The sequence below is a fragment of the Triticum urartu genome, chromosome 5A (assembly GCF_056163025.1).
Source record: "Triticum urartu cultivar PI428250 chromosome 5A, HENAU_Tu73, whole genome shotgun sequence".
Taxonomy (NCBI): Eukaryota; Viridiplantae; Streptophyta; class Magnoliopsida; order Poales; family Poaceae; genus Triticum; species Triticum urartu.
In genome coordinates, this window is record NC_141877.1 from 462,599,771 (window position 1) to 462,671,859 (window position 72,089).

At 45.6% G+C, this 72,089-nt stretch overlaps 2 protein-coding genes and 1 pseudogene across 2 annotated transcripts; 1 reads left to right on the forward strand and 2 right to left on the reverse strand.

Annotated features, from left to right (window-relative positions):
- Positions 1-4,042: 4,042 nt before the first annotated feature.
- LOC125507122 (wall-associated receptor kinase 3-like) lies at positions 4,043-21,726 on the forward strand. The gene is made up of 4 exons (XM_048671809.2): positions 4,043-4,525; positions 10,673-11,114; positions 11,214-11,378; positions 20,552-21,726. Exons 1-4 carry the CDS (start codon positions 4,043-4,045, stop codon positions 21,724-21,726), a joined length of 2,265 nt encoding a protein of 754 aa, XP_048527766.2.
- LOC147971954 (uncharacterized) lies at positions 14,493-19,345 on the reverse strand. The gene is made up of 2 exons (XM_087522892.1): positions 17,573-19,345; positions 14,493-14,555 (listed from the first exon to the last, which is right to left on the reverse strand). The coding sequence occupies exons 1-2, from the start codon at positions 19,343-19,345 to the stop codon at positions 14,493-14,495; spliced, it is 1,836 nt and encodes a 611-aa protein (XP_087379018.1).
- A 19,333-nt stretch (positions 21,727-41,059) lies between the features above and the next one.
- On the reverse strand, positions 41,060-52,530 carry LOC125556222 (putative BPI/LBP family protein At1g04970; annotated as a pseudogene).
- Between the last annotated feature and the right edge of the window lie 19,559 nt (positions 52,531-72,089).

The window sequence follows — 72,089 nt, forward strand, 5'->3', positions numbered from 1 at the left end:
CCGCGTCCTGTCCATTCGCGTTCGTTTAGGGGTAAACTGACAAAGTGGGCCTTTCAACACGCGGCCGCAAACGGACTGTCATCCGTTTTTTGTCCGCTTTTGACCCATTTTCGGTTCAAGTTTGAACCAAGTTTGCGGTTGAACGGACACGTGCGGACTGCCCATGTCCTCCCCTGGCCCGTATGTCGGGGACGCAGACCTCCCTTTCTACCCCTCCTCTAGCCGCACCCCGCCACTCTTGTCCCTCGTCGTCGCTTCCGCCATTGCCGCTGTGCAGCTTGGCCGCGTGCTCGCCCCAACCCTTGTCACAGCCCCGTTCCCTCGACGCCCCGAGGTACCCAACCACGACCACCTGATTTGCGCATCCGGCGGTCAGATTTGGAGCGGGTCCGGCTGGACTTGAGCTCTCCCGGCTACGGGAGGTCGCGCCGTGCCATGGACTGGCCAGGAACCGGGCCGGAAGGCCCCGGCAAGGCCGCATGCAGGTACTGACTCCGCCTCTAGCCGCTCGGATCTACAGCGTCAGCGGTTTGCCGACAGATACACGAACGGCCGTCGGCCGGGCTCGGTGCTGGGCCCAAAGGCTCGTCGGCGCACCGCTGCCACTCATAAAGTACGACGACTGCCCAAAGAAGGTCTTGCGCCGTGTGTCTGCAATGCCGGAACATTCCAGATGGGTGTTCGTCAAGTGCTCAAACGATAGGGTATGTGCTACTTTAGCTTCGGTTGTGCTCTCGGATTCGACTAGTTGTACTAACTTAAATTTTTATTGTGTACAATGGATGCACCTTTTGGTATTGGGAAGTGTTGGAAGGGAGAGAGAGGATTGGTGGAATAGTCGTTGTATTGCTTGAGCCTCGTGGGCATATATATAGGAGTACAATCATCTACTTGGAGTACAAGACAAGCCAAAACAAATCCTAGTCTATCTCGTCTTTCCTAATAAACATTATACTCAACATCCCCCCGCAGTCACAACGGTAGCGACGCAGACGGTGAGACTGGAGAAGAATCCGAAGGCAAGCCGACGGACACCCCCCCACAGTCGTAACGGTCGAAGCATCGCGGAGTCGTGGCTGGAGTGGCAACCGACGAGGTTGCTCAAGCAAGGCGGTAGCCCTTTGTGCCGTTTGTCGAGGTAGCCGAGAGCGTATGGTGGTGGAGCCGTGGTCGAGGTAGCCGTGCGGAAAATGTCGTGGTCGATGTCGAGTCGGGGTAGCCGGTGTCGAGGAAGTCGCCGTGGAGCCGCGGGCGCAAGAAGACGCCGAGTTAGCATGGGCGCAGTGGTGTCGAAGTAGTGGTGCGCCGGGAAGAAGATGTTGTTGACGACGCGTCGCGGCGGGGTTGCCAAACCCGGGGACACATCATAGACGAAGGCACGCGTCGGTGTTGCCAGCACCGGGCATGCGTAGACGGACGAAGACGAAGTTGACGAAGCGCCGCACCAGGCTTGCCAGGCCCGGGGAGACGTCGTGGACGAAGGCACGCGGCGGTGTTGCCAGTACCGGGCATGCGTGGACTGGGACCTGCACGAGCTGTACGCCATGTCGAAGAAGTCGGAGAGGCCAGCAGAGAAGGACTCGACGACGGTTGCGGCGCCAATCGGCACGGGGCCGGTGTCGCCCGCGGTTGTCGGAGTAGACGAAGTGGTCGTGGTAGATGACGGCGACGCTGGCGACGGGCTGATGCTGGACGAAGACGAAGAAGGTGGACGGGCGGCGGCGGCGGCTACGTGGGTAGCGGCGGCGGCGACCAAAGAAGAGCAGCGGCAGCGGCCTGACGGCGGCGGCGGCTAGGTTAGAAACGCGGCGGCGATGCTCGAAGTAGGCGAAGAACCCTGACAGCGTGACAAAGACTGGCGCGGACAGTGGCGTTCCCGCGCCAAGGGAGACGGCGCGGCGCATACCACGGGAAGTCAACGCGCGTGGACGACGAAGTGGACCGTGGGCCGCCGCGCTACGGCCCGAAGGGGCGACGCAGCGGCGGCAGGCGGGTCGGGGCGACGGCGGGAAGACCTCGGGGCGATGGCGGGGACCGCGGGCCGCGCCGTTGTGGCCCGAAGGGGCGACGCAACGGCGGTTCGCGAGTCGGTGCAGCCGGCGGGACGGCCTCGGGACGGCGGCGTGGACCGCGAGCCACACTCGCTACGGCCCGACGGGGCGACGCAGCGGCGGCGCGAGGGTCGATGCAGCCACGGGACGGCCTAGAGCGGACGCCCTCGGGTCGGCGGGGGACCGCGGGCCGCGGCACTACGGCCCGAAGGGGCGACGCAGCGGTGACGTGGGTCGGTGCAGCCGGGAGAAGAACCACGGGGCGGCGGCGGTGCGGCCCGACGGGCGACGCAGCGGCAGCCCGATGCTCGATCGGTGGAGAGGCACGCTGAACTCGGGGACGATCTTCACGGGACCTGCGGAGGCGCGCATAACCGATGGGCCAGGTCGGTCGCGCGGCGTAGATGAGTCGGATCACGGCGGCGAGCGGGTGATCAAGCCGATCGCGCGCGAGGTCGGGGACGCCGCTCGATGGAGGCGTGGTGGCGACGGAGTCCGAGATGAAGCCGGCGGCGGCGGTCAGCAGGGCGGCTATGATTGGCCGCTGCATGATGCGAGGCAGCCGGGTCGGGGTGATGCAGGAGTCCCGGTCGGAGCAGGGCGGTGACGGCCGGCGTAGATCGACGGGCGGGCCGGCGCGCGAACGGCGGCGGCGAAGGGCCGCCGCATGACGTGAGGCCGCCGGGTCGGGGTGACCGGCGGGCCGACGCGCAGATGACGCGCGAGGCCGCCGGGTCAGGGCGACCGGCGGGCAGACGCGCGGGGGACGCGCGAGGCCGCCTAGTCGGTGAAGAAGCGGGCCGATCGCGCCGGTGTTGGAGTAGAGGCGCACGGGGTCGACAGCGGCGGTGGGCGACGCAAACCGGATCACATAGACTGGAAAACCAAAACCAAAAAGTAGACGCCGATCAATGCGACCGGCGAAAGAGAGAAAACCCGGATCAAAGGATCGGGAAAAAGACTCTCTAGGGCAGCCAGTCAACACGAACGGCGGACGAACCCTAGGTACGGGCGGCGCGGCCCCCGGCGGCGGTCATGGAGGCCGACCACCCCGGGGACAGCGCGCGGGTGTGGAAGCGGCGGCGGTTAGGGTTTAGGATCGACTTGCGATAGATACCATGTTAGAAGGGAGAGAGAGGATTGGTGGAATAGTCGTCGTATTGCTTGAGCCTCGTGGACATATATATAGGAGTACAATCATCTACTTGGAGTACAAGACAAGTCAGAACAAATCCTAGTCTATCTCGTCTTTCCTAATAAACATTATACTCAACAGGAAGAAGACTACATCGATATATTGACAGAGCGCAATTTAGTAGATGTTAGTGCACTTTTAGCTGGAATAGAGGCTAGAGATGAGACTATTGCACTTGTTGTTAGAATAGAGGCTCGAGATGAGACTGGATTCGAGGAAGCAACGTCTACTTCTTTAGACTCGAAGAAGAAAAAAGCATGCAAGATCGAGTCTTCGCAGATCAATAATGAATGCATCAAGAAGGCACTAATCCAACTTACAGAAGCATTTATGGAAGTGGGTTATCTTCTAAAATGTCTTCTTGTGGTTCTTATTTTTTTTGGTCTTACTATTCTAGTCAAAATTTGGTGACATGCTTTCATGTATCAAAAATCAATGACGAAAAAAAGATAAAAATTGTATGTAGAGGGGATGCGGCCATGCGCCGAACGGTGCATCCACAAATCCAGACGGACACGACCACATTGCCACCCTCAAACGGATGAAAAGCGGACGAAACGGACGTCCGTTTGGGGTTGCGCATTGAAGTTGGCCTTACACAACTTGCAATCAAGTCTATAAAGTCAAGGATTCGTTCCTATTTACCTATGTCTTTACAACCTCTGCTACTGCACAAATTTCCTCTCATTCGGAAACTGTTGGTGTTCATCTGTTTAGTTGTAGCCCCACGGTAACACCATGGTCATCAGCTAGGAGCTCAGGAGCATCCACACCTACCCGTTCACCGGCGCCTGCAATGATGAAGCTGGGGTATTCTCGGTTTCTTCTTTCTGGCTATATTTTCCTCAGCCTTTTAGGGATTTGGGTGGTGGCCACGGCCGTTGTACCGGCAGGCCATCGTCCCGGCTGCCCGGCGAAGTGCGGCGACGTCGACATCCCGTTCCCGTTCGGCATCGGCGAGCAGTGCGCGTTGCACAACGGCTTTAAGCTGAACTGCACGACCGTGGAAGGTGTCAAGAAGCCTCTCTGGTCCCCGCAGAAAAAAAGAAGAAGCCTCTCTGGTGGGATGTTCGAGGTGGCTAAGATCTCCTTGGCTAACGGCAAGGCAACGATGAACTCCAAGGGGATCTCGTGGCAGTGCTATTTCCCAGCAAATCGCACTATGATGTACAGAAATGCGCGGTTGAACCTCACCGAGACACCTTTCTGGATATCGGAGGTGGATAATACGGTTGTCGTCATCGGGTGCAATACTCTGGCTTATATGATCAGCTCTTCTGTAAGTACTTCTTTTAAAACTCTTCTGTAAGTACTTGGATTTCTCATAATATTGAATTGATCCGGGTGAAAATGTTTGGAGAATCAGGCTTTTTAAAATTAATTTCCAGGGTGCAAAACCTACCCGGAACAAAGTGCTGTTTATAATAACCAGGCAAATGAGAAATGACATGCTAACTTAAAAAAAATACTAAACCTTTTATGCGATGTTTTTAGATAGTTTACCTATGCTTCGCGAGCTTGTATGCATTCGTCCTAGCTACCGATTCCACCAGGTGGACGTCCGTAGCCCCGTTCTTAACATTCAGCTCAGAGAAGGCTTTGTTGGTCTCCAGCAAGTGAGATACGTTCACGTTGTGTAGACCGATAGCTTCCATGTCTTCGATCTCTTTTAAGCCTCGTTTTTAGACCCTTAAGGTGTTCTCACCCTCGTGAGCAACAATAGCCCCAAAAAATTCCAGTAATTAACTCTAATATTTATCTCTTTGTAAGTGACCTTCCGGTTCGTAGTACCTGATGTAGGTCAGGATCATGTGCTCTCACGGCATCACGTATCTCAAATGTATATCGCCCGCAAGCCCCCACTATTTGGCCTCCGATTTTATCTTAATAGCGATTACAGTTGGCATAGACGAAACACTTCTAAAAACTCTTGTGTTTCTCTCATTTCAAATTTCCCCCGAGACTAGCATAAATAGAGTATGTCATGCCACTTCCTCACATTGCCGTTGCGACGATCATGGATAGCCACCATTCTTTGACTGAGGTGAAGTCGCTCCAAGCGTCGATGTTGACATGCATAAGCCCAGGCCAAGCTTTCACCTCATTCCAGTTCGTCGAGCTTTGGGGTGGCCTTTAGGAAGTTCACCTAAATGAAGAGACCAGTGCCGAGATTACATGGAAGCTCACGGTTTGGAGGAATAGGGCTCCGCCAAATGTGTGTGTGTGTGGCGCGGGGGGGGGGGGGGGGGGGGGGCTTATCATCCAAGATCGTGTTCGAGCAGCCCACTGGGTTGCATAGAAGAGGTTGAAAAAAAAAACTATATATTCTATATCTAAATAGCTCCTAAAACATTTGTATGGAGATCATTTGATGCTTTTTGGACCAAACTTTGCAAGCTCCTAAAACATTTGCTTATAATTACATTCACGAAGTTTCAGAATTTTATGATTCTTTTTTCTATTTTTTTGAATTTACTATTCACTCCGTGGGTGCACCGAAGTTGGATGTAGTCTCTACTTTTTCGAAAGGCCCACCTCAACATGCAACAATACATAGGAAAAAAATGTCACCTCAACATGCAAACATGCACGATAATTTTCTATTCTAATATTTATATTTATTAAAAGAAAAAAAGTCCATTTTACTACCCTGAACAAAGTTGGTGGTTCACATAAAACCCTGATCTTTATTTCGGTTCTTTTTACCCCCTGAACAATTTCATACCGGACAAAATCAGTCCCTGGATGGTTTGACTTGACTGATTGCTGACGTGGGAATGGTCAATGGGCGGTTTTGACCTGCAGGCGAGTCTCCCTCGTCACGCTGGGTTGAGACAGAGGAGCTCCTCTCGAGCCTCCCATCGCAGCTGCCTCCATCCGAGCACCGCGCGCGACCCCGCCGCATCTGGATGACGCTGGCGACCGTCAGAGTTCCAAGCTGCTGCCCTGACGCCCTGCTTCTCCTTTCTCCCTTCTCTTCCCTCTCCCTTCCCGCACATCTGAACTCACTGAGATCCACCCTGCCCCCCGGCATCCATGGTCGTGCCGTCCGCCGCGCCCACCCCGCGTTCCCCTCGCCCGGACTCATCCGCGGCGGTCGACGCGTCTGCCAACGCCGCCCCGTCCCTGGACTTCGGCGACCCGGCCTCCCTCGCCGCCCTCCGCGACCTCACCGACGTCGGCGCCGCGACCCGCCTGCTCCACGAGTGCGTCGCCTACCAGCGCGCCCTCGACGCCCGCCTCAACGCGCTCCTCGCCCACCGCCCCGACCTCGACCGTGCGGCTGCCTCCCTGCTCCACTCTGCCCCGCCGTTCCTCCCGCTCGCCGCCTCCAACGCCACCGCGCTCAGGGAGTCATCCTCCTCCACCGCCGCGCTCACCGAGGTGCTCTCCTCCCGCATCCGCCACCTTGATGCGGCGCACTCGCGCGCCGAGTCCGCCCTCGCCCGTGTCGAGGCCGCGCTCGACTATTCCCGCGCGCTCGACGCTGCGCGCCACGCCCTGGCAGCCAACGACCTCGCAGCCGCCGCCACCGCAGCCCATGAGTTCCTGGCCATCGACGCGTGGTTCCCCACTGACGACAACCTCCGCCGCGACCTGCTTGACATCAAGCACCGCCTTGAGGGCTAATTTCCTCACCGAGCGCCCCCTGAGTCACTGCCAAGCGGGTCCCATTTCCTAATTAACCATGGGCTAATTTCCTGTTTCACTTAAGTTAATCCTCGTGGCCCCACCCGTAGGTCAAAACCACCATTGACCAACGCCACATCAGCTGCATGTTGAGACAAACCACCCAAAGGGGTCTTTTGTCCGGTTTGGGATTGTTCAGGGGGTAAATGAAGGAAATATTCCCTAGAGGCAATAATAAAGTTATTATTTATTTCCTTATATCATGATAAATGTTTATTATTGATGTTAGAATTGTATTAACCGGAAACATAATACATGTGTGAATACATAGACAAACAGAGTGTCACTAGTATGCCTCTACCTGACTAGCTCGTTAATCAAAGATGGTTATGTTTCCTAACCATGGACAAAGAGTTGTTATTTGATTAACGAGATCACATCATTAGTTGAATGATCTGATTGACATGACCCATTCCATTAGCTTAGCACCCGATCATTTAGTATATTGCTATTGCTTTCTTCATGACTTATACATGTTCCTATGACTATGAGATTATGCAACTCCCGTTTACTAGAGGAACACTTTGTGTGCTACCAAATGTCACAACGTAACCGGGTGATTATAAAGGAGCTCTACAGGTGTCTCCAAAGGTACATGTTGGGTTGGCGTATTTCGAGATTAGGATTTGTCACTCCGATTGTCGGAGAGGTATCTCTGGGCCCTCTCGGTAATGCACATCACATAAGCCTTGCAAGCATTGCAACTAATGAGTTAGATGCGAGATGATGTATTACGAAACGAGTAAAGAGACTTGCCGGTAACGAGATTGAACTAGGTATTGAGATACCGACGATCGAATCTCGGGCAAGTAACATACCGATGACAAAGGGAACAACGTATGTTGTTATGCGGTCTGACCGATAAAGATCTTCGTAGAATATGTAGGAGCCAATATGAGCATCCAGGTTCCGCTATTGGTTATTGACCGGAGACGTGTCTCGTTCATGTCTACATTGTTCTCGAACCCGTAGGGTCCGCACGCTTAAGGTTTCGATGACAGTTATATTATGAGTTTATGAGTTTTGATGTACCGAAGGAGTTCGGAGTCCCGGATGAGATCGGGGACATGACGAGGAGTCTCGAAATGGTCGAGACGTAAAGATCGATATATTGGACGACTATATTCGGACATCGGAAAGGTTCCGAGTGGTTCGGGTATTTTTCGGAGTACCGGGGAGTTACGGGAATACGGGAGAAAAAGTATATGGGCCTTATTGGGCTTTAGGAGAGAGGGAGAGGCAGGCCGCGCGCCCCCCCAAGGCCTAGTCCGAATTGGACTAGGGGGAGGGGCTGCGCCCCCTCCTTCTTTCTCTTCCCTCTTCCCCTTCTTTGTCTCCTACTCCTACTACATGGAAGGACTCCTAGTTGGACTAGGAAAAGGGGAATCCTACTCCCGATGGGAGTAGGACTCCCCTAGGGCGCGCCATAGAGAGGGCCGGCCCTCCCCTCCTCCACTCCTTTATATACGGGGGCAGGGGGCACCCCATAGACACACAAGTTGATTTTCGTGATCGTTCCTTAGCCGTGTGCGGTGCCCCCCCTCCACGATATTACACCTCGGTCATATTGTAGCGGTGCTTAGGCGAAGCCCTGCGACGGTTGAACATCAAGATCGTCACCACGCCGTCGTGCTGACGGAACTCCTCCCCGAAGCTTTGCTGGATCGGAGCCCGGGGAGCGTCATCGAGCTGAACGTGTGCCAAGAACTCGGAGGTACCGGAGTAACGGTGCTTGGATCGGTTGGACCGGAAAGACGTACGACTACTTCCTCTACGTTGCATCAACGCTTCCGCTTCGGTCTACGAGGGTACGTAGACAACACTCTCCCATCTCGTTGCTATGCATCACCATGATCTTGCGTGTGTGTAGGAATTTTTTTAAAATTACTACGTTCCCCAACAGTAAAGGGAACCGAAATAAAGATCAGGGGGTAATGTGAACCACCAACTTTGTTCAGGGTAGTAAAATAGACTTTTTTCTTATTAAAAAATATATAACTATACAATAATCAAACAAGCAAATAATTTGTATTTTCAGTTTTGATTGAAATATATTACAAAAAAATCTGCAACAGCGTGCGAGGTATCGTCTAGATCCCCACTAACATACTTTTCTCAACATGCAACTATGTCAGTTTAACGTACAATCATGCATGAGAAAAGACCCACCACAACATGCAACTATGTATGCCAAAAGGTTCAAATGCTTTAATTAGATTATGCTACTTAATTCAATAAAAACTTAATAATTATATGCATTTTAACTATATTATGCTACCTATATTCAATAAGTACTATATAATTATAGAGTAATTAATTATATGTATTTTTTACTTTCAGCCTTATATTATTAATGGAAATATTCATGTTTGTGTAACCAAATATCATTGAAATATATGGCAACCACTATTATCGACGTTGTACTTTTTGTTTCTATTGTGTTTGATAGGCCTCATGGTGCTTTTGTATATCTTGTAGTGCTTTAGACCTAGTTTAGATAGGTGTGGTGTGTCATTTGTACACGTTTTCGTTCGGTTTCCCTTCAGTAAACCGAACAGTTTCAGCTATCGGCTTCTTCCGCAATGGAATTTTAGTCGTTCTCCCGGTAACTTAAATAAAAACTAAGTAGTTTATTCCACTAACATATTTATCTCAACGTTTTCGTCTCAAAATAAAAAAAATTATCTCAACGTACAACTAGGCCACCTGAACATCCAACCATGCATGGAAAAACACTCATCTCAACAAGCAACAATGCATGCAAAAAGGCTCAAATATTTAAATTATATTATACTCCCTCCGTCCCATAATATAAGAGCGTAGTATTACTTATATTAAATGAATACTTTATAATTATAAAATAATTATACAATAATTATATGTACAATTATATTATGCTACTTATATTCAATAAATACTTATAATTATAGAATAATCAATTGCATGTATTTTTTACTTTTAGCCTTATAGCATCCATCCAAATATTCATGTTTATATAATCAAATATCACTAAAATATATTGCATCCAATCATGCATGGAAAAAGGGTCACCTCAACATGCAACCATGGAAAAAGGATCAAATGTTTTAATTATATTATGCCACTTATATTCTATAAATAATTTATAATCATACAATACATTTCATTATTTTATGATACTTATATATAATAAATAATTTATTAATTATATAAGAATTATATATAATTTAATTATATTTTGCTAGTCATGTTTAATAAATAATTTATAATTATACAATTATTCTATGCATGTTCATTATATTATGCTACTTATATTCAATAAATAATTTATAATTATATGAATATTATGTGTATTTTAGTTATATTTTGCTAGTCATATTCAATAGATACTTCATAACTATACAATAATTATATGTATTTTTACTTTTGGCCTTCTTTTATTAATCCTAGTATTCATGTCTATACAAACAAATATCACTGAAATGTATCCAAACCAATTCCCATAGCAACACGCGGGGTATCCTATAATTGTGGCATATTCTCTTCAAGTGTAGATATTCATACAACTTCTTATTAAACACCCCTGCAAAAAAAGAGCTTCTTGTTAAACTCCAGTTCATTCAGACTATTCCAATACGGTCTCAGCTAGAACTTCCACCAGTTATAATATAAAATAAAATTAAGACATAGGACATTATCCCCTCACTAGTAGTGTAAGTTTGGCTCAAGACTTCACATATACATTTTCCACGTGCAGTATGTAATAGGTTGCGTCTCCACCTGCGAGGGCGCACCCCTGGAGGATGGTACATGTTCTGGCGCCGGTTGCTGCCAAGCCGATGTCCCGAAAGGCATACAATATTATAATGGTTATTTCAACGAAAACTACAACACCACAAAGACTTCACAAGACATCACCTGCAGCTACATAACGGTGATGGAAAAAGCAGCTTTCAACTTCAAAACTAGCTATGTCAAATCCACAGTGTTTTATGATACATACAAGGGCAAAGTTCCTATTGTCCTGAACTGGCAAATAGCAGAATCGGCTTGTGTGGACGCTAAGAAGAACACAAGTTCCTACGCATGTGTCAGCAACCACAGTGCGTGTGTTGATTCCACCACCCACAAGCCAGGTTATCGCTGCAAGTGCTCTGATGGGTATGAAGGCAACCCTTACCTCGCCGGTGGATGCCAAGGTTCCTTCACTTTTACTCTTCCTTGTGCATTGACAATGACCTCACATAAGAATCAATTGTATACACTGTTTAAAACTACAAACAATTGTTTGGTTCCAGATATCGATGAGTGCGGGCGCCCTACCAATCCTTGTGGCGATGGTATATGCAAGAACACGCCGGGAAACTACAGCTGCTCATGCCATCCAGGGAATTATATGACGAATGCCGTTTGCGTGCCAATTCAAAAGAAGCCTTCCCGTTTTCAGGCAATGCCTGTTGTAGGTAAGCTCGTGTGTACTGTATCGTGAGGACCAAACTAACATCACTTGCGGGCAATTATTTATTTTCTTTAGAAGCAAGTCGTGTTTGGCCAAATTTCTAGTCTCTCTGTTCGCAAATATATATATGATTGTCTTTTTACCAATCAAACATTATAAAGTTTGGCCATCACTACTGAAATTTTTACTATAACATAAAATTTATAGTACTAGATTCATTATGGAACATACTATTATGATGCATAGAGTTTATTAAAAAACATATTTTCATACAAAATGATGCTCAAAATATGCCCTGTATAATTATTATGTCCAAAATGATCGTGTGTCTATGTTCAAAACAATATACATGTGCCATAGGTGGGAGTAATTGGTGTTTTCAATTTCTCTTCAACAATATATAATACTTTTAAGTGGCCACTACACATGGGAATTAATTCATCTCGAACAAATACCTCATGCAGGTGGATGTTTTTTCAAAACTATCATGTTTTTTGTAGCAATTTCAGAAACTATAGGACGTAATGCAAAAAAACCAAAACTAGTAGCCCGTCGGCCATTCTTTGGCCGAAGTAGTACTTTTCGGCCAGAGCTAGGCCGAAGTAGTACTTTTCGGCCAGAGCTAGGCCAAAGTAGTACTTTTCGCCCACACTTAGACCGAAATAGACTTTTTGGTCAAGTCTAGGCCGAAAAGTCACTTTTTGGTCATCCCTAGGCCGAAGTTGCATGGCTCATGCTGAATTGTATTCTGTTGCCACCCGTTTCCCGCCCACCCCTTCCCGCCACCCGTTTCCCGCCAACCCCTTCCCGCCTTATTTTCCCGCCAATCCGTTCCCGCCTTATTTTCCCGCCAATCCCTTCCCGCCTTATTTGCCCGCCAATCCCTTCCCGCCAACCCTTTCCCGCCATACCGCAGTTATTCTTTCCCGCCATTTTCTCCTCTATATCTATAAAACCCCCTTCAGGCGGAGGTGGATAAGCATTCCAGTGTAGTGTAGTCGAGATGTCCCATTATCCATTCGATCCTAGTTTTCACCCTGAGATGAGCAGCACTCTGCTGAGTCTAGCTACCGATTTCAGGATGGACAATAGGATAGTTCCATGGGACGAACTCACCGGTAGTGACACCATAATGAATGAGTTGGCTCACCAACTACGTAGGTCTGGGTGGCCTGAAAGGACCTATGAGGAGGTACGTCAAGAACTTCTTAGGTTGCATGAAAGATGGAAGAAGGTGGTGGAGCCGAAGAGTGAAACTTTCAAAAGGACTGCAGAAAAGCATCCATTTTTATGGACTGAGGAGAGCGAGGACGACGATGATATCTTCATGCCACCGCTTCCGGGTTCTGCATCGTCGAAGGGCAAGAGTTCTGCATCGTCCAAAGGAAAGAGTTCTGCATCCGCGAAGGGCAAGAGTTTTGTATCGACCAAGGGCAAGAGTTCTGCATCGACGAAGGGCAAGAGGAGCGCATCGTCGAAGGGCAAGAGGGCTGCATCAACGGAGGATGACGATGATGACTTCATGTAGTATGTAAGATGTATTCCAGTTGTACCGTTTCATTCAGATGTATTTGCATTATTAGTTTGTATTTTATTATTGTAAGGCATTATGTTCTATCTGAATTTCATTTTGTAGTATGTAAGATGTATTGCACAAGTTGTATCTTAATTATCGGTTGTAGTCTATTTGGAAATGTAACTGAAATAAGAATGCGAATTAATAGTAATATGTCTCTCGCATACATAAAACAATATATGTCTCCTGATCACATAGAAGCAAGTGCGATAGTAACACATACATGAAGCATGTCTCATACATAAATACTGACACACAGCTGCGAATAGTCTGAAACTAACATAGATAATGAGTCATACATAGATAGATAAGCATATCACTGCGGGGGACGACGACGAGTCTGGGTCTTCCTCGGGCGAGGACCCGAAGGCGATAAGCGCTGAGGCGGTGGACGAGGCTCGCGATAACCACGACCATAGTTAACCTCGTCTGTCACGGTCTGTGTCTCCTGCGTCGGTGGTGGTGGTGGAGTGTGAAACACTGTCTGCGAGAAGCCATAAATGTTTGTAGCTTGGTCATCATCCTCGCGGTCGCCCTCAAAGTACGAAGCACCACCACTAAGGATCGGTGACTGCTCTGAATGCATGAACGGCTGCGACTGGTTGCCGCCTGCGGTAAAGTAAAATTGATACGAATGCATGAACGAAGCACCACCAGTAAGCATCAGTGACTGCTGAGAATGCAAGAACGATTACTACACTGTTCAAAAGAATGTAGTGAGTAGTGTTACCTAGATTCATCTGCTGATGCCAGTAAGCGCTCCCTAGCTGTGAAGGAGGTGGCTCATGCCAGGAAGAGCTCCCTGGCTGTGAAGGAGGTGGATCATGCCAGGAAGAGCTCCCTGGCTGTGAAGGAGGTGGCTCATGCCAGGAAGATCTCCCTGGCTGTGAAGGATGAGGTTCTGCACGGTGCACAGAGGGTCGTGGTTCTGAACGGTGCACAGAGGGTCGTGGTTCTGAATGTTGTACAGAGGGACGTGGCGGACGATGTGCTGGAGGAGGAAGTGCAACATCCGAAGTCCGTCTACACGTAACAGCTGCGTAAATCCCGCGTAGCTTGTCATCAAGACGCCCCAACCATGAGACGCCCTCTCACGGTGGGATAGTTTCTCCCCTCTGAAAGCGCCGCATTAAAGCGGAAACCTCCTCTCGCGCCTGTACTGTCAAGTCACCCTGTACACAAAGAATGAACCAATTATATGCTCGTTGTATGATAGACACCACGAATAGACAACCAAGCGAATATGTCCAGATTAACAAAAGACTTAACATATGAGAACCAAGGCATTTACCGCGTGGTGTCTGGTTCCCACAACAGAGGCAGTTGGGTACATATCGCTGGTGAGAGGGGTTTCGATCTGATCAGGAGCAGCTGATGGAACCAAGTAGATCCTTGTTGTATGCCGGTAACGCTGCAGATACAACCCGAACATTTCCCAGTTAAAGGGCCGAACCTCACCCCAGATATTTGTCGCAGCGGTAGTCCATTCGTCAACGTAAGGGGTAATGCTCTCAAGCCAATAAGCCATGGACTTGTTTCCTCCTAGGCGACTGTCCCTGAGATTGACATGCGCGATACATGATTAGGTATATTATGAATGCAGAGCTGCCAACTAAAATAGTATTAGTACTTACTTGTGCACGTGGTCTGGCAAGTGTGGAATATCTGGAATCTCAGGCTGTTGATATAGACCGAGCTGTCTCATCACCCTATGAAGAGACATCTCCTCAACCGTCACGTCGAACACCAACTTGGCCTTAGTCATCCAAAAGTGCCGATCTCTAGTGCACAATCCAGAAATCCCAACTGGGTACCTCGATGATATAGCCTGAGGCGAGTATGGCTCCCAAATAACTTGATCCTCGTGCAAACTATCAAACTGCGCCATGAAGGACGGGTAGCATCCCCTAACCTGAGTATGCACAAACTGTCTCTGTGCATGACAACAAATAAGCATTAGTAATACTATTGAATGGCAAGAAATAATTGAATTAATTGTTACTCCCTCCGTCCAAAAAAACTTGTCATCGAAATGGACAAAAAAGGGTGTATCTAGAACTAAAATACATCTAGATACATTCCTTTTTATTCATTTTGATGACAAGTATTTCCGGACGGAGGGAGTAATTAATATAAAAGTACCTCTCGCCGTGTCCAAACAGATCCCATAGTAGGTAAGTCGCCGATAGCAGGCACATAAGTCCCAGCTAAGTCCTCCAAACCAAAAGGTTTATCAATGTAGACATAGGGTCGTCCAATAGGGAACCTCTCGTATGACCAAAGCTGCAACAATAATGGACATCCAACAAGACTAGATTTTCTAGACTTCAACAAGCAAGCTTTGCACAGGCCTCTGTACGTAGCCGCTAACACAGCAGAACCAAAACTCCTCTGTAGAATATCCGCAGGGCAACGTGCGTCAGCTATCTCTCGTGCAATACCGATGAGTCGTGCCTCGACAGTGGTCACGTGGTTCTCCGTAAACATTGTCTTGCCGAATAGCCAAAGAATATATGCCTCTAGGGACCGGTCAATCTGAGCCTCCGACAACTCAACGTCGGGATGTCCTAACGAGACAATCTACATAGAAACGTAATAATTGTATGAACATCGGACAACTAAAAAACAACATTTGTTTAAGTGGCCGTGGTGGTTACCTGAAACTGGCTCAACCATCTAAAAAGAGGTCCATGAGGATCGTTGTCTATAGCCCTAGCAGTCGGGACTGCAGCCAAAAAACGGGTCTGCGTCGCTGCTTGCCACCCAGATTCTGCCTCTAAGGGACCTATGGCAGCACCGGCCAGAGGTAATCCCAACAAGTAAGACACATCCTGTAAAGTAGGCGCCATCTCTCCCCAAGGAAAGTGAAACGTATGTGTTTCTGGTCTCCATCTATCTACTAAGCAGGTAAGGAGTGACTTGTCGTAAGAGAAATGTCTCACTTGCCTCTTGTGTAACTGCAATGGTTCACCTGCCTCATCTAAGTCCGGACCATCAATCCACTCATCCAATGTACCCTCAACCAGCCGTGCCAAGGGTAGAAGTCCAGCCCAACTTAACCTACAAAATAAAAAGATTGTTAGCGGTTATGACAAGTATGTCAAACATAGTAAGTCATTATATGGTCTCCATTATATGCACACATACCTATCAACCCATGAATCGTGTATCAGCCAGTTAGTCTTTGGGGTACGAGTGACCAACACGTCTAAGTTGTTGCCCGCTTCCGTAAGGGCGCCCCGGTGCTTTCTATCGATGTTACCATTAAGCAACGGATACGAAGACATATCTGCAATTCAAACAACAAATCTCAGGTGCAAATAAAACATAGTATGACATATTACAAATTATAACATAGTCCTGACATATTACGAATTAAAACATAGTCCTGACATATTACATATTAAAACATAGTCCTGACATATTACATATTAAAACATAGTCCTGACATATTACATATTAAAACATAGTCCTGACATATTACATATTAAAACATAGTCCTCACATATTACAAATTAAAACATAGTCCTGACATATTACATATTAAAACCCACTACGGCACATTATATAGCTTGTGAGTTATTTCTTCCTCGTCCGCCCCTTCGGCCTCGACTGCCACGACCACGCCCGCCTCTTGGTCCTGTTGTCGCAGCCATCGATGTGGAAGCACTCGTCGATGCGGAAGCACCATCTTTGTTCAGGCCGGGACAATATTTCATCCTATGCCCATAACCCGCGCATAACAAACATTGTTTGGTTGCTCCACCAGCTTCAGACTGGTCCATATCGTTCCGGATACGACGGGCCTTTCGTCTGCCCCTACTTGTTCGCCGAAGGTCTGGATGCGGGATGTACACTCTCTCACCGTCGTTTACCTTGTTGAAATTGCCGACGACTCTAAACCCTGTCATCTCGCCTGTCCAGGTGTTGAGCACTGCCTCTTTTAAATAGTATGGGGACACGAAGGATATAGCATCCAACTGAATCTGGCCACAGGCAGCCAACACATGAGAGCAAGGTAGGTGCAGCAACTTCGGTTTGTTGCATGTACACTCACACGTTGGATGAAATTCCGTTCCAATTTTTACCTCGTGTGTCTTCAACTCATTTCCAGAACCAAAACCATCGGTAGGAAGCTGAACCTCATACCTCCTTTCTTGATTCCCTATGAGTCTGACACTGTGCTTCTTTGCTTTCTCTATCTTCTTTGCCATGTATTCCATTACACGGATACAATAAGGTGTGTTCTGATTATCTTCAATATGCTTCTTTGCTAACTCGTGCCTTTCTCTGAAATATCTCAAAGTGCCATGGAATACAGCCTCCACAATAGCGGTGAGTGGCAATGCTCTATTCCCTCTCAGCACAAAGTTATACACCTCTGCAAGATTGGTTGTCATGTGGCCATACCTAGCTCCATGTGTGTCATGCAGCAAAGACCAATTCATTCGAGGCTTTTTCTCTATCCACTCAGAAAAATTCTTTATTGCCCTTCCCTTCTTTCTCTTAGTATTAGGAGGGTCAATTGCTGGCAAGTCACAAAGACCAACTGGCTCCTCTAGCTCCGCGATGAGTGCTGCTAATTTAACCTGATCTTCTTCCATTTTCTTCCTTGCACGGACCTGCTTCTTAGTAAACTCATCTAGTTTTGACCAAATAAATTCATATTTCCGCTGCTGGCTCTGCTTGCATAATTTTTTGAACAAGTTCATCAACCGCTTGTTCTTGAACTGTGACAAAAAATTAGCCCCAAGATGGCGCATGCACCACCGGCTCTGCAAGTCCCTCCAAGGTGTTGGTTCGTCATCTGCTGGATTCCGAAGTGTCTTCACGGCCTTCAATATACCAGCATGTCTGTCATGAATGACACACACGTTTGGTCGGTCCTTCACGATGGCAATTTTCACTTGGCGGAAGAACCAAACCCAGCTGAGAAAGTTCTCACCCTCCACAAATGCCATGGCAAGTGGGATGATTTGATTGTTCCCGTCCACACCAATAGCAGTCAGGATTTGCCCTCTATACTGACCGGTCAGGAATGTACCATCCACAAACATAACAGGAGGACAATGCCGGAAAGCTTCGATGCACATAGCAAATGAGAAGAACACTCGTTTCAACACCTTGAAATCTGGTATACTCAGCAACCTCATGTGTTGTACATTCACATAAGTGCCGGGATTCCTCTCCTTCAGTATGCCCAGGAGACGGACACCATTATCATATGAGTCGAAGAACGTCCCAAACCTTTCCTCCATAGCCTTCTGCTTAGCCCTCCAAGCCTTCCCATAAGGAATGACATAATTCCATCTGACCTTCACTGCTGTCTGGATGTGTTTTGCTTCCATATCTTTCTTCTCTACTATCTCAGTATACATGAGTTGCGCAATGAGACTTGAAGTCAGGTTCGGATGCTTCACCAGCAGGTTCGTCCTCACACAATTATGTGGGACGACAATGGTGACAACCCAGTGGATGTCATACTTCGGCACGTGACCGTGCACCTTCCCAGGACAACCTGTTACAACACATTTCACGGTATAGTTTGTTGGACTTGATATGTGTGTCTTGAAAACCCTCTGTGTAGACATAGCCCACTTTATCACCGCATACTTCAATTTTTTCTTTGTATCAAACATAGCCCCTATTTGTACTTGGTTCAGATTATACTGCCATGGAGTCTCATGGCCATCGTTCACCGTAAGGCCAGTGGATATGTCCTGCTCCCATGCAGAAGGGATCGGTACCTCAACTTCATCCTCAGAATTTTCAGAATCCAGTTCCTCCACCAATCCATCCTCGTCCTCTTCCTCCATCACCCTCTGCATTTCATCCCCTTCCTCATCCCCATCAGCAAAACCAGAAACAGCTAATATTATCGACTGGCTACTCTGCCCAGTATCAGGACCACAAACATTGTGTGGCACGTACTCTGACTCTTTCTCCGGTTGGCTAGCATCCACATCTTGTGGCTGTGACCCGGATAAAACAATCTCGTTAGCCACTTCACTGCCTTGGCCGGGTTCATACCCCCTGTGGAGTTGTACGGTATTCTCCTCCTTCGGCACAGGTTGCACAAGTGCATATGGGTGGATTCTTCGGTCTCGGCAGCGTCTTAACAGGGACAACCAATGCTGGCTCCTATCTACTGGCATCAACTCCCACTTGACATTTTTACAAGATTTGGTCCACAATGCATGAATACTGACGGAACATACTTCAGGATCCAGACCGAAACTAGTTGTCAACCAGTACTTCAACTGTCTAATGTCCAGTCTGTCCGGGTCAGCTAGTGTTATGACGCCATTTTTAAACTCGCTAAGATCAACCCCCAACTCATTATATCGAACATTACCAGCGCCGTAGTAAACATTCAGATTTACTGATTCAGACATTTTCACCTGTCAGACATTGCCATCTTCTCATTAATCACAACGAACTATGCGCTAAAATGCCTCCAAAAATATATTAACACTAAATTTCACAATATGACTTATATACACTAACTAAACTATATTAATCACAATATACACTAATATTATCCGCTACACGAACTATGCGTTAAAATGCCTCCAAAAATATATTAACACTAAAATTCACAATATACACTAATATTATCCGCTACACGAACTATGCGCTAAAATGCCTCCAAAAATATATTAACACTAAAATTCACGATATACACTAATATTATCCGCTACACGAACTATGCGCTAAAATGCCTCCTAAATTAAATTAACACTGAAATTCACAACGAACACTAATATTATCCGCTAGACGAACTATGCGCTAATATTTACATAATATTTGTGACGACGTGATTATACCTTCGAAGTGTGTGTCCGCTTCTTGCTTCTCTCTTTGACTCAGCGACACCAGCCACCTCGCAAAGTACTTGCACCACCGGAGAACGACAACGCCGCCCCCGACGACCGGAGGTTCAACTCCGGTCAGCCCCCAACCTGCTCCTCCTCCTCACCACCTCCTCCTCTGCAGCTGCTGCTACTAGTCACCACCACCAACCCATCCTCCTCTCCACCATGGCTCCTCCTCCCCACCATGGCTGCTCCTCTCCAAACACATCAAAAACTATACCATAGCAAAAAATAACACCGTAGGCCGGTGGAGATTGCTATGATCTACCGATTCTGTGGGTTGGATTTGTAAATGTGTGGCAAATGGAGGAGATCGGCGCGGGGGGGAGTTCTACAGAGAAGAACTGAGAGAGAGAAAGGGAAACGAAGAACAGGCGCAGGGGCGAACGACGGTGCTTAGCCGCACCTTTTCGGTCGAAGCCTGGCCGAAAAGGTCTTCGGTCGAAGCCTGGCCGAAAAGGCCAGCTTCAGTCACCTGTGGGCCGAAAACGGCCCAGTTCGGCCGCGTAGCAACCGAAGCTACTATTTTCGGCCGGGCCCCCGCCAACAGCGAGTTTTCGGCCCAAGCGCGGCCGAAAAGCCTACTTCGGCCACACCCTGGCCGAAAACTCCCTTTTCGGCCCACTCCTGGCCGACGGGCTACTAGTTTTGCGTTTTTTTCATTCTGCGCTATAGTTTCCGAAATTGCTACAAAAAACATGATAGTTTTGAAAAAAAATCATGCAGGTGCAAGTGTGGGACTTGTGGTCCTTGTGATTGCTGTAGCATGTGCATGCTTGATCCAAGAGAGAAGAAAGCTACAGAATATGAAACTGGCCTACTTTCGGCAGCACGGTGGTACGATATTATTTGAAGAGATGAAGTCACAGCAATGCAATGCATTCAGAATCTTCTCAGAAGAAGAATTGCAGCAAGCCACGAACAGGTTTAGTGAAAAACAAGTCATTGGTCGGGGAGGCCATGGAACTGTCTACAAGGGGCTTCTCAAGAGTAATGTTGAAGTAGCAGTCAAGAGATGCATGACAATCGACGAGCAACATAAGAAAGAATTCGGCAAAGAAATGCTGATACTAGCCCAGATCAACCACAGAAATGTCGTGAAGCTCCTCGGGTGTTGCCTGGAGGTGGAAGTCCCCATGCTGGTGTACGAGTTCGTCCCAAATGGCACGCTCTTTGACCTCATCCACAGCAACCATGGCTGGCGCATCTCATTGGCCACTCGCTTGGACATCGCCCACGACTCTGCCGAGGCACTCTCCTACCTTCATTCGGGGGCTTTGACTCCGATTCTCCATGGTGATGTTAAATCATCCAACATTCTTCTCGATGATAACCACAAAGCTAAAGTCTCCGACTTTGGCGCCTCCATCCTTGCACCAACCGACGAGTCCCAGTTTGTCACACTTGTGCAAGGAACTTGTGGGTACCTCGACCCAGAATACATGCAAACATGTCAGTTGACAGACAAGAGTGACGTGTACAGCTTTGGTGTTGTTCTTCTGGAGCTGCTCACATGCAAGAAGCCATTTAATCTCGATGCCCTTGGGCAGGAGAAGAGCCTATCAATGATGTTTATGTCTGTGATGAAGGAGAATAGGCTTGAGGTTATCTTGGATGATGGGATCAAGGACGAGGACGACATGGAGATTCTTGAGGAGATTGCGGAGCTGGCAAAGCATTGTTTGGAGATGTCCGGTGAGAACAGGCCATCAATGAAGGAAGTCGCAGAGAAGCTCGACAGGCTGAGGAAGGTGATGCATCATCCATGGGTGCAACAGAACCCTGAAGAGATGGAAAGCTTACTTGGGGAACCCTCGGCAATGGTCCACTCGACGATTGTCAGTGATCAATATTTCAGCATCGAGAAGAAAGTTGTGACTAATCTGCAATCAGAGCATTGATTAATAGCATCTAATTATTTTGTATCAAAACAATCAATCAATTTGTATATGTACATTATCTATTTCTCGTTATCTTTGTCAATTGTACTGGGACTTCTGATTGTATTATAATCGACCGATGTATGATGCCTATCCATATGGAAGAACTGCAGATACATCACAAAGTTAAAACCATCAACTAATTCTCCAGTATAAAACCTAGTGTTACAGCAGGTTCAGACTAGTTGTCACATACCAGATTCACGGAAATATTTACATGTCACATGTAAGCTAGCTAGCCACATGTCTAGACGTTCTTGGAAGGATTACAAGGATCCCTTTCGAAACGTAGAGCTACAAGAGAATCTTGTTTGCTCATATTTTTTCGAAGTTAAATCGGAGAGTTGCAGGCCATCTTAATCTGAACGTGATGGACGCACACATGAAACGATGAGAGAGGGAGAGGCGGAGACCAGGTCGCCTGAAGTGACCGGAATCTCACCGCCGTCACCCTCACCCTCATCCTCACCGCATCGCTGCGCTAGGGGGTCAAACCCGGTCCGTTCACGATCTCCTAATACATCTGCGGAGGCGCCGTCGGAGAGAAAGGAGGGGTCTACGGGATCGGGGGGGACCGTGATGATCCACAGCGTCAGATCGGGCAGGAGGAGCGGCGGTGGATGCAATGGCGCGCTTCGTTCTCCATCGGGATGGATCCGGGCGGCTGGATCGAAGGGCGGCTTCGATTCACCCCTCATTCTAGATGGATGGTTCTTCTCGATCTGGAGAACGACGTCCTCGCCGGCGAGTATCTTCCAGACGGAGAGATGATTGAGGTAGGTCTTCATTTCAAACTTGATGATTATGACATAGTTGTTGGCGAGTGTGTGCAGATTGTCGTACGACCGAAGGCATCGGAGATGATTGTTCTGACGGAGCCGATCCAGGCACGCCTGGGAGGACGGTTTTGGGCGCTTCTGGAGAGCGATGACGAAGACCAAGCGGAGTGTCATGCACCCACCAGAGTCATGGCCTCGTCGGGTGTCGGTCCGCTGCCATCGCCGGAGCCCATGAGTAAGATCGTTTGGCGTCGTTCTAAATTTGAAAATTCCAAGCCGGCCATGAAGCCATGGATCGGACCGATCCCTAAGGTAATGAGAGAACCGGTGACCTTGTCACAATTTTTGCCGGACAATTGGACTATGGTTACGAGAAAGAAGAAGAATGGAAAGTTTAGCCGGCCACCGCTGCCGCCAAGATCGCCGGTGGCGAGATCGGCGAGTACTGTTCGAGCAGCCAGACGGGCTCGTTTGAATATGCTATTGGGTCGTGGACCTGGTTTGGATGTTACGCCATATGGAACGATGGTCGTGGGTCTTTCAGGTTCGGGCGAGGCCCAGCTGGAGGCCCAAGCCTCGTTTCATCACAAACAGGCGGACGTACATGTTGCATCGATGCCAGTCACGCAATCGATCGAGACTAGGGTTGCGGAGCCGGGCTTCTTGTAAGGACATATTTATCCCTAAGTGTTTTGGTGATTGATGACAACGCATTTGCGGACAAATCGTGTGCCATGAGTATTCTAGACACTTCTTTGCTAGGCACAAGATGATTGGGTGCCCCTCGAAGACTGACGAAGACGGCATCTTTTCTACGTTTCTTTTTGGTGGATTTGAGTCGTAGGAAAGCCGTACTATTAAGAGGGGGTCCGCATTGGAAAGGTTTGGGTGGAATCATCACGTACACGTCTCCTTTTATCCCCTCCTTCTTCCTTGGAGCTTCATCCGTTTTCCTGCCTCCTGTAACTGGCTGCTGTTGTGGTTGCGGTAGTACTGCCCCTGGATCAATGGTAGTACTGTAGGCAACTAACAATTTTTTACATCCGCACCTGCCGCGGTAGTACCGCTTTCGCCGTGCGGTAGTACCGTGCTATGCGGTCAGGCAGTAGTACCGCCCCTCGACAGTACTACTGTGTCGGGTTTTTGCTACTTCCGTTTTTTTGCGGAAGTAGGCACGGAAGTTTCCCTTCCCCTTGGCTGGGACTTTTGCCTTGCGGTAGTACCGCATGGGGGGCGCGGTAGTACCGCGCGTGCGGAAGTACCGCCCCCAGCTTCTGTGCGTCTGTTTCTGTGCTAGGGTCGCGGCAGTACCGTGGGTCGGTACGGTAGTACCGCTTGGTTGCAAGCAGTAGTACCGCGCGGCCTTGCGGTAGTACCACTGGCCAGGCGCGGTAGTACCGCTGGCTGCGGGCTGGTTGGTGGGTAACGGTTGGATCTTTTCCACACACTATATAAGGGGTCTCCTTCTTCCCCGTTGACTTACCTCTTTCACCATTAAAGCTTCATTATTGCTCCAAGCTCCATTTTCGCCCGATCTCACTCCCTAGCCAACCAAACTTATTGATTTGCTCGGGAGTGTTTGAGAAGACCCCGATCTACACTTCCACCAAGAGATATTTGATTCCCCCCTACTAATCCCTTGCGGATCTTGTTACTCTTGGGTGTTTGAGCATCCTAGACGGTTGAGGTCACCGCGAAGCCATAGTCCATTGTGGTGAAGCTTCGTGGTGTCATTGGGAGCCTCCAATTGAGTTGTGGAGATTGCCCCAACCTCGTTTGTAAAGGTTCGGTCGCCGCCTCCAAGGACACCAATAGTGGAATCACGGCATCTCGCATTGTGTGAGGGCGTGAGGAGATTACGGTGGCCCTAGTGGCTTCTTGGGGAGCATTGTGCCTCCACACCGCTCCAACGGAGACGTACTTCCTCTCAAAGGGAAGGAACTTCGGCAACACATCCTCGTCTCCACCGTCTCCACTCTTGGTTATCTCATGCCTTTACTTGTGTAGCTTATTTGTTTCATATATCTTGCTTGCTTGTGTTCCTATTCGTGTTGCATCATATAGGTTGCTCATCTAGTTGCATATCTAGACAACCTACTTTGATGCAAAGTTTAAATTGCTAAAGAAAAGCTAAAAATTGTTAGTTGCCTATTCACCACCCCCCTCTAGTCAACCATATCGATCCTTTCAATTGGTATCAAAGCCTCGTCTCTTTATTAAGGACTTTACCATCCAAAGAGTATGGTTGATACCGTAGACGGTGCGGAGGAACACTCTGGTGTGAATCCTATCTCGTCTACGGGCGATGGGGGAACCTCGGTCTCTCGTGAGGAGTTCAATGTTGCCTTGGAGACATTGAAAACCTCCATGACGACCGAAGTTGAGAGCATGTTTACTAAATTTCTTGAGGGGCTTAAACTATCCACCGCACTGTTGAAAGTGGGTGATCCCGCGAACAAGGTGACGGATGCTATCCCCGACAAGGGGGAAGCTAGTAGTGAAAAGGCTCCTTCTTCTAGTGGTAAGAATGGCACCGGCATCTTTGCCCATGTGGAACCACCACTTGTTTATGGTGGACCGATTCCTTCCACTCATTTGAATCATGCCAGTCCTCCTCCTAAGATTGTGAAAAATGAGGACTTTGATTCTTGGGTTTACCGCTTTAAACGTCATTTAAATCATGTGAACACTAACCTTTGGAGAATCATTGAAGAAGGTTTTTATCCGCATGATCCAAGCAACTTCACTCCTCGAGAAGCCGCGGATAATCAATTCAATGAGAATGCTCTCTTCATCATTCAAGATGCAATTCCACCCGAAGACCTACCTCATCTTCGTCCCTTTGCCTTGGCCAAAGATGCATGGCGTTGTGTTGTCTCTCTCTACCGGGGAAGTGCAAGCATTCAACACTCCAATTATGAAGTGGTACAAGATGAGGCCGATGAGTTTGCAATGAAAGAAGATGAAGAACCTTGTGAGCTTTATTGGAGAGTAACCAAACTCGCGGTCTCACTACGAGATCACAGGAGCAAGGACACGGATGACAATTGGATCAAGCGCAAATTCCTCAAGGCAATGATGCCCTATCACAAGGCCATGTCCTCCGTCATTCGTCAAAGACCGGACTTCCACACTTTGACCTCAAGCGAAGTGTTGGATGAGTTTGTGGCCATGAACATTTTGGACAAGACCGCCGACAATGCGGTGCTCCGTTCTCAACGGGCAAAGAAGCCTAACCTAGCATTGAAGGCCAAGCTCACCGTGGAAGAAGAAGAAGAGGAAGAAGAGGAGAGCAACCCCGAAGATATGAAGTATGCATATCATGAACACATGGCACTTGCTTCAAGGCAATTTTGGAGCAAGAAAAACTCAAGGCCAAACTTTAGCAAAAGCAACTCGAGTGGCACAAGGGGCAAGCAACGTGTAAGGACTTGGTACAATTGCGGCAACGTGAGTCATTTCGTTGCGGAATGCCCGTATGAGAAGAGGGAAGACAATGGTGGCAAGCTCATCCGAAAGGACAAGGCCAAGTCGTTCCCCAACAAGAACAACTTCACCAAGAAGACTCCTCCCAAGGCTTTGGTTGTGCAAGAAGAGTACAATGAGGATGATGACGATGATGAAGATGGTGAGTCGGTTGCCATGGCCTCCGTTGCCATTGCAACAACGTCACGGGTGTCTCTCTTTGACTCACCCAATGAGAGCATCACCGCCAAGTGCCTCATGGCTAAAGCCACCAACAAGGTAACCTCCAACATCAAAACTACCATCATTAATCATCCTTCCCCGACGGATAGCATTAATGAACTTGAGGGAGCTAATGTGGAGGCTAACGAGTTTGAGGCCTTTATGGGCAAACTCAACGGAAAATCTAAGAAGCACTTTGTTGCTCTCTTGGAACAACTTAGTGAAGCCAATGACATGATCGAGGCTCACGAAGACACCATCTCTAAGATGGAAGGGCATAGTCGTGACTATGCCGATGAGATTTCGGATCTTTCCAATGCTCTTGAGGAAGAGCGTGGTCTTCGTTTGGCTCTTGAGGAGTCACACAACGTTGATCATGCTAAGTTAAAGAAAGATTATGATCATGTCCTCATTGTTTCTCGTGTGCTAAATTCCGAGAAGGCCAAACTCGGGGTTGATCTTGCTAGACTCAAAGAGGAGTTTGATATACTTGACAAGGCCCACAAGGCCTTGAAGGGTATTCACGCTAGTCTCAAGGAGTCTCATGATCAACTCCAAGTGAAGCTAACTAAGGAGAAAGCAACTTTTCCTCATATGGTTTTAACTGATAATGCAAATGCTACTAACCCGTGTTGTGAGCATATACATCTTGTTGAGGAAAATGCGAAGTTGAAGGAGCAACTTGAGAGAGGTCTTGCGACTTGCATACAAGGCAAGAAGAACCTCAACGATCTCTTGATCAACCAAAAGGGAGGTGTGGCCAAGGAAGGGGTTGGGTACGTGCCCGACTCCAAGAACAAGAAGAAGAATGACAAGACCAAACGACCTCCTCCCCTCATGCAAACCTTTGTGAGGGAGGGAGAGAGTGCCCCCAAGGAGAAGAAGAAGAACAATGTCAAGAAGGGCAATGCCACACCTCTCAACAAAGCCGGCAATTTTAACCCTTCTTATGTGTTATGCCGTGCTAGTGATGGGCATGTTTATGCCAAATTTGTTGGTTCTATTCATGAATACATTGAATGGTCTATTTGGGTTCCAAAAACCCTTGTTACTAACATCAAAGGACCCATTACAAAATGGGTACCTAAAACCAAGCATTGATCTCTTGTAGGTGTTTGCTTCCGGTGGGGGATCATGGTTGCTCGATAGCGGAGCTACAAATCATATGACCGGAAGCAAGGACTTGGTGGTGGACGTGCACAAGGTTCCATCTGTGCCCACCAATGTCGAGTGGGGTGACGTCTCATCTTCTAAGGTATTGGAACTTGGCAAGGTGGTCATCTCTCATGATCTCACGATCGAGAAGGTCATGCTTGTTGAGTCCCTTGCATACAATTTACTTTCCGTTCGTCAACTTGCTATCATGGGCTTTGCCACTTTCTTTGATATCGATACCGTGGCCCTCTTGTGGAGCAAGACTCTTAAAGTAGCTTTTGTTGGGCATGTCGAGAACGGTCTATATGTGATTAACTTTTCGGAGCGACCCACTAAGACCACGACATGCCTAATTGCTAAAGTTGATGTGGGATGGCTTTGGCATCGCCATTTAGCCCATGTCAATATGAGATCTTTGCAAAGTCTCCTCAAGGGGGACCATGTCCGTGGACTAACGAATGTTAGTTTTGCTAAAGATCATGCTTGCAGTGCCTGTATCGAAGGAAAGCTACATGAGAAGGCTCACCCTCCCACGACTATCATTTATTCAAAGAGGCCTTTGGAGCTCCTTCACATGGATCTCTTTGGGCCTCCATCCTTCGATAGTCTTGGAGGTAGGAAGTATTGCTTGGTGATTGTGGATGACTACTCAAGGTACACGTGGGTGTATTTCTTCAAGAGGAAGAGCGAGACCCAACAAACCGTCATTGACTTTGCAAATGAAGCACAACGTCAACACAATGCAAAGATCTTGACACCGGCACCGGGTTCAAGAACTACACCTTGGATGAGTTTCTTAGTGACGAGGGAATCAAGCATCAATATTCCGCACCCTACACCCCTCAACAAAACGGTGTGGCGGAGAGGAAGAACCGGACGTTGATGGATGCGGCAAGGACCATGATGGCGGAGTTCAATTCTCTGTACAACTTTTGGGCCGAAGCCATCAACACCGCGTGTCATGCATCAAATCGGCTCTACCTCCGCAAGGGCTTGAACAAGACTCCATATGATATACTCACCGGTAACAAGCCCAACCTCAAGTACTTCCGGGTATTTGGGTGTAAGTGTTTCATTCTCAAGAAAGGTGTTCGGTTGTCTAAATTTGAGGCTAGAGCTTATGAGGGCATATTTGTTGGTTATGCTACAAACTCTCATGCTTACCGTGTCCTCAATAAATCCACGGGACTTATTGAGGAGACGTGTAACGTGGAGTTTGATGAGAATAACGGCTCCCAAGTGGAGCAAAGTGGCACTTGTGATGTAGGTGATGAAATTCCTCCTCAAGCCATAAGAAGAATGGGTGTTGGTTTTATCCTACCCATTGAGGAACCCCTTGTGGCCGAAGGAGAAGGACAATGCTCCACTCAAGTGGAGCCATCACCAACCCAAGGCCCACACGCTTCCGAAGAACAAAGTGAAGGCCCTCAACCTCATGAACAAGACCAAGGGCATGATCATACTCAAGACGGTGTGGACACACCAAGTGATGCCCAAGGTCAAGTTCTCTCCCCCGAGCAAGTTCAAGATCAAGAACAAGTTCATGACGGCGCTCAAGATGATCAAGTAACCGCTCCTCAACTCACCACCGAGGAGGAATTAGAGCGTCGTGCCGCCAAGGTTGCTTCCAAGCTCTCCACCAAGGATCATCTCACGACGAATGTGCTTGGAAGCTTAAGAAAGGGGGTAAGCACTCGTAGACAATTAGCAAATTATTGTGAGCATCACGCGTTTGTCTCTTATGTGGAACCCCACAAGGTCTATGAGGCGCTAGAAGATCCGGATTGGCTCAATGACATGCATGAAGAACTCAACAACTTCGAGCGCAACAAAGTGTGGAGATTGGTGCCAAGACCGACCGGAAATCACAATGTCATAGGAACCAAGTGGATATTTAAGAACAAGTAAGATGCCCATGGGATCATCATTCGCAACAAGGCTCGTTTGGTAGCACAAGGCTACTCCCAAGTCGAGGGTATCGACTACGGTGAAACCTTTGCTCCCGTTGCTCGTCTTGAATCCATTCGCATGTTGATTGCATATGCTTCTCATCACAACTTTAAGTTACAACAAATGGATGTGAAGAGTGCTTTTCTTAATGGTCCCATTAATGAATTGGTTTACGTCAAGCAACCCCCCGGGTTCGAGGATCCCTACTTTCCCGATCATGTGTATCAACTCGATAAGGCACTCTATGGCCTTAAACAAGCCCCACTTGCGTGGTATGACCACCCTACCGAGTTGTTACAAGACTGTGGTTTTGAAGTTGGGCTAATCGACCCCACTCTTTTTACTAAGAAGGTCAAAGGGGAGTTGTTTGTGTGCCAATTATATGTTGATGATATTATCTTTGGTTCTCCTAACAAAGCTTTCAATGAGGAATTTGCCGCTCTCATGACCTCAAAGTTCGAGATGTCCTCCATGGGAGAGTTGAAGTTCTTTCTAGGGTTCGAAGTGAAGCAAAGAAGAGAAGGAACCTTCATCAATCAATCCAAATACACTCAAGACATGCTCAAGAGATTCAAGCTAAGTGACGTCAAGCCGGCTTCCACTCCAATGCCCACCAAGTGCCAACTTGACTTAGATCCCAATGGTAAAGTGGTGGATCAAAAGGTATATCGTTCCATGATTGGATCCTTGCTTTACCTTTGTGCATCTAGACCGGACATCATGTTGAGTGTGGGAATTTGTGCACGGTTTCAAGCCGCACCTAAGGAAAGTCACTACTGGCGGTCAAACGAATCTTTCGATATTTGGCTCATACCCCAAACTTTGGCTTATGGTACCCAAGAGGATCAAACTTCAAGCTTGTAGGGTACTCGGATTCCGATTGGGCGGGAGACAAAGTGGATAGGAAGTCCACTTCCGGAGGGTGCCAATTCCTTGGTTGCTCTTTGGTAAGTTGGTCTTCCAAAAAGCAAAGTTGTGTGTCTCTCTCGTCCACCGAAGTGGAGTATGTGGCGGCCGGTAGTTGTTGTGCACAACTCTTATGGATGAGGCAAACTTTAAAGGATTACGGTGTCACTTGTGACAAAGTGCCTCTTTGGTGTGACAATGAAAGTGCCATCAAGATCTCTCTCAACCCGATGCAACACTTCAAGACGAAGCATATTGAGATCCGGTATCACTTCATCCGAGATCACATTAGGCGAGGAGAGATCGAGCTCAACTACGTCAACACTCATGATAACCTTGCAGATATCTTCACGAAGCCCTTGGATGAAGCAAGATTTCACGAGGTAAGGCATGAGCTAAATATCATCGATTCGAGCAATGTTGCTTGAACCCTTGCACACCCCACCATACTCAATGTGTTATCCTATTTAGATGTAGGCATGGACATAGGGGGGGTGATGTTCTCTCAATGAACTCTCCCTCCCCCCCATTATGCATAAATCAATCAAGTCTTTCACATTAGCCATGTTTGATGGTACTTGTGCTTCAAAGACGAGTTTTGGTCATGGACCCAAGGATAATTCTTCGCGGTGCCATACCAATTGACTCAAACATAGGTGGCTACGGCCACCGCCCTCTCTTTTGGAGAGGTGGTGTCTCGTGGTTGGTTCGTTTGTCGTGTGCCTTTCTGGTTTTGTGTGTTGCGTGGTCTTGTGGTGTCATGTTGGCTCGGAGTGGTTTGTGCAAAGATCTAGTTTTTCGCGCTTGAAACGTGCATCTTCTTGAGCCCACGGTACTACCGCGTCTGGGCGCGGTACTACCGCTTTGGGAGGCACAGTACTACCGCGCCACAGCATGGTACTACCGCTCTGGTGCGGTACTTTGGAAGTACCGCGCCGGGCGGTACTACCGTGTCTGGGCACGGTACTACCGTGCCGTCAAGGGCGTGTGGGGGTTATGACTCAGGCAGGGGAGTTCCAACTCCCCATACCCATTCATTGTCTCTCTCTCCACGTCTCTCCTGTTCAAGAACGGCGCCGGAGGCCCTCGTCGGATCTCCGTCTCCGGCCACTCTCCTCGGATTCCGACCGATGGGATCGTTCCCCACCACTTCCTCTTGCCATGGACCAAGGTTTTTCCCAAAATCCCTCTTTTTCTTGGCTGTTCTCTTGCTTCTAGGTTTTTGGGGAGAAACTTGTCGTTCTTGAGATTTTAGGCCAAATCTATGCAAGAGTAGGATGTAGGAGAGTCGTGATGCGTAGGAAACATACTTGATATGCTGTCTTGTGGTAGCTTTGTCCAACCGTAGTACCGCCATGGTTTCACGGGCTTTTTCATATTTGAACCAGTTCAGATCTGACGCGGTGCGGTACTACCGTGCCCGATGTGCGGTACTACCGCTCTTGCGGTACTACCGCCCGTCAGGTGCGGTACTACCATACCGTGCGGTACTACCGCTCTGCAGACGCGGTACTACCGCACCGGCTGCGGCGCTAAGGTCGTACTACCACTCCTACACCCGGTACTACCGTGATCCTGCATGGTACTACCGCGTCTAAGAGCCATACTACTATCTTAGCTCCGCAGCTCTTGGCAGTACTACCGTAGGGATCAAATCTCTCTCTAGGCATTTATCATGTGTGCTTTCTGCTTGTTTCACTTGCTTTGTTGTGGTCTTTGCATTAATCTCTCTTGGCTGTTGTGGGTGTTTTTGCGTTCTGTGTCTCAGGTGGTGGCTCTCGCCATTCCAATCCCAGTCGTGACACTGGCTCCAAGCGTCTGCGCAACCCCCAAGATGAAGCCCTAGAGGGATCCAATGCCCCCAAGCGCAATGTCAAGACCACTGCCAGCAAGCAAAAGGAACCTGCTAAGGGCCGGAAGATCAATCCCTATGTGAATCCTCGGGCTATCCTCAGAGGCAACGAGCTGTTCTGGACCAAGCAACAGGCTCTCATCTATCTGGATGTGATCAAGAACAAGCAGAATACCTTTGTGGATGTCAAGTGGATAGACATGCATCACCTGCGGAAGGACAAGTTTCGTGACTATTTTGGAGAGGCTCTCGACTTGGTGGAGCAGTTTGCTATTGAGCTGGTGATCTCTTTTCACCTTGACTATGACCCTGAGCTCATTTGTCAGTTCTTTGCCTCAGTGTACTTTCATCCCGGGGAGGAGCGGAGGATGACTTGGATGACCAATGGCCGTCAGTTGTCTGCGACATGGAAAGAGTTCATGGATCTTCTGCACATTCCTGATGACGGGCTTCAATGTTAAGACACCTATGATAGTTTCTGAGAGGATGGGCCAGGAATGAAAGTGGGATTTATAAGCAGAAAAAAGAATGCCTAACGCAACTCATCGAGGCACTCAATGTTAAGGCTGAAACCACTCTTCTTTCTATGAACGAACATCGAACCAAGTCCGAGGCTGAGCAAGGCCTACGTGCTCTCCTCAGAGAGGAGGAACTCAAATGGGCTTTGCGCGCGAAAACGCTTAAGGCTGTAAAAGGGGACGACAACACACAATTTTTCCATATGGTTGCAAATGGTAAACATAGGAAGAAGAAAATCATACAGCTTGAACAGGACGAGGGAACAATAGTGGGACATGAAAATTTGAAAACATATATATCCAACTATTATAAACGTCTCTTTGGACCTCCCAATACTTCCACGGTGTCTCTTGATGAGTCTGTGATTGATGATATACCTCAATTACAGGCAGCGGAGAGTGAAATTCTCTCTACACCGTTTACTGAAAAAGAAGTTCTTTTGGCCATAACTCAAATGAAGCCGAATAAAGCACCGGGACCAGATGGGTTTCCAGCTGAATTCTATAAGAAATGTTGGCATATCATTAAAAATGATCTTATGCCTATGTTTCATGACTTTTTTTATGGCCATTTGGAGTTGTTTCACCTAAACTCTGGTACGATTACGTTATTACCAAAGAAGAATGAGGCAGTCCGGATAGAACAATTTCGACCCATTTGCCTGCTGAATGTGAGTTTTAAAATCTTCACAAAGGTTGGAACCAATAGATTGACACAAATTGCTCATTCAGTGGTTCAACCTAGTCAGACAACATTCATGACGGGACGACACATACTCGAGGGAGTAGTTGTCTTACATGAAACACTTCACGAGATTCACTCGAAGAAACTAGATGGGGTTATACTAAAAGTGGATTTCGAGAAGGCTTATGATAAAGTAAAATGGCCTTTTCTTCAGCAGGCAATGCGCATGAAGGGTTTTAGTGAAACCTGGAGGCACCAAGTGGATACTCAAGTCCAGAAGGGTAGTGTCGGTATTAAGGTGAACGATGACATTGGTCATTATTTCCAGACGCATAAGGGGTTGAGACAAGGGGATTCCATGTCACCCCTTCTGTTCGATATCGTGGCAGATATGTTGGCCGTCATTATTGGCAGGGCCAAGCAACATGGTCAGGTAGAGGGTCTAGTTCCTCATCTGGTTGATGGAGGAGTGTCCATTCTACAATATGCCGATGACACTATTCTTTTCATGGAACATGACATGGCTAAGGCACATAACATGAAACTTATCTTATGTCTCTTCGGGCAATTGTCTGGCTTAAAGATCAATTTCCATAAGAGCGAGGTGTTCTGTTTTGGGAAGGCCAAAGACGAGGAACATACCTACAGACAATTGTTTGGATGCGAATTAGGTGCTTTACCATTCAGTTATTTGGGTATTCCGATTCATCACCGTAAATTATCCAATAAAGAATGGAAATGTATTGAAGAACGAATTGAAAAAAAACTCAGCTGCTGGAAGGGCAAGCTGATGTCATATGGAGGTCGATTAGTTCTGATCAACTCAGTACTAACTAGTATGCCAATGTTTTTACTTTCGTTCTTCGAAATTCCGAAAGGGGTCCGAAAGCGACTTGATTTCTTTAGATCTCGATTCTTTTGGCAGTCTGATGAGGCCAAGAGGAAATACCGTCTCGCGCGATAGGATATCCTTTGTCGACCTAAAGACCAAGGGGGTCTCGATATTGAGAACTTGGAAATTAAGAATAAATGCCTTATGAGCAAATGGTTGTACAGGTTAGGGACAGAGCCGGAGGGCATGTGGTCTCAAATCCTGCGCAATAAGTATTTGCACACGAAAACGCTAGCCTAGACTACCATCAGACCAACCGACTCACTGTTCTGGAAGGGACTTATGAGAACGAAGGATATGTTCTTTCGTAGGGTCAAATTCTTGGTTGGCAATGGGATGTCAACAAGATTTTGGGAGGATACATGGTTAGGAGAGACACCTTTGGCCTTACAATATCCTACCCTTTACAATATTGTGCAACGTAAGGAAGATTACGTAGGTATCGTCCTTCAAACTATTCCCTTGAATATCTAGTTCAGACGTACGCTAGTGGGTGCGAGATGGACAGCCTGGATGCACTTGGTTCAGAGGTTGATTCAAGTTCGACTCTCCGACATGCCGGACTCTACACAATGGAAGTTAACTAAAAATGGGATATTTACGGTGAAATCCTTTTATATGGATTTGATTAATTCTGGCCCCTCTCAAGGTCACTTCATATATGGAAGGTTAAGGTTCCTTTGCGGATTAAATTTTTTTATGTGGTTTGTCCACAAACAAGTAATACTCACAAATGACAACTTACTTAAGAGGCGATGGGTAGGCAACTCGCGGTGTTGTTTTTGTGCTCAGGATGAGACAATACAACATTTATTCATTGAATGCCCACTTGCCAAGTTACTTTGGAGAACGATTCATATAGCTTTTAATATTAATCCCCCAGTAGATATTGCGTCTTTGTTTGGGACGTGGTTAGCTGGGGTTGAACAGACTACGGCAGCTCGTATTCGGATTGGAATATGTGCGTTACTATGGGCTATATGGAACTGCAGAAATGATATGATTTTTAACAGACAACACAACTTAACTTTTTTGCAGGTTATCTTCAGAGCTACAGCTTGGATCCGTACGTGGTCCTTACTCACTCCTATGGACTCCAGGGAGCCTTTGGTTACTGGGTGCAACCAATGAGAGATGGTGGCTCGGGCTATATTCAACTGGTTCGGATGGCGTTCGCATAACAGGATAGATGACTAGAGAGCTTGTCCTTATTATCACCATATCGGTTGTTGTTAGGCCATTTCTATTTTTTCAGATTTATATGCTTCGCTTTTGCTCCGTTTGCAAGCTGTAAAACCTTTTGAGGATACTTTCTGGATTTTTAATAAAAGGGCCGCATGCATCATCATGATGCAGAGGCCGGGGGTTTTACCTCCATTTCCAAAAAAAAGGAAATATTTACATTTACAAAGTTACATCTGTGGTTATTTACAGATTTTCAAGGGGGGCACTAGTAGAAAAAGGGTCAAACGTGAAGCACATTAGTGCCGGTTTGAATTAGAGCCGGCACTAATGTGTACATTAGTGCCGGTTCGTGGCGGCGATCAATAGTACCGGTTCGTGGCGAACCTTTAGTACCGGTTCATGCCACGAACCGGTACTAAAGAGGCTGTGTCAGCCTGCGGTCAGGCTATGGCCCCACCATCACCATTTAGTGCCGGTTCGTACCACGAACCGGTACTAATGAGGTTATGGCAAACTGTTTTTAGTCCCACCTCACCAAGAGAGAGGCAGTATGAGCGGTTTATAAGCCGTGAGTGCACAAACAATGACGAAGAGTTGCAATGCTCACCTACATGTTGATTAGCTTCAAGCCTTGCGGAATAACATAGATTGCACTGAGCTATGTGCAGTGCAGTCTACACTATTCCGAATGGCTTGAAGCAAATTAACCAGCATTGCACCTCTTTTTTATTTTTAATAACTTATTTAAACTCCGGACTTCTTTTGTGTTCAGTATGCAGCATTTAAAGCAACGTCATCAATTTCCAACATGTTCTGACATCATTTGTTGTTTTTCGGTCATTTACCTAATTGTTTAGAGAGCTAAATGACCATGAAATTGAAAATCACTACAAAATGAATCCTGAAAATGTTGAAACTTGGCATGGTATCATCATATCACCCGCATAGCATGCGCGAAAGAGTAGAGAGGGTCACGGCAAAAACTGGACGCACTTCGTGTACAAACTGGACAAACTCTTTCCGAGTATCAGGGTTTCGGAGTCCGGAGTGGGTACTAATGTGCATCCCACCAATCAGGAAGAATCACACGAATCGTGTGTTTCTTTCTAGCTCTTGCGAGTCGTTGGATCAAGGGTGTGTTTCTTCCTAGCTCATGTGAGTCGTTGGATCGAAACTACCACAATCACTTTGTGAGCCAGACGACCCTGTATATAGCCCACCTCTCGCCTTCCTTGCATAAGTCTTTCAGTTCATCGACTACATACATCTACCAGTTCATCGACTGCATACATCTACCAGTTCATCGACTGAATACAAATCATTCGGATTCGCCATCATACATCCAACCGTGCATTTGATATGCATATATATGCATCACGAGCCACGGTTGGGCTGTATGATGGCGATACCGATTGGTTTGTTCTAGATCCGACATAAAAGGTTTGATACAACTTCTTTTTTGTGACATAAGAGTTATCTCTCCTCCTACCTATTTTAGTTACACAACTACCTATTTGTGCCAAATTTTCACTTTTGCTGTTGCTCTTGCATCATAAGCATCCATGTTAACTGGACTTACAAGTAATGCAATTTAACCAAACTATCTTGTGATCTTCGCCAAGAGAGAGGCAGTATGAGCGGTTTATAAGCCGTGAGTGCACAGATAATGACGAAGAGTTGCAATGCTCACCTACATGTTGATTAGCTTCAAGCCTTGCGGAATAGCATAGATTGCACTGAGCTATGTGCAGTGCAGTCTACACTATTCCGAATGGCTTGAAGCAAATTAACCAACATTGCACCTCTTTTTTATTTTTAATAACTTATTTGAACTCCGGACTTCTTTTGTGTTCAGTATGCAGCATTTAAAGCGACGTCATCAATTTCCAACATGTTCTGACATCATTTGTTGTTTTTCGGTCATTTACCTAATTGTTTAGGGAGCTAAATGACCGTGAAATTGAAAATCACTACAAAATGAATACTGAAAATGTTGAAACTTGGCATGGTATCATCATATCACCCGCATAGCATGCGTGAAAGAGTAGAGAGGGTCACGGCAAAAACTAGACGCACTTCATCTGTTACATGGCCACTCCAATGTTTTTTAAACTTATTTGAACTCCAGACTTCTTTTGTGTTCAGTATCCAGCATTTAAAGTGATGTCATCAATTTCCAACATGTTCTGACATCATTTGTTATTTTTTGGTCATTTACCTAATTGTTCAGTATGCAGCATTCAATTTCCAGAAGAAAATAAAAAACTATACAAAAAATTACTCAAAAATAAATAGAAGAAAATAAATAATGCAGAAAAGAAAAAACTATATAAAAAACTACTCAAAAATAAATAGAAGAAAATAAGTAATGCAGAAAAGAAAAAAACTATATAAAAAATTTGTTGGCGCGCTGCCCAGTGGGCCTGCCAGACCTAGGGTGTGCAAATGCAGGCCCAGAAGGGCCAGCCGACTTACAGGCCGAAAAGCCTGCTATATAGGGGAGTTCGAAGAGGTAGCCGCAGCTGGGTTTATAAACCAGTGCGGCTGCCCTTTGCCGGGCGAGGTGGGACTAAACTTTGGGGTGGCAGCGCAAGGCCTTTAGTATCGGTTGGTGGCTCCAACCGGTACTAAAGGCCCCCCCTTTAGTACCGGTTGGTGGCTCCAACTGGTACTAAAAGCCTTCGTTTCCCGCTGCTTGGCCTGGCGAAAATAGGCCTTTAGTACCGATTGGAGCCACGAACCGGTACTAAAGGCCCATCCTATATATACAGCACTTGCGAAAATTCAGTTAGATCTCCACTTCTTTCGTCTCAACCTCTCGCGCGCGCCCGTCGCCCGTCGTCGCCGCCGCCGCCCGTCGTCCGTCGTCGTCGTCTTCGTCCCCGCCGCCGCCTGTCGTCGTCGCCGTCTCGCGCCGCCGTCCGTCGTCTTTCGCGGTACGTCTCTCGCGCTCTCCCCGCTGCCGTCGACCGTCGTCGTCGCACACGTACGCCGCCGCCCCGTACGCCCCCGCCCGTACGTACGCCGCCCCCGCCCCGTACGCCGGCGCCCCCTCTCGTACGTATGGTGCGGCGGCATACGGGGGCACACACACATACACACACACACATATATACGTACACGTACACGTACATGCACACATACACACACACATACGTACACACATATATACGCACACACACATACACACACACATTTTTTTTACTTATTTTCTGTTTTTTAGAAAAGTTAATTAGATGATCGAATGTTAGATGAATTAGCTATAGATAGAAAATTGTCGAACTAGAGATTTGAACTAGTTGAATAATTAATATAACTAGTTTATTTTTAGTAAGAAAATTGTCGAACTAGTTTATTTAGGTATATGAGATTTGAACTAGTTGAATAATTAATATAACTAGTTTATTTTTAGTAAGAAAATTGTCGAAGTAGTTTATTTAGGTATATGAGATTTGAACTAGTTCAATAATTAATATAACTAGTTTATTTTTAGTAAGAAAATTTAGGTATCTAAGATTTGATGATCTAAGTAAAATATTATTTGTTAATGCATTTTTCTGTTTATTTAATTTTTTATATATAATTTGAGTTTATATAAATGTTAGATTAATGTCGAATGTTAGATGAATTAGATAGAAAAGTAATGTCAATTGTTAGAGATGAATATAGTTAGATATATTAATGTCAAATGTTAGATGAATATATATTTGGCTAGATATAGGTGTTTAATGTTTCATCTATATGAACATAGGAAATGTCATTTGACGACGAAAAAGATTTCATTATGTGCGAACACTGTGAAGACCAGCGCGGCCTGTGCGACCAAAATTTCCTTGTTGATGGTAGGCGCTTCAGCATCAAGCTAGATGAGACATTCGAAGTTGATACAGTAAGTTACTTTGTCAATTATTATTTGAATGCAAAACTTATGCTTCATTTGCTTCAACTTATAATTTTAAATTTTCACTATTCTACTAGCGCATCCCCTGCCATGCAAGAATTTTTGTCTTGGATAAGATAGGTTTTAGTGCTATAGATGATATGGAGGTAAAGAGAGTTTACTTGAAGATGGGGCATGGGTATACTTTCAACGTCAAATTATATAATGGAGACACATACACCCATTTTGAATGCAAAACTTGGCAAGCACTATGCAAGGCTTATGCATTTGAGCCTGATATGGTTATCACCTTTGATATTCGTCCGGAAGATGATATTGAAGGTAATATAGACATCTGGGTCGATGTGCAAACGCCTCCAGTTCTACCATTTGGTGAGTTTTTCTCAACCATGCATGCATATGTTTATGTCTTTCATACAGTTTATTCAAAAATAGTTGACAACTAATTTGTATTGTCAGCTTATTTCGGTTCAAGCAAACATGTCTGGCGCTTGGTAGACATGACCTACTACTGCCCCGGGGCTCAACTAAACTGCGAGGAGATAAGTCATTATGTTTCATGGCTTGAGGATCTTAATACTGTCAAGACAATTTTTTTCCTAAACTTAGAAATGTTAGTACTCAAAATGTGCGACCAATGGTGATCGTATTGAACTACGGTCACATCTATAATCGAAAGATGGTAAGATTTTAAATATTTGTCCTTAATTAGTGCATCTTTTGCATACATTATTTTTGAAGCTAAACTTTCATTGCTTAGTATATTAATTACTATACGATGTTCTTCAACAGGGACTTCCGATGACAGTTGTGCCTCAGTGGATCGAGACAAAAGGTCGCATGTCAATGGTTAGCTTACGACCAAGATTTCCTACATTGCACATGAGTGCATTCAGGATTTTTGAAAGCGAAGAATGCTTAATAGTGAAAGATTGGAGCAAAATTGTTAACGATCGCAGAGAAGTACTAGGGGGCAGCAAGGAGAAGCGCAACCCAAGATTAGGAGATAGATTCATCTGCATGCTCCAGTATGATGAATCAGGAGAGCTATACATGTTCTATGCTATTCTATCTGAGAGGGAGCAGCAGGATCAGTAGCTACTAGTTCATGCTCTTAATTAGTACTTGTCTCATGTCCGTGTCCTGAACTTCGATGTTGGTGATGATTATGTTGAACTTGATGATATCTTTGCTTCTGTTACAAAGTGAATGTTTCCTCTTTAAGCTAGCCAGCGTTGATGATGATTAGATAGCTAGCGGTAATGACTATGATGATTAAATAATAGTAATTAGACGACTATGATGATTTTTAGCTAGCTAGAGTTTATTTATTTATTAATATGCGATGATGATGATGATGACGACTACAACTCATTATAACATAAAACAATCCTAAATTAAATTGATAACACAAATTTAATTGAAAAATACAAAATAAAACAAAAACCTACACCCATTTAGTACCTATTGGTGTTACCAGCCGGTACTAAAGGGCTCCCGCCCCTCGGAGCTGGCTCGTGCCACGTGGATCCCCTTTAGCACCGGTTCGTGCTGAACCGGTACTAAAGGGGGGGCCTTTAGTGCCGAAACTTTAGTGCCGGTTCCTAAACCGGCACTAAAGGGCCTTACGAACCGGTGCTATTGCCCTGTTCTGCACTAGTGGGGGGTGATTATTTACAGACTACAAACCGATGCCGGACCTTAGTTTATACTAATTGTTTATACAACCGACACTAGACTACAAGAGGTACAATCAATGAAGTAGCTTCACAACGTACATTAGTTTATACTAATTGTTTCATGGTGACTGCGGGACCTTTGGTGACTAATCCAACAACCTGCTTTATTCCAGATCTATTCATTGGTTCGACGAAGGAAACATAATGCTTGAGTATGAAGTGAGGATATAAGCATCTCTGATGACGAAGCCCTTGATGATGGGCAACGGGAAACCGTGTCCAAGATACGAGTTCACGAACACAGTTTTCAGGACGATACGCGTCGGACTCTGACAATTTAACAGGATTAGCATAATGATGTTCAAATAAGTAAAGTAAAATTAGGTATAATGAAATATGAGTGCAGCTCCATTAGTAACCACTGGTTTTTCTTTTCGTGTCAGGTTTAAGGACATCTCTGAAGGCATTTTCTGTTATAAAATGGTACTCCTTCATTTACTTAGCATAACATAATCTTTCATAAAAAAAGCCAGATATCTTCCTAGACATGAGGTCGCAATTTCCGAGCTCATCTCAGTGCTAGCATTTAGATTAGGAATCTCCCCTGCTACATCTTACTAAAGTGTGCATTTGGGTGCAATTAAAGGCCCTACCACTGGGAGACAAAAAAACTAAAAATGGCGAGGCAAAAATTTACCGGCACTATACCAGTATGAAGTTTGCCAATATCGCTCCACTTCAAGTCAAACGAGAAATAATTTAACTCAACGTTTCCAACAAGATTATTCCCAGAAACACTTGCACGTCCAGAAACAGAAACTGACTGCAAAAGCAATATGTATTACAATAAGAATAACTGTAAGAGATTGAGAAAGATGCATATGTTTTCATGGAGATACAAACTTCCAATTATCCAATACAGCAAAGTTTAGTCTAGTTTACTTTAGTTTACTTTGATTGTTAACAGCAAATCATTGGATGGAATGTTGATTTCTGAGCATATCAAATAGCAAAGTTTAGTTTGATTGTGTGAAAAGTTGAAATATTGAGAGCCTGAAGCAACATAAAAAGGTATTCTTTAATACCACCCAGATGGTGCATATGCATTGTCATTTCACTCCAATAGATTACCTTTCATAAACTGAACAACTAGGATAGGAACACACAAAATCAGTGAGAAGAAAAACTCACCAGTGATATGCATGCAACTGGAACTATATCATCAGAACCCAATACGATTACTATGACATCTAAGTCCATCGTGGTGTCAATTCTACCTACATTAATCCTCACAGAGGGAGGTGATATAGCAGAAATGTTCAGTAGCATATCCTTGTTTGGATATTTACGGTACAACCTTGGAATCAAAAACCTCCAGCTAGCAGTGTTCAAAAGAAACTGATCGGGAACCTTGTCCACCATATGTTGTAGTAAACCAGCCTGAATGAAAAAAGTGATCACGTCAATCAGAATAGGCTCACTGCTACGTAGTAGTATAGTTGAAACATGGAAAACGTCTAGGTTCAAGTTAGCAACTCTGCACTCACATAGTCGATAAGAATACTATTCTTTTGAAATAGGAAGAGAAAAGGAACAAGTTTACAATGATAAATGATCATAGTATACCTTGAAGTAGAGAGCTGAAACAGAGTTGAAAACATCTTCGTCCAATGAAATCCACAGCATGTTTGAAGAGCTGCCAAGAGGTGGTGCAAGTTTGGTATCACCAAAATGCATGTCACTCCGAGGAGCAGTTTTATTAGATGGAATAAATAGTCCATCTATATCAAACTCAATAGAGGAACTACTGAAGCGCGGATCATTAATAAATGTCACATTCATAGTAGCGACTCTATCAACATAAATTTCCTTTGGAAGACCTCCTAGGAAAAGGTCGAGCTTCGATGCACCCTCAACTATTTTGTTCATAATCGCGTTTTCCATAGATGATCTGATATGATTGCTAAAAGCATCTATGAATCTACAAAAAGCAAGAGGATATATCAACTGAAGTGGGTTAAATAACATCTCACTAAAATTCATTCAAAAAGGAAAACCCTAGTTCACTTCAGATACATATCATGACAAGAGTTTTATATAGAGAAACCCCTACTCAAAGGAGTTGACAAAGTATTCACAAATATGAAATTGTGAACCACGTACCCTTGATAAAACCAAGAGGATCCTCCATTAAGTGTTATGTCCAAGTCTTTCATATAACAGCCACATTCCATGACAAATAGTTTGAATGATCCATTTTCATTCTTCAGCCCCACGGAAACCCCAACATCCATTCCTTCAACCTTAGTGAAAAGGATTCATGAATATACCTCGTACCTTCTTCCATATACATGTCAAGGTTGTCTAGTACTAAAAAGTTACAAAGGTAAAGGATGTGTAACTATCACATATGTCGCACCCCAATGAACAAAACAAAGGTGCAAGGTTTGAGATGCTAAGAACACTTCCAAGTAAATGTAAAAATTACATAAAAAAGCTGCAATTGTTTGCAAAAGAAGGCATGTAATGTGAATCTAGGTAATTAGTTGCTTGTTCAAGCTTTTCAACTTAAATAATTTTAAAATAAAAGTAACTTTCTTTTTGCCTTGTCCAAATGAACTGGTTATCATCAGATCAAATGATTTATGACGCATCTGGAATTTCTAAGTTACCTTACCAAAATGATGTTTAGTTGCTTGCTTCTGTCTAGGTGTATAGTTAGATTCTAGATCGTAAGTTCAGAAACCCCATTGTGCTAAAATTGAAGGAAATATGCCCTAGAGGAAATAATTATGTTATTATTTTATTTCCTTATATCATGATAAATGTTTATTATTCATGCTAGAATTGTATTATCCGGAAACATAATACTTGTGTGAATACATAGACAAACCAAACGTCACTAGTATGCCTCTACTTGACTAGCTCATTAATCAAAGACGGTTATGTTTCCTAACCATAGACATGTGTTGTCATTTGATTAACGGGATCACATTATTAGGAGAATGATGTGATTGACATGACCCATTCCATTAGCTTAGCACCCGAACGTTTAGTATGTTGCTATTGCTTTCTTCATGACTTATACATGTACCTATGACTATGAGATTATGCAACTCCCGTTTGCCGGAGGAACACTTTGTGTGCTACCAAACGTCACAACATAACTGGGTGATTATAAAGGAGCTCTACAGGTGTCTCCAAAGGTACATGTTGGGTTGGCGTATTTCGAGATTAGGATTTGTCACTCCGATTGTCGGAGAGGTATCTCTGGGCCCTCTCGGTAATGCACATCACATAAGCCTTGCAAGCATTTCAACTAATGAGTTAGTTGCGAGATGATGTATTACGAAACGAGTAAAGAGACTTGCCGGTAACGAGATTGAACTAGGTATTGAGATACTGACGATCGAATCTCGGGCAAGTAAAATACCGATGGCAAAGGGAACAACGTATGTTGTTATGCGGTCTGACCGATAAAGATCTTCGTAGAATATAGGAGCCAATATGAGCATCCAGGTTCCGCTATTGGTTTTTGACCGGAGACGTGACTCGGTCATGTCTACATTGTTCTCGAACCCGTAGGGTCCGCACGCTTAAGGTTTCGATGACAGTTATATTATGAGTTTATGAGTTTTGATGTACCGAAGTTAGTTCGGAGTCCCGGATGTGATCACGGACTAATGAGGAGTCCCGAAATGGTCGAGACATAAAGATTGATATATTAGACGGCTATATTCGGACACCGGAAGTGTTCCGGGTGATTTCGGAGAAAACCGGAGAGCCGGAGGGTTACCGGAACCCTACCGGGAGAAGTAATGGGCCATATGGGCCTTAGTGGAGAGAGAGAGGGGCAGCCAGGGTGGGCCGCGCGCCTCCTCCCCCTGGTCCGAATTGGACTAGGAGAGGGGGGGGGCGGCGCCCCCCTTTCCTTCTCCCTCCCCACTTCCTTCCCCCTCCTAGTAGGAGTCCTACTCCTACTAGGAGGAGGACTCCTCCTAGCACACCAATAGGGGCCGGCCGGCCTCCTCCCCTTGCTCCTTTATATACGGGGGCAGGGGGCACCCCTAGAAACACAAGTTGATCCACGTGATCATATTCTTAGTCGTGTGCGGTGCCCCCTTCCACCATAATCCTCGATAATATTGTAGTGGTGCTTAGGCGAAGCCCTGCGACGGTAGTACATCAAGATCGTCACCACGCCGTTGTGCTGACGGAACTCTACCCCGACACTTTGCTGGATCGGAGTCCGGGGATCGTCATCGAGCTGAACGTGTGCTAAAACTCGGAGGTGTCGTAGTTTCGGTGCTTGATCGGTCGGGCCGTGAAGACGTACGACTACGTCAACCGCGTTGTGCTAACGCTTCCGCTGTCGGTCTACAAGGGTACATAGATCACACTCTCCCCTCTCGTTGCTATGCATCACCATGATCTTGCGTGTGCATAGGAAAATTTTGAAATTACTACGTTCCCCAACAGTGGTATCAGAGCCTAGGTTTTATGTGTTGATGTTATATGCACGAGTAGAACGCAAGTGAGTTGTGGGCGATATAAGTCATACTGCTTACCAGCATGTCATACTTTGGTTCGGCGGTATTGTTGGACGAAGCGGCCCGGACTGACATTACGCGTACGCTTACGCGAGACCGGTTCTCCCGACGTGCTTTGCACAAAGGTGGCTAGCGGGTGACAGTTTCTCCAACTTTAGTTGAACCGAGTGTGGCTACGCCCGGTCCTTGCGAAGGTTAAAACAACACCAACTTGACAAACCATCGTTGTGGTTTTGATGCGTAGGTAAGATTGGTTCTTGCTTAAGCCCGTAGCAGCCACGTAAAACTTGCAACAACAAAGTAGAGGACGTCTAACTTGTTTTTGCAGGGCATGTTGTGATGTGATATGGTCAAGACATGATGCTAAATTTTATTGTATGAGATGATCATGTTTTGTAACCAAGTTATCGGCAACTAGCAGGAGCCATATGCTTTACGGCTTAGAATCGGGACTTCAACGACGTTTTGAACATCATGGAGCATATGAGATGTTCCAGGAGTTGAAGTTAATATTTCAAGCAAATGCCCGGATTGAGAGATATGAAGTCTCCAATAAGTTCTATAGCTGCAAGATGGAGGAGAACAGTTCTGTCAGTGAGCATATACTCAAAATGTCTGGGTATAATAATCACTTGATTCAATTGGGAGTTAATCTTCTAGATGATTGCATCATTGACAGAATTCTCCAATCACTGCCACCAAGCTACAAGAGCTTCGTGATGAACTATAATATGCAAGGGATGAATAAGACTATTCCCGAGCTCTTCGCAATGCTGAAAGCTGCGGAGGTAGAAATCAAGAAGGAGAATCAAGTGTTGATGGTCAACAAGACCACTAGTTTCAAGAAAAAGGGCAAAGGGAAGAAGAAGGGGAACTTCAAAAAGAACAGCAAGCAAGTTGCTACTCAAGAGAAGAAACCCAAACCTGGACCCAAGCCTGAAACTGAGTGCTTCTACTGCAAGCAGACTGGTCACTGGAAGCGGAACTGCCCCAAGTATTTGGCGGATAAGAAGGATGGCAAGGTGAACAAAGGTATATGTGATATACATGTTATTGATGTGTACCTTACTAATGCTCGCAGTAGCACCTGGGTATTTGATACTGGTTCTGTTGCTAACATTTGCAACTCGAAACAGGGACTACGGATTAAGCAAAGATTGGCTAAGGACGAGGTGACGATGTGCGTGGGAAATGGTTCCAAAGTCGATGTGATCGCGGTCGGCACGCTACCTCTACATCTACCTTCGGGATTAGTATTAGACCTAAATAATTGTTATTTGGTGCCAGCGTTAAGCATGAACATTATATCTGGATCTTGTTTGATGCGAGACGGTTATTCATTTAAATCAGAGAATAATGGTTGTTCTATTTATATGAGTAATATCTTTTATGGTCATGCACCCTTAAAGAATGGTCTATTCTTATTAAATCTCGATAGTAGTGACACACATATTCATAATGTTGAAACCAAAAGATGCAGAGTTGATAATGATAGTGCAACTTATTTGTGGCACTGCCATTTGGGTCATATCGGTGTAAAGCGCATGAAGAAACTCCAGATTGATGGGCTTTTGGAACCACTTGATTATGAATCACTTGGTACTTGCGAACCGTGCCTTATGGGTAAGATGACAAAAACACCGTTCTCCGGTACTATGGAGAGAGCAAAAAATTTGTTGGAAATCATACATACAGATGTATGTGGTCCGATGAATGTTGAGGCTCGTGGCGGATATCGTTATTTTCTCACCTTCACAGATGACTTAAGCAGATATGGGTATATCTACTTAATGAAACATAAGTCTGAAACATTTGAAAAGTTCAAAGAATTTCAGAGTGAAGTTGAAAATCATCGTAACAAGAAAATAAAATTCATGCGATCTGATCGTGGAGGAAAATATTTGAGTTACGAGTTTGGTGTACATTTGAAACAATGCGGAATAGTTTCACAACTCACGCCACCCTGGAACACCACAGCGTAATGGTGTGTCCGAACGTCGTAATTGTACTTTACTAGATATGGTGCGATCTATGATGTCTCTTACTGATTTACCGCTATCGTTTTGGGGTTATGCTCTAGAGACGGCCGCATTCACGTTAAATAGGGCACCATCAAAATCCGTTGAGACGACGCCTTATGAACTATGGTTTGGCAAGAAACCAAAGTTGTCGTTTCTGAAAGTTTGGGGTTGCGATGCTTATGTGAAAAAGTTTCAACCTGATAAGCTCGAACCCAAATCGGAGAAATGTGTCTTCATAGGATATCCAAAGGAAACTATTGGATACACCTTCTATCACAGATCCAAAGGCAAAACTTTTGTTGCTAAATTCGGAAACTTTCTAGAGAAGGAGTTTCTCTCGAAAGAAGTGAGTGGGAGGAAAGTAGAACTTGATGAGGTAACTGTACCTGCTCCATTATTGGCAAGTAGTACATCACAGAAACCAGTTTCTGTGACACCTACACCAATTAGTGAGGAAGCTAATGATGATGATCATGAAGCTTCAGAACAAGATACTACTGAACCTCGTAGATCAACCAGAGTAAGATCCGCACTAGAGTGGTACGGTAATCCTGTTCTGGAAGTCATGCTACTAGATCATGATGAACCTACGAACTATGGAGAAGCGATGGTGAGCCCAGATTCCGCAAAATGGCTTGAAGCCATGAAATCTGAGATGGGATCCATGTATGAGAACAAAGTATGGACTGTGGTTGACTTGCCCAATGATCGGCAAGCAATTGAGAATAAATGGATCTTTAAGAAGAAGACTGACGCTGACGGTAATGTTACTGTCTGCAAATCTCGACTTGTCGTAAAAGGTTTTCGACAAGTTCAAGGGATTGACTACGATGAGACCTTCTCACCCGTAGCGATGCTTAAGTCTGTCCGAATCATGTTAGCAATTGCCGCATTTTATGATTATGAAATTTGGCAGATGGATGTCAAAACTGCATTCCTGAATGGATTTCTGCAAGAAGAGTTGTATATGATGCAACCGGAAGGTTTTGTCGATCCAAAGGGAGCTAACAAAGTGTGCAAGCTCCAGCGATCCATTTATGGACTGGTGCAAGCCTCTCGGAGTTGGAATAAACGCTTTGATAGTGTGATCAAAGCATTTGGTTTTGTATAGACTTTTGGAGAAGCCTGTATTTACAAGAAAGTGAGTGGGAGCTCTGTAGCATTTCTGATATTATATGTAGATGACATATTACTAATCGGAAATGATATAGAATTTCTGGATAGCATAAAGGGATACTTGAATAAGAGTTTTTCAATGAAAGACCTTGGTGAAGCTGCTTACATATTGGGCATTAAGATCTATAGAGACAGATCAAGACGCTTAATTGGACTTTCACAAAGCACATACCTTGACAAAGTTTTGAAAAGTTCAAAATGGATCAAGCAAAGAAAGGATTCTTGGCTGTGTTACAAGGTGTGAAATTGAGTAAGACTCAATGCCCGACCAATGCAGAAGATAGAGAGAAAATGAAAGATGTTCCCTATGCTTCAGCCATAGGCTCTATCATGTATGCAATGCTGTGTACCAGACCTGATGTGTGTCTTGCTATAAGTCTAGCAGGCAGGTACCAGAGTAATCCAGGAGTGGATCACTGGACAGCGGTCAAGAACATCCTGAAATACCTGAAAAGGACTAAGGATATGTTTCTCATATATGGAGGTGGCAAAGAGCTCATCGTAAATGGTTACGTTGATGCAAGCTTTGACACTGATCCGGACGATTCTAAATCGCAAACCGGATACGTGTTTACATTGAATGGTGGAGCTGTCAGTTGGTGCAGTTCTAAACAAAGCGTTGTGGCGGGATCTACATGTGAAGTGGAGTACATAGCTGCTTCAGAAGCAGCAAACGAAGGAGTCTGGATGAAGGAGTTCATATCCGATCTAGGAGTCATACCTAGTGCATCGGGTCTAATGAAAATCTTTTGTGACAATGCTGGTGCAATTGCCTTGGCAAAGGAATCCAGATTTCACAGGAGAACCAAGCACATCAAGAGACGCTTCAATTCCATCCGGGATCTAGTCCAGGCGGGAGACATAGAGATTTGCAAGATACATACGGATCTGAATGTAGCAGACCCGTTGACTAAGCCTCTTCCACGAGCAAAACATGATCAACACCAAAGATCCATGGGTGTTAGAATCATTACTGTGTAATCTAGATTATTGACTCTAGTGCAAGTGGGAGACTGAAGGAAATATGCCCTAGAGGCAATAATAATGTTATTATTTTATTTCCTTATATCATGATAAATGTTTATTATTCATGCTAGAATTGTATTATCCGGAAACATAATACTTGTGTGAATACATAGACAAACCAAACGTCACTAGTATGCCTCTACTTGACTAGCTCATTAATCAAAGATGGTTATGTTTCCTAACCATAGACATGTTTTGTCATTTGATTAACGGGATCACATTATTAGGAGAATGATGTGATTGACATGACCCATTCCATTATCTTAGCACCCGATCGTTTAGTATGTTGCTATTGCTTTCTTCATGACTTATACATGTTCCTATGACTATGAGATTATGCAACTCCCGTTTGCCGGAGGAACACTTTGTGTGCTACCAAATGTCACAATGTAACTAGGTGATTATAAAGGAGCTCTGCAGGTGTCTCCAAAGGTACATGTTGGGTTGGCGTATTTCGAGATTAGGATTTGTCACTCCGATTGCCGGAGAGGTATCTCTGGGCCCTCTCGGTAATGCACATCACATAAGCCTTGCAAGCATTTCAACTAATGAGTTAGTTGCGAGATGATGTATTACGAAACGAGTAAAGAGACTTGCCGGTAACGAGATTGAACTAGGTATTGAGATACCGACGATCGAATCTCGGGCAAGTAAAATACCGATGACAAAGGGAACAACGTATGTTGTTATGCGGTCTGACCGATAAAGATCTTCGTAGAATATGTAGGAGCCAATATGAGCATCCAGGTTCCGCTATTGGTTATTTACCGGAGACGTGTCTCGGTCATGTCTACATTGTTCTCGAACCCGTAGGGTCCGCACGCATAAGGTTTCGATGACAGTTATATTATGAGTTTATGAGTTTTGATGTACCGAAGTTAGTTCGGAGTCCCGGATGTGATCACGGACATAACAAGGAGTCTCGAAATGGTCGAGACATAAAGATTGATATATTAGACGGCTATATTCGGACACCGGAAGTGTTCCGGGTGATTTCGGAGAAAACCAGAGAGCCGGAGGGTTACCGGAACCCTACCGGGAGAAGTAATGGGCCATATGGGCCTTAGTGGAGAGAGAGAGGGGCAGCCAGGGTGGGCCGCGCGCCTCCTCCCCCCTGGTCCGAATTGGACTAGGAGAGGGGGGGCGGCACCCCCCTTTCCTTCTCCCTCCCCACTTCCTTCCCCCTCCTAGGACTCCTCCTGGCGCGCCAATAGGGGCCGGCCGGCCTCCTCCCCTTGCTCCTTTATATACGGGGGCAGGGGGCACCCCTAGAAACACAAGTTGATCCACGTGATCATATTCTTAGCCGTGTGCGGTGCCCCCTTCCACCATAATCCTCGATAATATTGTAGTGGTGCTTAGGCGAAGCCCTGCGACGGTAGTACATCAAGATTATCACCATGCCGTCGTGCTGACGGAACTCTACCCCGACACTTTGCTGGATCGGAGTCCGGGGATTGTCATCGAGCTGAACGTGTGCTAAAACTCGGAGGTGACGTAGTTTTGGTGCTTGATCGGTCGGGCCGTGAAGACGTACGACTACATCAACCGCGTTGTGCTAACGCTTCCGCTGTCGGTCTACAAGGGTACGTAGATCACACTCTCCCCTCTCGTTGCTATGCATCACCATGATCTTGCGTGTGCGTAGGAAAATTTTGAAATTACTACGTTCCCCAACAAAAATGCCGTATGCTGATCAAATCAATCCTGCAAGCTGACCAAATTGAAGCCTAAGTAGAAATCTTGTTGCTACCAATAGGTAGCCAAGATATGAGTATAGTTTCAATTGAAGCTTATGTAAAACAATCATTATGCACTAATAGGTAGGAAAAATATCATTATCCCATAAAATAGTTTGTACCACTGAATGTACACATAGACACCCATGTATTTACTGAAGAGATAAAAATTTCTTTACAACCCACGTATGTATATATGAATCAGTCCTCAGATAACTAGGTTTACATCTATTCTTGAGGATGCAGTTACCTCTAATTCTGAGCATTATTAACATTCACGAACCACAATCTTGCCATTCGCTCGCTCCTTAGCTCCCATGGCACCATCTTCCACCTCACGTGTCCATACACCTCCCAGGAAAACGGTCGAGCCAGCGCATTCTTCGTACCCTCAATGACTGTGTCCGCACTCTTTTATTCCATGCCAACATCCCTCCGCGGTTTTGGTCTGATGCCCTAGCTACAGTATCTTTGCTCCTCAATATTCACCCTTGTCACGTTCGTTGGAATTATACACTGCATCATCTTCTCTTTGGCTCGCCACCAACCTATGACGCGTTACGAGTCTTCGGGTGTCTTTTCTATCCTAGTGTTGCCTCCACCACACCTCATAAGCTGGCACCTCTCGCTCCATCACCTGCATCTTCCTTGGTTATCTTCCTTGATGAGAGGTGTTTTCCATTTCAACGGGTACCACCTACAGATGCGGCATCGGTGTCCTCTAAGCCAGGGACCAACGGACTTTATCACACGCCTCCTCAGCGCGCCCTACGACCATCTTCGACGGCTTCGTTGGCAGCCCCGGTCTCTACACCGTCTGCCTCGCCGGTCGCCACGCCGGCAACGCCGACCTCCTCATCGGTCGCAACGCCGGCCACGCCGGCAATGCCGGCCTCTACACCGGGTGCCTCGCCGGCGGCCCCTTCGCCGGCCACGCCGGGTACCCCGGCATCTTCATCGGTCATGCCGGGTACCCTGATATCTTCAGCGTCTACTCCGATCCCGTCGGCCGCTTCATCGGAGGCTGCTTCTCCGGTGACTGCTCCGGTGGCTGCTCCGGTCATTGCGCCAGGACCGGTCACTTAGGCGCGTGCTGGTGTCTTTCGTCCCAGTGGCCGCTATCCCTCTGACTAGTACGTCTACACTACCTCGAGCCCTCGACATCCACGCCATTGCCGATTCCTTCATCCGCTCGTGCCGCTCTTCGCGATCCTCAGTGGTTTTCAGCCATGCGGGAGGAGTTCAACGCCCTGTTGTGGAACCGGACTTGGCAGCTTGTACCTCGACCCCCACATGCTAATGTCATCAGCGGCAAGTGGGTGTTCAGGCATAAGCTCTATCCCGATGACACTCGAGCGGTATAAAGCTTGCTGGGTGGTTCGCGGCTTTCGGTAGCGTGCGGGTGTTGACTTCGCCGACACATTTGCTCCGGTTGTCAAACCGGGCATGATCCGCACCATTCTTCAGCTTGTTGTGTTGCGTGCATGTCCAGTTCATCATATGGATGTCTCCAATGCATTTCTTCATGGTCATCTTGATGAACAGGTCTTCTGCCAACAGCCCACCGGCTTCGTCGATGATGCGCATCCCGATCATGTCCGCTTGCTCTCCCACTCCTTGTATGGACTCAAGCAGGCTTCGCGTGCCTGGTACCAGCGCATCCCGGCCTTTCTTCATCAGCTCGGATTTCACTCCACTTGCTCAGATACCTTGTTGTTTGTGTACACACAGGGCGCTGCTACAGCCTACCTACTGCTTGTTGACGACAACATCTTGACATCATGCACCACCGACCTCCTTCGATGGCTCACAGAGCGCCTTCGCATTGAGTTTGCCATCAAGGACTTGGGGCCCCTCCACTATTTTGTCGGCATCGAGGTAGTACGACGCGTGGACGACTTCTTCGTTCATCAAAGGAAGTATGCTCATGAGCTACTTGACCGTGCTGGCAAGCTTAATTGCAAGCCTGCAGCTACACCTGTCGACATGAAGGCCAAGCTCTCCGCTATTGATGGTGCTCCCGCCCCCGGATGCTTCCTTCTACCGGTCCATTATTGGTGCACAATACCTTTTTACCTTTGCTTCTACGTCTTTTCTTTTGCTTCTTCGCATCATGTGTGGGCTTAACCCTCTTTTTGGAGCTCCTTATTAATGAGATTGGTTGGATAGAAGGCTCTTCCTCGTTACCTGATTCATCATAAGAAAAAATAGGAGGATATTGGGAAATCTCTTCCCTTTCATTAGTATTCTCTTCATCTTCTAATTGTTTTCTTGACTTTATGTAATTGGCAATATAAGGATTATCAATGCAATTCATCACACAATACATATAAATTTTCTCTAGATCAAAATCAAGAACTTTATCAAGGGCAAATTCTGGAATATTCTTAGTTATACGTTTCATTTCTTCATAACCCAGAAGCAAACTAAGTTCATTATGATGTGCAAGGGAAATCAAGTTATCACAATTTTTGGACACGATTTGATCATGAAACAATTTGCATTGGATATTTAAATGACCACGTTCATTGTAAAGTTCACAAGGATGGCTAAGAAAATTTAAATTTTCAGCACAAACATCTAGCCTTTCTTACAACCATTTAGTTTCTAAATACTTATGCCTCTTGCAAAATCTATCTTCCCTATTTGGTGTGTACTTGCAAACCCTATGCACTCCATAAAAATTGACATGCTTATAAGAGACATTTTCATCATGACTAGTGCAATCATCATTAGTACTATGGATATTCAAAGAGTTCGTACTAACAACATTGCAATCATGCTCATCATTCAAAACTTAGTGCCAAACATTTTAATGCATTCTTCTTCTAGCATTTTGGCAAAATTATCGGAATCCTTATTTTCATGAAAGATATTAAAAAGATGAAGCATATGAGGTACCCTCAATTCCATTTTTTTGTAATTTTCTTTTATAGACTAAACTAGTGATAAAACAAGAAACAAAAAGATTCAATTGCAAGATCTAAAGATATACCTTCAAGCGCTAACCTCCCCAGCAACTGCGCCAGAAAAGAGCTTGATGTCTACTACACAACCTTCTTCTTGTAGACGTTGTTGGGCCTCCAAGTGCAGAGGTTTGTACGACAGTAGCAAATTTCCCTCAAGTGGATGACCTAAGATTTATCAATCCGTGGGAGGCGTAGGATAAAGATGGTCTCTCTCAAGCAACCCTGCAACCAAATAACAAAGAGTCTCTTGTGTCCCCAACACACCCAATACAATGATAAATTGTATAGGTGCACTAGTTCGGCGAATAGATGGTAATACAAGTGCAATGTGGATGGTAGATATAGGTTTTTGTAATCTGAAAATATAAAAAACAGCAAGATAACTAATGATAAAAGTGAGCGAAAACGGTACCGCAATGCGTTGAAACAAGGCCTAGGGTTCATACTTTCACTAGTGCAAGTTCTCTCCACAATAATAACATATTTGGATCATATAACTATCCCTCAACATGCAACAAAGAGTCACTCCAAAGTCACTAATAGCGGAGAACAAACAAAGAGATTATTGTAGGGTACGGAACCACCTCAAAGTTATCCTTTCTGATCGATCTATTGAAGAGTCCGTAGTAAAATAACACGAAGCTATTCTTTCCATTCAATCTATCCTAGAGTTCATACTAGAATAACACCTTAAGACACAAATCAACCAAAACCATAATGTCACCTAGATACTCCAATGTCACCTCAAGTATCCGTGGGTATGATTATACGATATGCGTCACACAATCTCAGATTCTTCTATTCAACCAACACAAAGAACTTCAATGAGTGCCCCAAAGTTTCTACCAGAGAGTCAAGACGGAAACGTGTGCCAACCCCTATGCATAAGTTCACGAGGTCACGGAACTCGCAAGTTGATCACCAAAACATACATCAAGTGGATCATGTGATATCCCATTGTCACCAAAGATAAGCACATGCAAGACATACATCAAGTGTTCTCAGATCCTTAAAGGCTCAATGCGATAAGATAACTTCAAGGGAAAACTCAATCTATCACAAGAGAGTAGAGGGGGAGAAACATCATAAGATCCAACTATAATAGTAAAGCTCGCGATACATCAAGATCGTGACGAATCAAGAACACGAGAGAGAGATAGAGAGAGATCAAACACATAGCTACTCGTACATACCCTCAGCCCCGAGGGTGAACTACTCCCTCCTCGTCATGGAGAGCGCCGGGATGATGAAGATGGTGTAACACTTCGGTAGTTAGGCTACAGTAAGCACACACTAATGGTGCCATATCATCGCAATTAATTTTCTAAAAATCAGTTTGATCCAAACCCAAGTAATTCAAATTTAAAGTACAAGTCAAATATTTACGTCCTCAAACATGCAAACAAAATAGTTCATAATATTACTAATATTCAATAGGTGTTTGTCATGAAGAAACCCACATCAAATGAATTCTTAAATTGACCCTAGAGATATTTTAGGTGGTCCAACAACATTTAAATTTGTAATTTAAAATAAACAATAATTTAAAATTTACAAATAAAATAAAATAAAATGTGTGGCCTCAAAATGTTTCCTTGAATCTAAGTGCCAACTTTCACCAGTAACAAAAATCATTTTCCCACTCAATTAATAGATAACGAGCTATATTATTTAGCAGATAGGGAAAGATTAAAAACTATTATGCGCTATGCACTTTAAGCCCAGTGATACAGTGCAGCCCAGCCCGCCTAGACTACCTCCTCCCTCGCTACAGAGCAGGAGCGTGGCGTGGCGGACATCCACCCCGCCGAGGCCACCGTGTCAGCCATCCCATGGGTCCCCGGGGTGGATAAGTGCCTCCCTCGACGCCTCTCTCCCACTGTGAACCCTAGCTCGATCCCCTTCACTCCCTCACCCTCTACCTCCTCTGGATCGAGATCGCCTCGGCGGACAGGAGCGCGCCGTCGCGAACCACTGCGTCCGCCAGCGACCTCATGCTACACTACCGCGTCCAGGAGACTTGCCGACTTCGTCTTCATCAACCATGGGCGTAGAATCGAACTACGCCGCGCCGCATCATCACCTTCTCCGCCTCGGCCAACGAGCTCCGCCGCGTCGATTCACCACCTCCGGGCACCCCTGCACCTCCTCGACCCCGCCTTCATGCTCGCTGTGAGCTCCCCTCTCGCTCCCCTGCCTTAGCCCCTTGATTCCGTTGCCGAAGTCGCCGCTACGCGCCATGGCCGGAGCTCCGCCGTGGCCTCCCCGGGGCTCCGCCCCTCGCTACCGCCGCAGCTTGCTGCTCGCCTTGGACCTCGCTAGCTCCGCCTGCTGCTAATGCTCGCCGGTGCCCCACCCGCCTTCTGCTTGCCCGCGCGCCAGTCCCCTGCCGCGCTCGCCGCCCGTGTGTTGTGCCTGCTGCGCGCACGCCCTGGCTACCCCGGCAGTCGCGCCCCCACGAGCGCGGCCACGTGCATGCCGCTCGCTTCGCTGCTGCTTTGCTGCTCCCGCCGCCGCCTGTTGGTGTTTCCTGCTACTATCAATTACTGTAGATGCGGCTAGCTTTGCGAATATTACATCGAGTAACCTCCTCGACTGCCCCTAAACTGCGGTTAAACAATTGTTAACAGGGCTAAAAAATATGGGAAGGTAGTACACTTGACAAGGCTCAAATGTGTTCATTGGACCAAATCCATTTGATGAATGGATTAAATCCTATGAAATTCACAAATTGCTATCTTTTGTTAACATAGAACATACTTAACCCCTAACAGCGTGTGTGTGCTGTGTAGGTGTGTGTGCGTGTGAGTGTGTGTGTGGCCGATGTGCCCATGTGTGTGGGGCTGTCCCAAAATTAGTTTAGGTCTAATTTAATTAGGTGAATTAGTTTTAGGATTATTTTTTTGCTCCTTAGCTAGTTTTAGTAGTGCTAAGTTAGTCTAGTAGTAGCTGACATGTAGGCCCCCACTTTAAATAAGTTAGATTTATTTATTTGTGTAGGTAAATAGTCTATGACATGTGGGCCACACATCCCCTTTTGACTAGTCAAATTGACTTAGTCAACCCGAATTAGAATAATATGTTAATTCTAGAAAATAAATTAAACTTTAAAATCAATATAAAATAAACCATAGCTCGGATGGAAAAACTTTGTACATGAAAGTTGCTCAGAACGAGGAGACGAATCCGGATACGCAGCCCGTTCATCCGCCACGCATCCCTAGCATAGTGAACACGCAACTTTCCCCCTCCGGTTCATCTGTCCGAAAATGCGAAACACCGGGGATATTTTCCCGGATGTTTCCCCCTTCACCGGTACCACCTCATACCGCGTTAGGGCACCCCTAGCACCGCTACTTGTCATGTTATGCATCGCTATGCATCTGTTTGCTTAATATTTATTGTTTCTCCCCCCTCTTCTCTCGCTAGGCACCGAGATCGACGCCGCTGCTACCCAGTACAACTACGGTGTTGATGACCCTTCCTTCTTGCCAGAGCAACCAGGCAAGCCCCCCCTTTGATCACCACATATCACCTACTCTTCTCTCTACTTCTTGCATTAGAGTAGTGTAGCATGTTACTGCTTCCGTTAATCCTATCCTAATGCATAGCATGTCCTTGCTACTACTGTTGTTACCTTTACCTACAATCCTAATGCTTACTATAGGATGCTAGTTTATCATCAGTGGCCCTACATTCTTGTCCGTCTGCCATGCTATACTATTGGGCCGTGATCACTCGGGAGGTGATCACGTGTATATACTTATACTTATATACATACTATACAGGCGGTGACTAAAGTCGGGTTGGCTCGTTGAGTACCCGCAAGTGATTCTGATGTGGGGGCTGAAGGGGCAGGTGGTTCCATCCAGGTAGTGGTGGGCCTGAGTTCCCGACAGCCCCCGACTGTTACTTTGTGGCAAAGCGACAGGGCAGGTTGAGACCACCTAGGAGAGAGGTGGCCCTGGCCCTGGCGGCATTCGCGGTTACTTCAAGATAACATGCTTAACGAGATCTTGGTATTTGATCTGAGTCTGGCTACTGGCCTATACGCACTAACCAACTCCGCGGGAACAGTTATGGGCACTCGACGTCGTGGTATCGGCCGAAGCCTTTGTGACGTCAGCGACTGAGCGGCGTGCACCGAGTTGGACTGGAACGCCTGCTCTTGTATAAGGGAGGCTAGGTCTGCTCACCGGCCGCGTACGCAACGTGCAGGTGTGCAATGGGCGATGGGCCCAGACCCCTGCGCCATAGGATTTAGACCGGCGTGCTGACCTTTCTGTTGTGCCTAGGTAGGGCTGCGACGTGTTGATCTTCCGAGGCCGGGCATGTCCCAAGAAAGTGTGTCCGGACAAAGGGGATCGAGCGTGTTGGGAAATGTGGTGCACCCCTGCAGGGAAGTTAATCTATTCGAATAGCCGTGATCTTCGGTAACAGGACGACTTGGAGTTGTACCTTGACCTTATGACAACTAGAACCGGATACTTAATAAAACACACCCTTCCAAGTGCCAGATACACTCGGGGATCGCTCTCTCACAGGGTGACAAGGGGAGGATCATCGGTTAGGATTATGCTATAAGATGCTACTTGGTGAATTTTCCATCTACTCTCTTCTTCTGCTGCAAGATGGAGGTTATCAGAAGCGTAGTCTTCGACAGGACTAGCTATCCCCCTCTTATTCTGGCTTTCTGCAGTTCAGTCCACATATGATACCCTTATTCCATTTGATACCAATGCATACATATGTAGTGTAGCTCCTTGCTTGCGAGTACTTTGAATGAGTACTCACGGTTGCTTTGCACCCCCTTTTCCCCCTTTTCTCTACTCGATTGACGCGACCAAACGATGGAGCCCAGGAGCCAGACGCCACCGTTGACGACGACTCCTACTACACTGGAGGCGCCTACTACTACGTGCAGTCCGCTGACAACGATCAGTAGTAGTTTAGGAGGATCCTAGGCAGGAGGCCTGCGCCTCTTTCGATCTGTATCCCAGTTTGTGCTAGCCTTCTTAAGGCAAACTTGTTTAACTTATGTCTGTACTCAGATATTGTTGCTTCCACTGACTCATCTATGATCGAGCTCTTGTATTTGAGCCCTCAAGGCCCCTGGCTTGTAATATGATGCTTGTATGACTTATTTTATTTATAGAGTTGTGTTGTGATATCTTCCCGTGAGTCCCTGATCTTGATCGTACATGTTTGCGTGTATAATTAGTGTACGATTGAATCGGGGGCGTCACAAGTTGGTATCAGAGCCGACTGCCTGTAGGAATCCCCCTTCCAACTCCTTGGCCGTAGTTGAGTCTAGTTGATGAAAACTGTTTTACTAACATGGCTGTGCGGCCCATGGGCCCACATCGCCATTGGGTAGTATTAGGATATTTTATTCCTCGTCTATACTCTGGGATTCTGCTCTCTCTTCTATTCGGGTTAAATGATCTTACAAATTATAACTCTAGGTTCTCGTCACCACTTTCTCCTGAAGAGCCCCTTCCGTCCAGATGATCGTCGGCTGCACCAGAAGATTTCGAAGTTACTCTCCGATGTTCCCTCGAGACTTGGTGCCCATTGCTTTTGCAATTCCCTATCATCGCTACCCCTATGGATAACCACATACACTTGCCATTCATACAATCATTCCCTGTTGATCTTGTTATTACAAGATACCGTGAAATTGTCTCTATTATTCCGAGTATACTTTGTGCCTACTGCCTTGCAGTTCCTTGCCACATAAATACCCCTACGGATAATTCCTCGCACTTGCCGAGTATCCGATCATCCCTAGTTGTTCATGTGTTTCACAAAAGTCCTTGAAATACCATTCGATTTTCTGGAAAACCTCAGCAGCCCATTGCTCTTGAATTCCTTGCCTGCATTATGGTTAATTCCATACTTCTAGTAATCTCCATTGACATCCTTTGTCACTATCATTTTGAGTCACTTGATTCGATATGTTGCGAATGCTCGCAATCCTCAATCGGGTCCTAGGATTCATCCTTCCGGCTCAGACGTCATTTTGAACATGAGCTGGTCCTCGACCAATCAAGTTGTCGTCGAATGTACCCCTAAGTCTATTCAACTTATCCATCCCTAATCAGAGCATTGCTTATGATCCCTTGTTTTGGAATTCATACTTCCTTTGCCATTGAGCTCTGAATTAAGTCAGGTGTTTCTATCATCTGATCTCCTTGCATTCTTTCTTCTTCTGGTTGAGTACCGATGCTTGCATCAGATCCCTTATGGACCACCAGATCCTTTGTTTGATTTTATACGACAACGTCCTTTATATTCAATAACCTTGTGAGCCTTTCCTCGGATACATAATGCCTTTGGTAAATTGTATCCTCTGCTTTCTCAACCATGCTCTGCCTTCGAGCTTGAGTTATTTACTCCTGAAGTTTGTGGTTTATGTTCCAAAGAGGCCCCGATGGGTTGAACCTATGCATTTTCTAATATGTGTGAACCTGAAAGTTTTCACGAGTCATACTCTTCTGGTGCTTCGCCAAATAAAATTTCAACACTACAACTTCTTCGTAAACAAGAAGTGAATGAAAGGTTATGCATTACAGAAGTGGGAGTCGACCTTGAACTTTGTGTTCATGCCCATGGACCCGAGGTGGAACTTATCATGGAAGCTTCTCGCAAAATATTTAATCATTTGGGTAATTCTTTCGGTGTCATTAAATTGGATCCCTTGCAGCTATGGTTCCGACCATATTGTTCTTCCTTGATCCCATTTCTCGGCCAAGTTTAAGCATTTGTCTTCTGCGGATCAATGCCCCATTCCAACCTTTATTTTGATCTACCTTCGAGTATACCCCCCCTGGTATCTCGAGGATATCAACCGATTGCACTATATCTTATGCATTCCTGATGAAGTAGCGCCTTTCCCCATCATAGTCACTCCATGGGTTCTGGGTTGCCGTCAACCAAGAACACCGATTAGTGAATCGAATCACCCCTGTGATTAAGTACTCCTAGTACTTTGTGGTTGAGAAGTTTAATACTCCATCACGTCATTCCTAGTCTGATCGACCATATCATTTTGTGCTAAATTTTAACTGTGCTACCTGGTCCTTCTTCCCGGAGCACAATTTTCGATGATGAGATAACCTTATGCCGAGCTTCCTCGTCGTATCATTTCGCCTTGAACAGCAAGATCGATTTCGAGTTTGGGTCGTACCTTTGGTTCCAATAACCTTTTTCTTCATCATTCCTTTGACTTGATGTCATCGTCGATCGATTACATCTTCATGAAATCTCTCGACAAATGCGTCATGATCATCATCAGCATTCTGAGCTCTTCTAGGATATCAATTGAATTCATGATGAGAAATACCATCCTTGCCCTCGATGATTTGTGTTATCATCGACCATTTTATTGCCTTTCGTTCAACACAAACTAATTCGTGTTTGGTGTTATACCTTGATTTCCCTACTATCTAGCTTAGGTTATGTTCTACCTTGTAGTATTACTGTCTTCTATATCAAGAATGTTGTGAGGATTGCTCCACCTCTTAAGAATTCTTGGTATAGTGATAATTCTTGCCATCTCCATTCATGTCTTGGTCCCCTGTTATTTCTAACTGGAATATCGACAACTGAACTATGATGTGTGAATTCAAAACATCTAGCAACCCTATTGTTTTGAAGTGAATGGCTGATAATTTCATTCTAAGTCTTTTGGTTATCGAATCACCATTCTAACTTCGATCGTCATACTTGGTCCATATTTCCAGGGCACTTTCGTTCAATGTTTAATTCTATGTGTTTTTGTCGAGCATACATCATTATACCATTTGATCTGACAAATGTTATCTCCTTGTTCACATAATTGTGGAAATCCATCTTTTTGGAAATCTCGATGAATAGTCGCTGAGTCCATCAGCCACCTCCTCACCCTCTCCTTGATTAATGATGAACTCTTATTTCGGAACTTGCTTCCATAGTTCATTTCCCGAGAATCTTACAATGTCATCTCGTCAATTTGTGTTGCACTTTTTCTTCTCAGGCATCCCGAGTCTAAGGTATCCAGACACCAATCAGATCTGAATCTCGATCAGATATGATGGTTGGAACATATTTCTAAGAGTTTTAACATTGGTCTTTAAATGTCCTGGTAAGGTGATGTCATGCCTAGCACCCCTGGTCGGAGGACCTATTGTTATAGTTCTTTCTTTTTAGCAAAGTTAACCATTCTTCCGTGAGGAAATTTTAAGACTTATTCTATAAGTTGTTCCTGATGAGTCCTTTGTATATCCAAGGTCTGACCTTTGCTTGAAGACCTTGTCAATGCTATCTCGAAGCATGTTTGTGATCCTCCAATTTTTTTACAAGAACATTTGAAGCCCAATGCTAAATGATTCTTGCTCAATTATCCAAACACCGTTGTATGGGTAATGTCATGAAATTTCTCTCCCCTTATTTAAAGGGTTTTCTACATTATATCCTGTCATGGATATCATGCTCTGCTTTTCCTTGGGTAGGATATACCCCTGAATTATGTGTTTAAACACATTTTTTCCTTTCCATTGTTCTGTTTAATCTGATAAGTACATTTTCCTTTCCATTGTTTTGTTTAAACTTCTTGAGGTTTATATGATCTAAGCAGTAATAAGTCACTGCCTTTATAAGCACCTCGGTGTACAACTTTGTCAGTAAGAACCTGTTACTATTGTTGATGACATTCCGGTAACCACCGATGGACGAGAACTTTGCCTATTGGTCCGCCTCGTTCAACGAGCAGGAAAGTGGTTCTCTTCATCCCTCGCCCTTGGTACCGATGTTGTTGCTGACATAACTGATAGGCTATCCTTTGACATGCCTTGCTTACATGCTCGTGCAAGACATTACCGCCCTTTCTACTTTTAACCCACATGGTGGGCCCATAACCCACAGTTCCACAGGATCAAAACCTGACTCTCCTGTACCCCCTGTTTCCAAAGTTATTTCTCACGCGTGGCTTTGTATGTAATTCACGAGCCACCTTTCGAGAGATCACAAATTCTGGTATCTAAAACAATACTTATGCCCATTGCTTTGAATCCCTTCCACACTTTGTTACAGGCAACAAATGATTGCGTATTCGCTTGAAACTTCTTATTGCACCTTCTTACCTTGCTCTCGATATCTTCTTAAGTTTCAATTTGAGAGTTACTTTCCGCCACCTTCCCCGCTATTATCTACCAGATAGTCAACCTTGAAGAGGTCCATTCTCCCGGAATACCCCCCTTATTCTTGCATAAGTACGATGGGGTTCTCGAAGAAAGGACGACAACTTCATCATGATGCATTGATGCATAGGTATGAAGATATCAATGTAATGGATCGACCTCTTCGAGAAGAGCAACCAAGACCGAGAAGACTCATTGGAATTTCGTAACCAATTCTTCCCCTTGCCCCACCTCTTAAATCTCGAGACGAGATTTCTTGTAGTGGAGGAGATTTGTAACACTTTGGTAGTTAAGCTACATTAAGCACACACTAATGGTGCCATATCATCGCAATTAATTTTCTAAAAATCACTTTGATCCAAACCCAAGTAATTCAAATTTAAAGTACAAGTCAAATATTTACGTCCTCAAACATGCAAACAAAATAGTTCATAATATTACTAATATTCAATAGGTGTTTGTCATGAAGAAACCCACATCAAATGAATTCTTAAATTGACCCTAGAGATATTTTAGGTGGTCCAACAACATTTAAATTTGTAATTTAAAATAAACAATAATTTAAACATTTACAAATAAAATAAAATTTTGTGTGTGGCCTCAAAATGTTTCCTTGAATCTAAGTGCCAACTTTCATCAGTAACAAAAATCATTTTCCCACTCAATTAATAGATAACGAGCTATATTATTTAGCAGATAGGGAAAGATTAAAAACTATTATGCGCTATGCACTTTAAGCCCAGTGATACAGTGCAGCCCAGCCCGCCTAGACTACCTCCTTCCTCGCTACAGAGCAGGAGCATGGCGTGGCGGACATCCACCCCGCCGAGGCCACCGTGCAGCCCAGGCCCATAGGCCGGGCAAACAGGGCGCCCGCCCTGGGCCCCCGGATGGCAGGGCCCCCAGCCTGAGAGGTAGTATTCCTTCGTACGTAAGAAGCCCAAGAAATATATCGAGAAAGCAGAGGGCCCATTCAGCCGCGTGGCAAAATCCATCGTCAATCTTTCTCCTCGACCCCTCCACTTCGCAAGATCCTGACTCCCATAGCAGCGCCGCCGCTCCCGTGCCTTACCGATTCCAAGGTCGCCGTCGGCCATTAATGGAGATTAAAGGCAAAAATCCGTTCCCAAATCGGCTCTCCTTCCTTTCTCAGTGTTCTTCTCGTTCCCCATCAACTAGATGTTGGAGATGTAGAGACGGTAGGTGTTCTTATTTTCTTCCTTTCCATAATCCCTTTCCTCAATTAAATCGCTCTGCCCTCCTACTCTGACGAATCCGCATCTATCTGCATAGGTGTTCTTATGATATTAACTGGATCTGAGTGTGAGAGTCCTTGGGAGTCAGGAGATTAGAAGAACTGCAGAATTGGAGAAATTATTCAGTTCTTGGTGTCGTCTTCTTGTTCGTGCTGACAACTGCAACCTACATCCACATCAATACATATTTAGGTATGTTTGTTGCATGTATTAATCATTTTGTGCAAACTGTTCTTGTTTACTGTCATGTCGTCTAGAAAGTGGTTATCTAGTAAAAAGACCACTGAGTGTCGATGAACAACAATGATGCACTGTTAATATTTTTGATCCGCCAAACTACGACAATTTGAATGATAAGGCTAGGGATTTTTTAGTTGAGATAGTAATTCTCGACATAATGATATTGTAAGCAGAAATGATGCACTGTTAATATTTTTGATCCACCAAACTACGACAATCTGAATGATAAGGTTAGGGATTTTTTAGTCGAGATAGTAATTCTAGACATAATGATACTGTGTTCTCTCCAGATAGTAATTCTAGACATTTTTCAAAAACTTATAGTTCCAGAAAGTTGAGTAAGCTTTTCAAATCCACAACAACAAATTTGGAAGAATTGAGTTATTATCTGGGTAAATTTCTTGGGAGTGAAGAACATGGCTGATTGGGAAAGATTCAGAAACAAACGTACATACATGTGCTAACTTCTTATCTGCTGGTAGCACAATTTTTTTAAGTAGCAACAAGTTTGACAGGGTTATATGTTTTGTAGAACAAAATGAAGTCTCCGTTGTTCAAATTAAGGAAAGCGAGTTAAACTCGAATTACATTGTTTCATTACTATCATGGTGTAGTTCACGTTTATCAATAGATAAATTGTACTCTCTTTTAAAGTCCAAAACCATCGTCTATGCAATGCACTAGATATTTACTTTGCTTTCAAATAGAAATGTTTTGAGCTTTTGAGTCAACAAGGGCCCCTTGTTGATGTCTTGCCCCAGGGCCTCCTAAATCTGTGGTCCGACCCTGCCACCGTGTCAGCCATCCCATGGGTCCCCTGGGTGGATAAGTGCCTCCCTCGACGCCTCTCTCCCACCGTGAACCCTAACTCGATCCCCTTCGCTCCCTCACCCTCTACCTCCTCTGGATCGAGATCGCCTCGGCGGACAGGAGCGCGCCGTCGCGAACCACTGCGTCCGCCAGCGACCTCATGCTACACTACCGCGTCCAGGAGACTTGCCGACTTCGTCTTCATCAACCATGGGCGTAGAATCGAACTACGCCGTGCCGCATCATCACCTTCTCCGCCTCGGCCAACGAGCTCCGCCGCGTCGATTCACCACCTCCGGGCACCCCTGCACCTCCTCGACCCCACCTTCATGCTCGCTGTGAGCTCCCCTCTCGCTCCCCTGCCTTAGCCCCTTGATTCCGTTGCCGAAGTCGCCGCTACGCGCCATGGCCGGAGCTCCGCCGTGGCCTCCCCGGGGCTCCGCCCCTCGCTACCGCCGCAACTTGCTGCTCGCCTTGGACCTCGCTAGCTCCGCCTGTTGCTAATGCTCGCCGGTGCCCCACCCGCCTTCTGCTTGCCCGCGCGCCAGTCCCCTTCCGCGCTCGCCGCCCGTGTGTTGTGCCTGCTACGCGCGCACGCCCTGGCTACCCCGGCAGTCACGCCCCCACGAGCGCGGCCACGTGCATGCCGCTCGCTTCGCTGCTGCTTTGCTGCTCCCGCCGCCGCCTGTTGGTGTTTCCTGCTACTATCAATTACTGTAGATGCGGCTAGCTTTGCGAATATTACGTCGAGTAACCTCCTCGACTGCCCCTAAACTGCGGTTAAACAACTGTTAACAGGGCTAAAAAATATGGGAAGGTAGTACACTTGACAAGGCTCAAATGTGTTCATTGGACCAAATCCATTTGATGAATGGATTAAATCCTATGAAATTCACAAATTGCTATCTTCTGTTAACATAGAACATACTTAACCCCTAACAGCGTGTGTGTGCTGTGTAGGTGTGTGTGCGTGTGAGTGTGTGTGTGGCCGATGTGCCCATGTGTGTGGGGCTGTCCCAAAATTAGTTTAGGTCTAATTTAATTAGGTGAATTAGTTTTAGGATTATTTTTTTGCTCCTTAGCTAGTTTTAGTAGTGCTAAGTTAGTCTAGTAGTAGCTGACATGTAGGCCCCCACTTTAAATAAGTTAGATTTATTTATTTGTGTAGGTAAATAGTCTATGACATGTGGGCCACACATCCCCTTTTGACTAGTCAAATTGACTTAGTCAACCCGAATTAGAATAATATGTTAATTCTAGAAAATAAATTAAACTTTAAAATCAATATAAAATAAACCATAGCTCGGATGGAAAAACTTTGTACATGAAAGTTGCTCAGAACGAGGAGACGAATCCGGATACGCAGCCCGTTCATCCGCCACGCATCCCTAGCATAGTGAACACGCAACTTTCCCCCTCCGGTTCATCTGTCCGAAAATGCGAAACACCGGGGATATTTTCCCGGATGTTTCCCCCTTCACCGGTACCACCTCATACCGCGTTAGGGCACCCCTAGCACCGCTACTTGTCATGTTATGCATCGCTATGCATCTGTTTTCTTAATATTTATTGTTTCTCCCCCCTCTTCTCTCGCTAGGCACCGAGATCGACGCCGCTGCTACCCAGTACGACTACGGTGTTGATGACCCTTCCTTCTTGCCAGAGCAACCAGGCAAGCCCCCCTTTGATCACCACATATCGCCTACTCTTCTCTCTACGTCTTGCATTAGAGTAGTGTAGCATGTTACTGCTTTCGTTAATCCTATCCTGATGCATAGCCTGTCCTTGCTACTACTGTTGTTACCTTTACCTGCAATCCTAATGCTTAGTATAGGATGCTAGTTTATCATCAGTGGCCCTACATTCTTGTCCGTCTGCCATGCTATACTATTGGGCCGTGATCACTCGGGAGGTGATCACGTGTATATACTTATACTTATATACATACTATACAGGCGGTGACTAAAGTCGGGTTGGCTCGTTGAGTACCCACAAGTGATTCTGATGTGGGGGCTGAAGGGGCAGGTGGTTCCATCCAGGTAGTGGTGGGCCTGAGTTCCCGACAGCCCCCGACTGTTACTTTGTGGCAAAGCGACAGGGCAGGTTGAGACCACCTAGGAGAGAGGTGGGCCTGGCCCTGGCGGCATTCGCGGTTACTTCAAGATAACACGCTTAACGAGATCTTGGTATTTGATCTGAGTCTGGCTACTGGCCTATACGCACTAACCAACTCCGCGGGAACAGTTATGGGCACTCGACGTCGTGGTATCAGCCGAAGCCTTTGTGACGTCAGCGACTGAGCGGCGTGCACCGAGTTGGACTGGAACGCCTGCTCTTGTATAAGGGAGGCTAGGTCTGCTCACCGGCCGCGTACGCAACGTGCAGGTGTGCAATGGGCGATGGGCCCAGACCCCTGCGCCATAGGATTTAGACCGGCGTGCTGACCTCTCTGTTGTGCCTAGGTAGGGCTGCGACGTGTTGATCTTCCGAGGCCGGGCATGTCCCAAGAAAGTGTGTCCGGACAAAGGGGATCGAGCGTGTTGGGAAATGTGGTGCACCCCTGCAGGGAAGTTAATCTATTCGAATAGCCGTGATCTTCGGTAACAGGACGACTTGGAGTTGTACCTTGACCTTATGACAACTAGAACCGGATACTTAATAAAACACACCCTTCCAAGTGCCAGATACACTCGGGGATCGCTCTCTCACAGGGTGACAAGGGGAGGATCATCGGTTAGGATTATGCTATAAGATGCTACTTGGTGAATTTTCCATCTACTCTCTTCTTCTGCTGCAAGATGGAGGTTATCAGAAGCGTAGTCTTCGACAGGACTAGCTATCCCCCTCTTATTCTGGCTTTCTGTAGTTCAGTCCACATATGATACCCTTATTCCATTTGATACCAATGCATACATATGTAGTGTAGCTCCTTGCTTGCGAGTACTTTGAATGAGTACTCACGGTTGCTTTGCACCCCCTTTTCCCCCTTTTCTCTACTCGATTGACGCGACCAGACGATGGAGCCCAGGAGCTAGACGCCACCGTTGACGAGGACTCCTACTACACTGGAGGCGCCTACTACTACGTGCAGTCCGCTGACAACGATCAGGAGTAGTTTAGGAGGATCCTAGGCAGGAGGCCTGCGCCTCTTTCGATCTGTATCCCAGTTTGTGCTAGCCTTCTTAAGGCAAACTTGTTTAACTTATGTCTGTACTCAGATATTGTTGCTTCCACTGACTCGTCTATGATCGAGCTCTTGTATTTGAGCCATCAAGGCCCCTGGCTTGTAATATGATGCTTGTATGACTTATTTTATTTATAGAGTTGTGTTGTGATATCTTCCCGTGAGTCCCTGATCTTGATCGTACATGTTTGCGTGTATAATTAGTGTACGATTGAATCGGGGGCGTCACAAGTTGGTATCAGAGCCGACTGCCTGTAGGAATCCCCCTTCCAACTCCTTGGCGAAGTTGAGTCTAGTTGATGAAAACTGTTTTACTAACATGGCTGTGCGGCCCATGGGCCCACATCGCCATTGGGTAGTATTAGGATATTTTATTCCTCGTCTATACTCTGGGATTCTGCTCTCTCTTCTATTCGGGTTAAATGATCTTACAAATTATAACTCTAGGTTCTCGTCACCACTTTCTCCTGAAGAGCCCCTTCTGTCCAGATGATCGTCGGCTGCACCAGAAGATTTCGAAGTTACTCTCCGATGTTCCCTCGAGACTTGGTGCCCATTGCTTTTGCAATTCCCTATCATCGCTACCCCTATGGATAACCACATACACTTGCCATTCATACAATCATTCCCCGTTGATCTTGTTATTACAAGATACCGTGAAATTGTCTATATTATTCCGAGTATACTTTGTGCCTACTGCCTTGCAGTTCCTTGCCACATAAATACCCCTACGGATAATTCCTCGCACTTGCCGAGTATCCGATCATCCCTAGTTGTTCATGTGTTTCACAAAAGTCCTCGAAATACCATTCGATTTTCTGGAAAACCTCAGCAGCCCATTGCTCTTGAATTCCTTGCCTGCATTATGGTTAATTCCATACTTCTAGTAATCTCCATTGACATCCTTTGTCACTATCATTTTGAGTCACTTGATTCGATATGTTGCGAATGCTCGCAATCCTCAATCGGATCCTAGGATTCATCCTTCCGGCTCAGACGTCATTTTGAACATGAGCTGGTCCTCGACCAATCAAGTTGTCGTCGAATGTACCCCTAAGTCTATTCAACTTATCCATCCCTAATCAGAGCATTGCTTATGATCCCTTGTTTTGGAATTCATACTTCCTTTGCCATTGAGCTCTGAATTAAGTCAGGTGTTTCTATCATCTGATCTCCTTGCATTCTTTCTTCTTCTGGTTGAGTACCGATGCTTGCATCAGATCCCTTATGGACCACCAGATCCTTTGTTTGATTTTATACGACAACGTCCTTTATATTCAATAACCTTGTGAGCCTTTCCTCGGATACATAATGCCTTTGGTAAATTGTATCCTCTGCTTTCTCAACCATGCTCTGCCTTCGAGCTTGAGTTATTTACTCCTGAAGTTTGTGGTTTATGTTCCAAAGAGGCCCCGATGGGTTGAACCTATGCATTTTCTAATATGTGTGAACCCGAAATTTTTCACGAGTCATACTCTTCTGGTGCTTCGCCAGATAAAATTTCAACACTACAACTTCTTCGTAAACAAGAAGTGAATGAAAGGTTATGCATTACAGAAGTGGGAGTCGACCTTGAACTTTGTGTTCATGCCCATGGACCCGAGGTGGAACTTATCATGGAAGCTTCTCGCAAAATATTTAATCATTTGGGTAATTCTTTCGGTGTCATTAAATTGGATCCCTTGCAGCTATGGTTCCGACCATATTGTTCTTCCTTGATCCCATTTCTCGGCCAAGTTTAAGCATTTGTCTTCTGCGGATCAATGCCCCAGTCCAACCTTTATTTTGATCTACCTTCGAGTATACCCCCCCTGGTATCTCGAGGATATCAACCGATTGCACTATATCTTATGCATTCCTGATGAAGTAGCGCCTTTCCCCGTCATAGTCACTCCATGGGTTCTGGGTTGCCGTCAACCAAGAACACCGATTAGTGAATCGAATCACCCCTGTGATTAAGTACTCCTAGTACTTTGTGGTTGAGAAGTTTAATACTCCATCACGTCATTCCTAGTCTGATCGACCATATCATTTTGTGCTAAATTTTAACTGTGCTACCTGGTCCTTCTTCCCGGAGCACAATTTTCGATGATGAGATAACCTTATGCCGAGCTTCCTCGTCGTATCATTTCGCCTTGAACAGCAAGATCGATTTCGAGTTTGGGTCGTACCTTTGGTTCCAATAACCTTTTTCTTCATCATTCCTTTGACTTGATGTCATCGTCGATCGATTACATCTTCATGAAATCTCTCGACAAATGCGTCATGATCATCATCAGCATTCTGAGCTCTTCTAGGATATCAATTGAATTCATGATGAGAAATACCATCCTTGCCCTCGATGATTTGTGTTATCATCGACCATTTTATTGCCTTTCGTTCAACACAAACTAATTCGTGTTTGGTGTTATACCTTGATTTCCCTACTATCTAGCTTAGGTTATGTTCTACCTTGTAGTATTACTGTCTTCTATATCAAGAATGTTGTGAGGATTGCTCCACCTCTTAAGAATTCTTGGTATAGTGATAATTCTTTCCATCTCCAATCATGTCTTGGTCCCCGTGTTATTTCTAACTGGAATACCCACAACTGAACTATGATGTGTGAATTCAAAACTTCTAGGAACCCTATTGTTTTGAAGTGAATGGCTGATAATTTCATTCTAAGTCTTTTGGTTATCGAATCACCATTCTAACTTCGATCGTCATACTTGGTCCATATTTCCAGGGCACTTTCGTTCAATGTTTAATTCTATGTGTTTTTGTCGAGCATACATCATTATACCATTTGATCTGACAAATGTTATCTCCTTGTTCACATAATTGTGGAAATCCATCTTTTTGGAAATCTCGATGAATAGTCGCTGAGTCCATCAGCCACCTCCTCACCCTCTCCTTGATTAATGATGAACTCTTATTTCGGAACTTGCTTCCATAGTTCATTTCCCGAGAATCTTACAATGTCATCTCGTCAATTTGTGTTGC

Bases quoted from the DNA above. Each gene is read 5' to 3' on its own strand.
- LOC125507122 (XM_048671809.2), top strand. From the start codon at position 4,043: ATGATGAAGCTGGGGTATTCTCGGTTTCTTCTTTCTGGCTATATTTTC. The intron at 4,526-10,672 runs GTAAGTACTTCT...TTCCACGTGCAG, and splicing joins CTTATATGATCAGCTCTTCT to TATGTAATAGGTTGCGTCTC. The intron at 11,115-11,213 runs GTTCCTTCACTT...GTTTGGTTCCAG, and splicing joins CCTCGCCGGTGGATGCCAAG to ATATCGATGAGTGCGGGCGC.
- LOC147971954 (XM_087522892.1), bottom strand. From the start codon at position 19,345: ATGTCTGAATCAGTAAATCTGAATGTTTACTACGGCGCTGGTAATGTT. The intron at 14,556-17,572 runs GTCCGTGCAAGG...TTTAGTTGGCAG, and splicing joins ATGAGTTTACTAAGAAGCAG to CTCTGCATTCATAATATACC.